Raw genomic sequence first — 72,089 nt, 5'->3', positions numbered from 1 at the left:
CAGAATCTGTCAAAAACAGAACAGTCTGTAGTAATATGGATCAAACGTATACTTCTATAACTCATAAAATTCTAAAATAAATTGCTGGATGTGAGGAATTTATCTATTAATCATCTTCAAAAAGAATTAACTAAATAGCATTTTCCAAATAAAAATGGCAGCAATTCTTGTGAACGCTAAAGTTTCTGTTTTTTACAGCAAGATTAACAAGACTTTCCCTAAGTCTTCCCAACGGTTCTACTTGGCACAAACACTAATTAAAACATAAAAACTCAATCATAACAGAGGAAAGATAAATTATTTGTTACTAAACAGGAGCAAAAAGTAAGGAACAAAAATAAAGTTGGGTTGCCTCCCAACAAGCGCTATCATTTAACGCCCCTAGCTAGGCATGATGATTTCAATGATGCTCACATAAAGGATAAGAATTGAAACATAAAGAGAGAATCATGAAGAATATGACTATCACATTTAAGTCTAATCCACTTCCTATGCATAGGGATTTTGTGAGCAAACAACTTGTGGGAACAAGAATCAACTTGCATAGGAAGGTAAAACAAGCATAACTTCAAAATTTTAAGCACATAGAGAGGAAACTTGATATTATTGCAATTCCTACAAGCATATGTTCCTCCCTCATAATAATTTTCAGTAGCATCATGAATGAATTCAACAATATAACCAGCACCTAAATAATTCTTTTCATGACCTACAAGCATAGAAATTTTATTACTCTCCACACAAACAAAATTCTTCTCATGAATAATAGTGGGAGCAAACTCAACAAAATAATTATCATGTGAGGCATAATCCAGTTGAAAACTAAAATCATGATGACAAGTTTCATGGATATCATTATTCTTTATAGAATACAAGTCATCACAATTATCATCATAGATAGCAACTTTGTTCTCATAATCAATTGGAACCTCTTCCGAAATAGTGGATTCATCACAAAATAAAGTCATGACCTCCCCATATCCACTTTCATCAATATAATCATCATAAATAGGAGGCATGCTTTCATCATAATAAATTTGCTCATCAAAACTTGGGGGACAAAAAATATCATCTTCATCAAACATAGCTTCCCTAAGCTTGTGGCTTTGCATATCATTAGCATCATGGATATTCAAGGAATTCATACTAACAACATTGCAATCATGCTCATCATTCAAATATTTAGTGCCAAACATTCTAATGCATTCTTCTTCTAACATTTTGGCACAATTTTCCTTTCCATCATACTCACGAAAGATATTAAAAAGATGAAGCGTATGAGACAAACTCAATTCCATTTTTTTGTAGTTTTCTTTTATAAACTAAACTAGTGATAAAACAAGAAACTAAAAGACTCGATTGCAAGATCTAAAGATATACCTTCAAGCACTCACCTCCCCGGCAACGGCACCAGAAAAGAGCTTGATGTCTACTACACAACCTTCTTCTTGTAGACGTTGTTGGGCCTCCAAGTGCAGAGGTTTGTAGGACAGTAGCAAATTTCTCTCAAGTGGATGACCTAAGGTTTATCAATCCGTAGGAGGCGTAGGATGAAGATGGTATCTCTCAAGCAACCCTGCAACCAAATAACAAATAGTCTCTTGTGTCCCCAACACACCCAATACAATGGTAAATTGTATAGGTGCACTAGTTCGGCGAAGAGATGGTCATACAAGTGGTATATGGATGGTAGATAAAGGTTTTTGTAATCTGAAAATATAAAAACAGCAAGGTAACTAATGATAAAAGTGAGCGTAAACGGTATTGCAATGCGTTGAAACAAGGCCTAGGGTTCATACTTTCGCTAGTGCAAGTTCCCTCAACAATAATAACATAATTGGATCACATAACTATCCCTCAACATGCAACAAAGAGTCACTCCAAAGTCACTAATAGCGGAGAACGAACGAAGAGATTATGGTAGGGTACGAAACCACCTCAAAGTTATTCTTTCCAATCAATCCGTTGGGCTATTCCTACAAGTGTCACAAACAGCCCTAGAGTTCGTACTAGAATAACACCTTAAGACACAAATCAACCAAAACCCTAATGTCACCTAGATACTCCTATGTCACCTCAAGTATCCGTGGGTATGATTATACGATATGCATCACACAATCTCAGATTCATCTATTCAACCAACACATAGAACCTCAAAGAGTACCCCAAAGTTTGTACCAGAGAATCATGACGAAAACGTGTGCCAACCCCTATGCATAGGTTCATGGGCAGAACCCGCAAGTTGATCACCAAAACATACATCAAGTGAATCACGTGATATCCCATTGTCACCACAGATACGCACGGCAAGACATACATCAAGTGTTCTCAAATCTTTAAAGACTCAATCCGATAATATAACTTCAAAGGGAAAACTTAATCCATTACAAGAGAGTAGATGGGGGAGAAAACATCATAAGATCCAACTATAATAGCAAAGCTCGCGATACATCAAGATCGTATCACCTCAGGAACACAAGAGAGAGAGATCAAACCCATAGCTACTGGTACATACCCTCAGCCCCGAGGGATAACTACTCCCTCCTTGTCATGGAGAGCACCAGGATGATGAAGATGGCCACCGGAGAGGGATTCCCCCTCCGGCAGGGTGCCGGAACGGGTCTAGATTGGCTTTCGGTGGCTATGGAGGCTTCTCGCGGCGGAACTCCCGATATATTGTGCTCTCCGATTGTTTTAGGGTATATGGAGATATATAGACGGAAGAAGTACGTCAGGGGGGCCACGAGGGGCCCACGAGGGTGGTGGGCGCGCCCATGGGGTGGGCGCCCCCTGCCTCGTGGCTTCCTCGTTGCTTCCCTTACGTGGACTCCAAGTCTCATGGGTTGCTTCTGGTCCAAAAAGAAGTTCCGTGAAGTTTCAGGTCAATTGGATTCTGTTTGATTTTCCTTTTCTGCGATACTCTAAAACAAGGAAAAAACAGAAACTGGCACTGGGCTCTGGGTTAATAGGTTAGTCCCAAAAATAATATAAAAGTGGATAATAAAGCCCATAAACATCCAAAACACATAATATAATAGCATGGAACAATGAAAAATTATAGATACGTTGGAGACGTATCAGTACCTTGCTGATGTCATCAACACGTTTGGTCGTTTCCACCATTGGCACCAGGATGATCCGATGCTGGTCCGCTCACTAGCTTATGTTTCTTTCCCTGCACCATCTTTAGTTCCGAGATCTGTGACTTACAGAGAATATGCAGACTTTGGTGGGGCTAGGATTTCTTGGTCTGTGCCCGTCTATATCCTTTCAGCGGATTTTGCAGATGTCTTGCCAGCTAATGAAGATCCCATGCCCTTCAATGGCAATCCGCATCCCCTTCCTGGCAACATGCAGTTCGATAATCACAATTGGGTCATGCCTGAATTTCCAGAGCTGGGTTGGAATGAGGTGCCACCCCCTGTCAATGAGCAACAACAGAATGTACCCCCACCAGTCCAGGAAGCAGTGCAGCAAGATGATGTTGAGGAGATTCAGTCTCAGGAGTCCATTGTTCTGCAACTATCTGAGGATTCGTTCAACAATGAGGACAATGCTGCGGAGGTGGTTGTCTTCCAGCCCCCAATGGGACCACAATAGCCTCCTCTTCTCATTGGGCAAGTGTACACTGTCTTCGGACCGATCTTGCCCCCTGTGATGCAGTGGCAGCGTACTTTTGAGAAGATGCTGCCATTTATGTGGTCTTCTGACATTCCCCAGTTCATCTTCAAGTCTGAAATTGGAGCTTTGCTGAACAAGTAGTCCTGGGAGTCTCTCTGCAATGCTGCAGCTCCCAATCTTCAGTTACTACCTGCACCTATTTCCCCTCTCAGCCTGGTGAGGGATGTGCCACCTGTTAGAAGGCCAGTAGCTCGGGCTCTTTGCTTTGATGATCTTGATGAGCCAGTTTCTGAAGCTTTTGAATTCTCGGTTGTTCCTGAAGTCACTTTGAAGCGTGGAAGAAAGCCTAAGGCCTCAAGAGTTATTGTTGACACTGAGGTTCGGCGCAGTGCATGTCTCAGCGCTCTACGTGACGGATACCGCAAAGTTACAGGTGGCACTCCATCTAAGAAGTCTCACACTCTAAAGAAGCGCAAGACCAAGACGTCCCAGTCTGAAGATAGCCCTATTGTGCCTCCTCCAACAGCTATAGCTGACCTGCAGCGCATTGGTGCTCGTCTTCGCATTGCACCCGAGAAGATTACTGCGGATAAGCTTGTTGCTGATCTTGCCAAGTCCAACAGCAACATGAGTTCTGATGATTTACTACATCATGCAGGATTCAGGTCCATGGCGTACCGTAATCACCATTTATCTTTCTTTCTCTGTTTGGAACTATGCGATGCTTGTCTTCTTAGTGGGTCAGTGTAGGTCATTGCGTGGCCTACTTTTAATGCTTTTACTTTTGGTTTGTAATGAATCAGACAAGGTTTAAGGATTGGAAAGTTCCATGTTGGAACGTTCGGGGCCTCAATTCTGAAGCACGTCAGCTTGCGGTTAGGCAAAAGATCGATGAAAGTGGTTGTTTTGTCGTTTTTCTTCAGGAAACTAAATTCATGCATATTGATCAACGTTTCATTAGGAAATTATGTCCGAGGCGTTTTGATAATTTTGTTTACGTGCCCTCGGCTGGTGCGTCTGCTGGGATGGTGGTTATTTGGAACTCATCTTTTTTCATAGGTAATCTAATTGAGGCAAAACCCTATGGGATTATTGTGGAGTTTAAGTCTAAGCACACATATGAAACTTGGTCTCTAGTCTCTATTTATGGCCCATATCAAGGTTCTGCCCGTGATGAATTTGTGCAGTGGTTATATAATCTTAATATTCAGTTTGGTAAGAATTGGCTGCTTTTGGGTGATTTCAATTTTATGCAATCGCTTGAGAACCGTAATCTTCCGGGTGGTGATATCAATGATATTTTCTTGTTTAATGAAATAATTGGTCATTTGGGTCTTGTCGAGCTGCCAATCAAGGGTCGTCAATATACCTGGTCCAATATGCAAACTTCACCGCTTCACGAGCAGATTGACTGGTTTTTCACATCGGTTGCTTGGACATCCGATCACCCCAACACGATGGTTTTTCCTCTTGCACGCACTGCCTCTGACCATGTCCCGTGTGTGGTCTCTATTCCCACATGTATTCCCAAGGCAAACGTTTTTCGCTTTGAGAATTATTGGGTTGATTTGTCTGGCTTCGCTGATTGTGTTTCTCAGGTTTGGAACAGGCCAGTGGGCAAATCTTCTATTGCCTTAACCATTTCTGCTAAGTTTAAATCCCTCCAATGTGCTCTCAAGAAATGGCATCTCAACCTGTCCACAATCAAAGCTCTCATTGCTGATTGCAATAAAGTGATTATTTTTCTTGATGATATTGAGGAAATTAGGCCTTGAGTTGGTCGGAGTTCAATTTTCGCAGAATTGTTAAATTGCATCTTGAGGATGTCTTACATTGGCAATTTATCTATTGGAAACAATGTTTCACGATCAGAAACATCAAAGTTGGCGAGGAAAATTCAAATTTTTTCCATGCTATGGCAACGGAAAGGTATCGGAGGAACACAATTTCCTCGATTAAGTCAGTTGACGGTGATGTGATCACTGACCATCAGCATTTGGCTGGGATGTTCTGGTCTGACTTCAATCAATGAATGGGCCAATCAAAAGGCATTCAAATGGGTTTTGATCTAGACACATTAATTTCCCGGGTTGATGGTCTAGAGGAGTTATCTTTACCGTTCATGGACTCCGAGGCGGATGCGGTAATTAAGAACATGCCTACTGATCGTGCTCCGGGACCGGACGGGTTTACTAGCCTATTTTTAAAGAAATGTTGGTCTATTTTGAAAGAGGATTTTATGAAGCTTTTCCACGAATTCTATGATGGGAAGTGCAACTTGGAGTGTCTCAATACATCTCTTATCACCCTCATTCCCAAGAAGTTGAGACCTGACTATGTTGGTGATTTCCGGCCCATATCATTGACAAATAATTGCTTGAAGTTTTTAACTAAACTTTTGGCTAATCATCTCCAGGGTGTGATTTTGAAATGTATTCACTGCAACCAATACGGCTTTCTTCGGTGTCGATCCATTCAGGACTGCCTGGCGTGGTGTTTTGAATACATTCACCAATGCAAAGCTTCCAAGAGGCCTATCATTCTTCTTAAGCTTGATTTCACGAAGGCGTTTGACACCATCGAGCATGATCTGATTCCCAGGATCTTGAAATGTAAGAGTTTTGACAATCGTTGGACAAGTTGGATTGAGAGCATTTTGTCCACAGGCTCCTCTTCGGTCCTCTTAAATGGAGTGCCTGGTAATCATTTTGCCTGTCGATCGGGTGTTCGTCAAGGAGATCCACTATATCCTTTGCTCTTTGTGATTGTTGTTGATTTACTTCAATCGGTTGTAAATGAAATGTGCTCAAGGAACATTCTCACCTTACCTATCCCAACATCTTCGATGGATTATCCGATTGTTCAGTACGCAGATGATACACTCATTGTTCTTCCTGCTATTGACAGCCAACTCATTGCTTTCAAGGAAATGCTTGAGGTCTTTGCTAAATCAACCGGACTGAGAGTCAATTTTAGTAAGTCCTCTTTGATACCAATCAATATGTGCGATGATGAGGGCAAGTGTGTTGCTAGTTTGCTTGGGTGTGATGTTGGTTCCATGCCCTTCACTTACCTTGGATTGCCCATGGGTACCTCTTGGCCAACAATTTATGATCTGTTGCCTTTGGTGGATCGTATTGAGAGACGATTGTCTGCGTCTTCTTGCCTGTTGAATCAAGGCAGACGGCTACAACTCTTGCAATCTCTTCTTAGTTCTATGCCAATATACTTCTTGTGCACTCTTTCGCTGCCACAGGGCATTTTGAAGCAGATTGAACGAATCATGCGGCAGTGCTTGTGGAGAGGGAACACGGATATGCCACGACAATCATTGGCGGCTTGGGATTTGGTCTGTCGGCCTAAGAACCTGGGAGGCCTTGGCGTTGTATACCTGAGCATACAGAACGAAGCCTTGTTGATTGTGACGCCCCCGATTCAATCGTACACTAATCATACACGCAAACATGTACGATCAAGATCAGGGACTCACAGGAAGATATCACAACACAACTCTACAAATAAAATAAGTCATACAAGCATCATATTACAAGCCAGGGGCCTCGAAGGCTCGAATACAAGAGCTCGATCATAGACGAGTCAGCGGAAGCAACAATATCTGAGTACAGACATAAGTTAAACAAGTTTGCCTTAAGAAGGCTAGCACAAACTAGGATACAGATCGAAAGAGGCGCATGCCTCCTGCCTGGGATCCTCCTAAACTACTCCTGGTCGACGTCAGCGGGCTGCACGTAGTAGTAGGCACCTCCCGAGTAGTAGTAGTAGTCGTCAATGATGGCGTCTGGCTCCTGGACTCCATCGTCTGGTTGCAGCAATCGAGTATAGAAAGGGAGAAAAGAGGGAGCAAAGCAACCGTGAGTACTTATCCAAAGTACTCGCAAGCAAGGAGCTACACTACATGTATGCAATGGTATCAAATGGAATAAGGGTATCATATGAGGACTGAACTGTAGAATGCTGGAATAAGAGGGGGATAGCTACTCCTATCGAAGACTACGCTTGGAAGGGTGTATTTTATTAAGTATCCGGTTCTAGTTGTCATAAGGTTAAGGTACAACTCCAAGTCGTCATGTTACCGAAGATCACGGCTATTCGAATAGATTAACTTCCCTGCAGGGGTGCACCACATTTCCCAACACGCTCGATCCCCTTTGTCCGGACACACTTTCCTGCGTCATACCCGGCCTCGGAAGATCAACACGTTGCAGCCCTACCTAGGCACAACAGAGAGGTCAGCACGCCGGTCTAAATCCTATGAGCATAGGGGTCTGGGCCCATCACCCATTGCACACCTGCATGTTGCGAACGCGGCCGGCGAGCAGACCTAGCAACCTCCATTACAAAGGAAGTTGTGTTACATGGTCCAACCCGGCGCGCGCCGCTCAGTCGCTGACGTCACGAAGGCTTCGGCTGATACCACGATGTCGAGTGCCCATAACTGTTCCCGCGTAGTTGGTTAGTGTGTATAGGCCAGCAGCCAGACTCAGATCAAATACCAAGATCTCGTTAAGCGTGTTATTTTGAAATAACCACAGACACCGACCAGGGCCAGGCCCACCTCTCTCCTAGGTGGTCTCAACCTGCCCTGTCGCTCCGCCACAAAGTAACAGTCTGGGGCCTCCGAGAACTCAAGCCCACCTCTACCAGGATGGAGCCACCTGCCCCTTCAGCCCCCAACATCGGAATCACTCGCGGCTACTCAACGAGCCGACCCGACTTTAGTCACCACCTGTATAGCATGTATATATGTATAAGTATATACCCGCAATCACCGCCCGAGTGATCACGGCCTGATAGTATAGCATGGCAGACTGATAAGAATGTAGGGCCACTGATGATAATCTAGCATCCTATACTAAGCATTTAGGATTGCAGGTAAGGTATCAACAGTTGTAGCAACAATGACAGGCTATGCATCAGAATAGGATTAACGGAAAGCAGTAACATGCTACACTACTCTAATGCAAGCAATATAGAGAAGAGTAGGCGATATCTGGTGATCAAGGGGGGGCTTGCCTGGATGCTCTGGCAAGAGAGAGGGGTCGTCAACACCGTAGTCGTACTGGGTAGCAGCGGCATCGATCTCGGTGTCTAGCGAGAGAAGAGGGGGAAGAAACAATAAATATTAAGCAAACATATGCGTGACAATGCATGACATGTCAAGTAGCGGTGCTAGGGGTGCCCTAACGCGGTATGAGGCGGTACCAGTGAAGGGGGGAAACATCCGGGAGGATATCTCCGGTGTTTCACGTTTTCAGACAGCAGAACCAGAGGGGGAAAGTTGCATGTTCTCTATGCTAGGGATGCGTGGCGGACGAACAGGCTGCGTATCCGGATTCGTCTCGTTGTTCTGAGCAACTTTCATGTTGAAAATAATTTAATCCGAGTTACGGATTAAAAGATATGATTTTCTAAAGATTTACTAATTTCTGGAATTTAATTAATCATTTAATTTAATTCGAAATTGGATTAATGACATCAGCATGATGTCATGTTGACATCAGCAGTCAACAGGGATTGACTAAGTCAAACTTACATGTGGGCCCAGTGGGACCCATGTGTCATACACTGTTTTGTTAATTATTAGGGTTAGGTTAACTAATTACCGCTTAGTTAGATTAATAGGTCAATTTAGACTAATTAAGTAGGATTAATTAACATAATTAATTTAGTTAATAAATTTAATAATAATAATTATTATTTTATATTTTTTATTAAAACGTTCTGGGCAGGGGGCCCGTTGTCCAGTGGCACAGAGGCCATAGCGGGCACGCAGGTGGCGAGAAACGGGCACGGGCGTGGGCACCCGTCGAGGCCGACTCGGGCGCGGCGGACGGAGCCCAGGGGCGCCAGACCGGGGCGCCGGCTGACCGGGCCACAGTTTGCGGCGGCGCGCGGGCGCTAGGGGCTGCGGGCGTGGCAACGCGGACGGCAGCGGCAGCGAGGCGCGGGCGGTTGGGCACGCAGCGGTTGGCGAACGTGGCCTCCGGCCACGGTGGAGGGGCTCCAGGCAGCTACGAGAGCAGCGGCGGCTGGAACTGCCGCGGGCGGGGCCAGCGGCAGGGGCGACCAGCAGCGGCGGGGCCGCACGCAGGCGGGCGGCAAGCGCCGTAGCGAGGATGAGTGGGCGCACACTGGTCGCGGCTGGGCGCGTGGCGGGTGTGTGCGCACGCGATGGCGCGCTGTGCGGGGCGAGTGCAGCCCGCAGTGCGAGCACGGCGAGCGGAGGCTACGCGCAGGCGGGCGGCCAGGTGGTGCGCTGCGGGTGGGGCGCCGGAGCTAACGAGGGCGCAGCAGGGCGCGGGGTGGCGCGCGCGTGAGCGAGGGCGCGAGCGCATGCACAGGCAGGGAGGCAGAGGCCTGGGGCCTCACCGTGATGCTTAGGGACGGGGCAACGGGTGCAGGGAGGGGATGGGGATGACGTGGCGGAGCGGGAGGCCGGCCGGCGAGGGGTGGGGGGGGGGGGTCCGGCGCGATGACATGGCTCCGGGCGGCGGCGGCGTTGGTCTCCTCCTGATCCAATTGGGAGAGAGGGGGGAGGAAGATATTTTGCGGGGGAGTGGGGGGTGTCGTGGGTGAGTGGGGGAATGGATAAGGGGTGCGGGGTGGGCCGCAGCTGGGCCGGTCGGTCCAGCGTGGGGGGGGGGTTGTTTTCTGTTTTCCTTTTCTTTTATTTTCCCTTTTTGTCTTCTTTTATTTACCACTTTATTTTGTTTTATAAAATACAAATGTTGTACCCATATTAGTATTTCAATCTAGTCCACTGCCACAAAAGTTGAACTCCAAAATAAAATAGTTTTAAAATTTTGTTAATTGTAAAAAGGCATTTAATTACTTGTTTATGTTGTTATTTTATTTATTTTAGAGCACTTGAATATTTTATAGGAATGTGATTTCTTCACCACAATTACATATGAATTATTTGCTACATCTAGAACTTTTTTTAGTTTTGACTTTCGAAATTTTTAATTACTTGACTTTGTTTTGAAATTGAATTTTGAATCGGTTTGAACTAACACAAGATTAGCATCAGTAATCGAGGTGACGTGGCATCATTAACAGGGATTTACTGTAGTCTGGTTATCCGGGCGTCACATTGATCAAGCATCTTTTCAAGTTCTTTAATAAGATGGATGTGCCATGGGTATCTCTCATTTGGGACACATATTATGCCGCAGCGCCACCCCAAGTCACTCAAAGTTGCGGTTCTTTCTGGTGGAGGGATGTGCTGAAGCTGTATGACAGGTTTTGCAAGTTGGCGGTCCCACAAGTGCGTGCGGGGGATACAGTGATTTTCTGGCTGGATCAATGGCAGCTTGGTAACAATGCGGTTCTCATGCAACACCAGTTTCCGAGGCTTCACTCTTTTGTGATTGATGACACTCTCACCATTAAGGATATGATGGAACTGTCGGAGCCAACCGACAATCTTCATCTGCCACTGTCTGCTGAGGCCTTCAAGGAATTTAATCACTTCAGGCTTTGCTACCTTTGGTTAACCTTCAGGAGGGGGAAAAGGATGTTTGGAAATGGCCATCCAAGTCTGGAGATTACCATTCAAGGATTTATTACATGTCTTGCTTTTCGAACATTCCGGTTGATCCCATATTCAGGTGGATCTGGAAAAGTTCTTGCACCCTCAAGTTTAAGGTGTTTGGCTGGCTCCTCTTGATGGATCGCCTTAACACTAGGGACATGATGCAGCGGCGGCATTGGATTATACAGGATGACACTTGTGTTCTGTGTCACTCTGCCTCTCATGAAGACAGAGCGCATCTCTTCTTAGCTTGCAACTTCAGTCAACGGGTCTGGAAATACCTGGGCATTTCATGGATTATTCAACCTAACCAGACTACTTATGAGATGGCTTTAACTGCTAGGAAGGATTTTGGTTTCCCATTTTTTCAGAGGTAGTCTTCACTGCTACCTGGAATATTTGGACACCAAGAAATGGGAAGATTTTCATAAATAAGTTACCTTCTTTCAGATCCTGGAGGAGAAATTTTCTTCATGACATTTCTCTTTTAGCTCATAGAATCAAATGTAAATATAGGAATAGCCTAACTTCTTGGATAGCTGCCTTACCTTAAACTCTCTTTGTAAGTAATCTCTCCTCTCTTTTCTTGCCTTTAACTTTTAACTTTGTAAACTCTCTGGTTCATTGTTTTAATAAAGGACTGTGGGGCTATTGCCTTGCAGTATATAGTCAAAAAAAAACATGTTAGGTAGCATTCCACATCAAAAAATTGTTTTTATCATTTACCTACTCGAGGACGAGCAGGAATTAAGCTTGGGGATGCTAATACGTCTCTAACGTATCTATAATTTTTATTGTTCCATGCTACAATATTATCATTCTTGGATGTTTTACAATCATTTTATAGCAACTTTATATCATTTTTTGGGACTAACCTATTGGCATAGTGCCTAGTGCCAGTTGCTGTTTTTGGCTTGTTTTTTTTACTTCATAGAATATCAGTACCAAACGGAGTCCAAAACGCAGCGAAACTTTTTGGAGATTTTTTTGACCAAAAGACACCTTGGGGGCCAAGAAAGCACGAGAGAAGATCCCCGTGGGGACCCCAAGACACATGGGCGCGCCAGGAGGCCTAGTCACGTCTAGGTGGGTCGTGGGCCCCATGGAGGTCTCCTGCACCGCCTCTTCGCTCTATAAATTCCCAAATATTCCAAAAACCCTAGGGGAGTCGATGAAACACAATTCTAGTTGCCATAAGTTCCAGAACGACGAGATCCAATCTAACACCATCACAGAGGGGTTCATCATCCTCATTGGTGCCTCTCCGATGATGCATGAGTAGTCCGCCATAGACCTATGGGTCCGTAGGCAGTAGCTAGATGGCTTCCTCACTCTCTTTTGATTCGTCTCTTGGAGATCTATTTGATGTAATGACTTTTTGCGGTGTGTTTGTTGGGATCCAATGAAGTTTGAGTTTATGATCAGATTTTTATCCATGAATATTATTTGAGTCTTGTTTGATCTCTTATATGCATGATTATTTATAGCCTCGTATTTCTTCTTCGAATCTTTGGTTTAGTTAGGCCAACTAGATCAATTTTTCTTGCCATGGGAAGAGGTGCTTTGTGATGGGTTCGATCTTGCGGTGTTCTTTCCCAGTGACAGAAGGGGTAGCAAGACACTCATGTACCGTTGCTATTTAGAATAACAAGATGGGGTCTATTCATACATGAATAGATCTTGTCTACATTATGTCATCGTTCTTATTGCATTACTCTGTTTCTCCATGAACTTAATACACTAGATGCATGCTGGATAGCGGTTGATGTGTGGAGTAATAGTGGTCGATGTGTGGAGTAATAGTAGTAGATGCAAGAAGGAGTCGGTCTAATAATCTTGGACGTGACGCCTATATATTGAGCATTGCCTTGGATATCGTCATAATTATTTGATCTTCTATCAATTGCCCAATAGTAATTTGTTTACCCACTGTGTGCTATTTCTCGAGAGAAGCCACTAGTGAAATCTACGCCCCCCGGGTCTATTCTTTATCATATTTGCTTTCCGATCTATTATTTGCCACTTTTATTTTTCAGATCTATATTTCCAAAACCCCAAAAATACCTTGCTACACTTTTTACTATTTATTTTATTTTGTGTTTTATCGAGATCTATTTATCCAATCTGCCACAAAACAATTTATCTTTTTACCGAGGAGCGATTGGTAACCCCTCTTACGCGTCAGATTGCAAGTATTTGTTCTTCGTGTGCAAGTACCGTTTACATAGGCTTGCTTGGTCCTCCTACTGGATTGATACCTTGGTTTCATAACTGAGGGAAATACCTACTGTAGATGTGCTGCATCATCCCTTCCTCTTTGGGAAAATACCGACGTAGTTTCAAACGACATCAGTGTGATGTGATGTGCCAGGCTCTAGACGCCGATCACGCTGTTCGAGTCATTGGTCATGAAGCGGGGGCAACAGGGACAAGGTGAGGGGCCACCGGTGGATGACTAACCAACCTATACTAAGCATATAGGATAAGAAGGTAAGGTACAAAAGCAGGTTACAAAAGCATACTATGCATCATAATAGGAGCAATCAAATACAATAGCAAAATCTAATGCAAGCACGAGAGAGAATGGAATGGGCAATATAGGAATGATCAAGGGGGGGGGGGGTTGTGTAACGCCCTCGATGCGGCTATATCTCCCACGTGTCGAAGCACGACTTAGAGGCATAACCGCATTGAAAGCAATGTCGCAAGTGAGGTAATCTTCACACAACCCATGTAATACTTAAGGGAAAGAGATACATAGTTGGCTTACAATCGCCACTTCACACAATACATGAATAAAGCATTACATCATCCAGATAGAATCAAGGTCCGACTACGGAACCAAAATGAAAGAGGACTACCCAAATGCTACACAGATCCCCGATCGTCCCAACTGGGCTCCACTACTGATCAACTGGAACGAAACAACACAACAAACAAAGTCTTCATCGAGCTCCTCCGGAGCTCAGTTGCGTCACCTGCTTGGTATCATCGGCACCTGCAAACTGGTTTTGGAAGTATCTGTGAGTCACGGGGACTCAGCAATCTCACACCCTCGCGATCAAGACAATTTAAGCTTATAGGAAGGGTAAAAGGTATGAGGTGGAGCTGCAGCAAGCGACCAACATATTTGGTGGTTAACATATACGCAAAAGAGAGCGAGAAGAGAAGGCAAAGCACGTTTGAGAAATCTATGATCAAGAAGTGATCCTAGAACAACCTATGTCAAGCATAACTCCAACACCGTGTTCACTTCCCGGACTCCGCCGAGAAGAGACCATCACGGTTACACACGCGGTTGGTGTATTTTAATTAAGATCAACTTCAGGTTTTCTACAACCGGACATTAACAAATTCCCATCTGCCCATAACCGCGGGCACGGCTTTCGAAAGTTCATATCCCTGCAGGGGTGTCCCAACTTAGCCCATCACAAGCTCTCACGGTCAACGAAGGATATTCCTTCTAGCGGGAAGACCTGATCAGACTCAGAATCCCGGTTACAAGACATTTCAACAATGGTAAAACAAGACCAGCAACACCGCCCGAATGTGCCGAGAAATCCCGATAGGAGCTGCACATATCTCGTTCTCAGGGCACACTCAGATGAGCTCTCCATACAACTAAAACCAAACCTCGAGCTTCCCCGAGGGGGCGCTGCACAGGGCTCTAGTTTGGACCAACACTCAGAGGAGCACTAGCCCGGGGGGTAAAATAATGATGACCCTCAGGAGTGCGACTCCCAAGGGAAAAGAAAAGGCTAGCTGGCGAATGGTAAAACCAATGTTGGGCATTGCTGGAGGAGTTTTATTCAAGGCAAACTATCAAGGGGTTCCAATTATAACCCAACCGCGTAAGGAATGCAAAATCCGGGAACATAACACCGATATGACGGAAGCTAGGGCGGCAAGAGTGGAACAAAACACCAGGCATAAGGCCGAGCCTTCCACCCTTTACCAAGTATATAGATGCATTAATTAGATAAGAGATATTGTGATATCCCAAAAAAATATCCATGTTCCAAACATGGAACAAGCTCCAACCTTCACCTGCAACTAACAACGCTATAAGGAGGGGCTGAGCAAAGCGATAACATAGCCAAACAACGGTTTGCTAGGACAAGGTGGGTTAGAGGCTTGGTTCAATAATATGGGAGGCATGATAAGCAAGTGGTAGGTATCGCAGCATAGGCATAGCAAAAGAGCGAGCAACTAGCAAGCAAAGATAGAAGTGATTTCGAGGGTATGGTCATCTTGCCTGAAATCCCGCAAGGAAGAAGAACGAGTCCATGAAGAAGACAAACAGACGTAGTCGAACGTGTCCTCACAAACGCGACATTATCAGAACCAACCCGAAGAAGCAACACCGGAAAGAAGCACACAACATAGTAAACAACCAACACACGAACATGGTATGATATGCGGGATGCGGTATGTGATGCATATGCATGATTTGAAAAGGAATGATTGAACCTAGCCTCAACTTGGAAATTCAAGAGTGCCACTGGAAAGGTGAGGTGATTTCGGTCGATATCGATATAAAGATCACCGGAATCGGATGCACGGTTTGGAAATGGCAAGCAAAAGAAATATGGCACCGGTCTGTGATAATCAATGAGTAGCCATCTAAATGCATCAAGATAAATATGCTACGGCACTCAAACATGGCAACAAAATACATGGCAGGGATCCACTCATGAATCTTGACAAAAGATGAACACTGAGCTACGGCTAATTCATCCACTAACAGGTTCAAACAAGCATGGCAAAAGTGCAAATGATAACATGTTTCAGACTTAGTGAAATTAACACAAGTCTGGAATTTATCATCAGGAAGCACACTTTAGAGCATGAAAACTAAATGCTGCAGGAACATAACATGGCAAGGCAAGGCATGGCATGAAGCTACTCAAAGCACTTAACAAAAGCCCCTTAGTGACCTTGAGCCAAAAGGGATCGGAAAATACAATTGCTAGCATGTGAACATGGCAAAAATATAAACAGATTCAGACTTAGTGAAAAACTGGAGCATGCAAAACAGTTAACGAGTAGGCATGTTTACGAGCTCGATGCACTCACTACAAAGCATGGCATGACAATCTAAGAATACACCCATCAAGAAGACATGGCATAGAAGCTATACATGGCAAGAACAACATCATAGCATGCACAGATCAATAGCAACAACCTCGGCAAAATCGCTAAACATGTCAACGATCTGCCAGGAACATTTTATAGCAAAAGTAGAGCTCGATTGACTCAAGCTAGGGTGCTCCATAAATGCAAACAAAGACATGGATGGATAGAGCACCACAATGTTTACAAATCATCCTTACTGATCATCCTCAAAAGAGGCACGGATCACTAGGAAACAACATGAACATATGGCATAATAACAAAATCAGGACAGACTTAGTGAAATTCTAAGTCCCTGAAATCAGCATTACCGATTAAGCTACTTTGCAAGCTTGTGCTAGTCACCAAAAATATCACAAAAATACATGGCAAGCTCCTTTGTAAAGATGGCATGGCATATAACAAAACACATGTAGAGCTCAGGATCATATCATGCACACATTAAACATAGCAAAAATGACAAAATGTCATTTGCTAAAACAGATCTGGCAAATTACTCAGATAGCCCTCTTCCAACAGCATTTCGGGCATCAAGATGAGCTCAAATGAAAATGATGCAATGAGATGAAATGATGTACTCATTGAGACGAACATTTTGATATGCTACACGCGCGAATCGGAGCTACGAGTGCAGAGTTATGACATGATGAATATGGCAAAATAATTAGGGTTAGGGGGTAGAAAGTCAACCCGAGATCTAGATCTGGATCGGCTCACTGTAGACGCACGCGAACCAAGGTCGAACTCGACCTCGCCGGAAATGGAGGGGGTCGCCGGAGCTGTCGGGGGAGGCGCGGATGGAGGCGGAGGTGGCCGGTTGCGGCGCGGGGCACGGCTCCGGCAGGTGCCGCGATGGCCGGCGAGCACCCGGTGGCGGCGGCAGGGCCGGAGCATATGGCGGCGGCGGAGCCGAAGCAACGGCGAAGCGGCGCGGTGGCCAGTGCGCCGGCGACGAGACGGCGGGCGGCGAAGCGAGGCTGGAGCAGGCGGCTCCTTCGTGCGGATGGCGCTGCCTCGTCGGGCGGAGGCGCGGGCGATTCAGGCCCCGCGGGCTGGATCTGGGCCGCGCGGGCCCGCGGCGGCGGAGGAGAGAGGAGGGCGCGACGCTGACAGGTGGTGATGCGGGAGGGGTCGAGCGGGGCGGCGGAGCTGACTTGGCGCGCTGTGATTCGTCGGAGTGACGCGTCCGGCAGACATGTCCGGCGCGGGATGGACGTGTCCGGCGGCGCGAGGAGGGAGATGGCTAGGGTTTCGGGGAAAAGATTCGAAAACGAAAATGAAGGGGTCTATTTATAGAGGTAGAGGGAGCTAGGAAGCTCCAAAAGAGGTGCAGTTTTCGGCCATGCGATCGTGCTCGAACGACCGAGATGATGGAGGGGGTTTAGGTGGGTTTTGGTCCACTTCGGAGGGGTGTTGGGCTGCAACACACACGAGGCGTTTTCGGTCCCTCGGTTAACTGTTGGAGTATCAAACGAAGTCCAAAAGGCACGAAACTTGACAGGCGGTCTACCGGTAGTAAACCAAGGCCGCTTGGCAAGTCCCGGTCCAATTCGAGAACGTTTAACACCCGCACATGAAAAGAGGTAGAAAGGGACACCGGGTGACATAGGAGCGCCGGATTGCAAAACGGACAACGGGGAAAATGCTCGGATGCATGAGACGAACATGTATGCAAATGCGATGCACATGATGACATGATATGCAATGCATGACACACAAGCAATGAAAAGGCAAACAACAACGAATAACTGGAAGACACCTGACACATCGGTCTCGGGGCGTTACAGGTTGCTTGCCTGGAAGCTCTACAGAGAAGGACGGGTCCTCAACACTATAGTCGTACTGGGGGTCACCGGCAGTCTCGGGGTCTACCGGAGAGAAGAGGGGAACAACCAATAAATACAATGCAAACAGATGCATCACGATGCATGACTTGAAAATATGCAGTGCTAGACGCGACCAAACACGGTGCTACACGATATTGGTGAAGGGGGGAAACAACCGGGAATGTTTTCTCAGTGTTAGGCATTTTTCAGACAGATGAATCGGAGGGGACAGATCCATGTTCACTATGCTAGAGGATTGTGACACATGAACGGATGGCATATTCGTATTCATCACATTTTTCTGAGAAACTTTCATATATGAAATATTTTCATCCGAGTTACAGATTATTTTATATGATTTTTCAAAGTTTTAATCATTTTCTAGAATTTTTTAATTACTAAATTCTAATTAAAACAATGAATACTTTTTATACTCATAGACATCCACCTATTAGAATGACAGGTGGGGTCCATTGGCTGAGTCAGCATACATAGTCAGCAAGTCAACAGTTGACCTGGTCAAAGTGTGAACACTTGCCATGGGGCCTACCTTTCATTGACTAACAAATTAACTAAAGTGCTAAACATGTTTATTTGGGGATGGAACCCATATGTCATTGGTTATTAGTAGTAGGAGTAGCACTAAACGGTAATTATGATGGCGCGGAACGACGGGGGCGCGGCGAGTCGGAGGGGGAGAAGGGTGTAGCGGAGGAGGGGGCTCACAACGGTTGCGACGGCGAGGTCGGGGTGGCATCAGAGTAGCTGGACGAGCGGCGGCCATGGAGGATTTCGACAAATTGGGGCGAGGCAATCCGGTGGAGGAGGGCTCCGCGCCTCGCTCTGGAGGTGTGGACGACAACGAAGAGGCGCGGTGGGGCTAGCAAACACGCCTGTAGTAGGGGAGAGTGATCGCCACGGTGACGATGGCTGCCATGACTAGAAGCTTCGGGCGTGTAGGGGGAATAGGAGGGTGAGCGAGGGAGAGGGGGATTCGAGGGTTAGGTTTCGGCAGTGGCCTCGGGGACGACCTCCTTATCCACCAGAAGGCCGCGAGATGCTCGACAGCGAGGCAGTCGGCAGTTGGACGACGTCCGCGCCATGGCCTCCCTGCCTCTGGCCAGAGATTGGGGAAAAGGACATCCATGTGGGCTGGGCCTTGTACAGTGTAGGTGATGGGCTTCAAACTGTAGCACTAGGATTTAGATGCACAGTGTGTGCTTTTATTTTATTCTTTTATGTTTTAGTTTTAGCTACTATTTTCTATTTGTTTGACCACAAAATGACTTTTGTAAAAATATAAAACTTGTCAAATAAAATACTAGGCATTATTTAGTACCGCCACAGAAAGTTTGGAGCCTGTTTGAATTTATTCAAATTAGGTTTGCATTTAAATGGTTCAAATACGTGCTGTTGGGTCACTTCAAAATATTTCTAGGGGCAGTTTGGAAAATCCAAAATGGGTGATTTATTCATAACTAAAACTTAGGGATTTTATGGGATATTACAAACATTTTAGTTTTATAGATTGAAAAAATAATTAATTTGACTTTATTTTAAATTTGAATTTGAATTGGGTTGGACCAAAGTGAGGTTAGAAAAATGAATTGTGATGACATGGCACCATTAGTATGGTATTACTGTAGCATGACTCTGGGGGTGTTACATATATGCTCTCTCGTCTATTAGTATATTCTTTCACCATATTTGGTTGAGTTATGTGCATTAGTTGGGGTTGACATCTTTCACAAATTATTTTCCGTGACAATCAATAATACAAAGCTCATTGTTGTATCCTCGCCACTAAGGATAAAAAAGATAACTATCGTGCACCCCTCACTGGATTAAGGCGGGGAAAATACGTTTATCAACATTATGTGAATTTGCTTAATGCAATACTCTGTTTAATTACTTAATACTTTAGGTGCATATTAGGTAGTGGTCTTTGGATGGAGTATTAGCTGTATATGCATGTTGGATAGTTGTATATGGAAATGCTTGTATGTAATCATATCATGTAGGATTTTCCATAAAAGCTGCAATTCAACTGACACACAACTGTAATTTACTTACCATATGGACACTATTTGGGAGAGATGCCACTGGTGAAATTTTGAACTTCGGTCCAATTTTTCTCATTGTAGAAACTTTCTTTTACTTTTATATTCCACAATCCATTATTTCTCACATACAAAAACAATTCAAAAGCGAGATTGACAACCTCACTAGAACAATTATGAACACAAATTGAATATCTTAGTTGTGTGCATAGCTGATCATTAGGCATGTAGTTTTTGATTCGCAGATTGATTATCTTGGTTTTTTAGCTGAGGGGGAATCTTACTACTTACTACAAACCCTTGCACATCGGGTCCCAACAATATTTTTCACAATTAGCACCATAATTACCTTTGATCTAGTTTGAGTGTAGATATAACCTTCTTCCCTAGAGACCCTAGAAATTATCGAATCCAGAAAGTGATTTAATTTTGGCAAGGAAATAACTCCAAGTTCTTATGATCTCAAATCGTCCCAGTTCCTGAACAAACACTTATCGTAGAGGTTGTTTAAATATAAAAGGAAATAGGCCAGAGCTAGTGTTTTAGCTGCAGCTGTGTACACATGCTTGGGATAGTAATCAGGCAGATCAACAATGCACCAGCAAACACCATTACATATATCTTGTAAGCACATTAAGTGGGATATGCATCCCAATAAAACCATGACCGACTGCCGCCACATGGAGGATTGTTTGTTCGGCCTTTGCCCTATCCGACGCACTAGGTTACCTCAGTTATTAAGGATAAACCAAACCAACGCATGAGCATTTGATGACTGCATCACAATATCCCCTAGAGACTCGATTCTAGCTATTGTACTCAACTTACTGTCACCGGCTTTTAGTATAGATTTCCTCTTCTCTCTTCCTTTTACCTCTCCTTATTCAAATCTTTGAAAGCTTGGGTACCTACGAGCTCTGAGATTGAGAAAGATACAAGAAACAAAAATAGTCCCACAGTACTATAGAACAAAGTTATCTTAACAATTAATCCCTTCTTATGTGTACACAGGGCTGTGAGGCTACACCTCAACCCTTGGCCCAAGTATATTACTCACACATCGCGATTAAATCACAAGCAGAAGGCTGCATATGAATGATTGAAAGTCTTATAATCTCTCTGGTCACGATGAATCTCTATTGCAAGTAATTAATCTAATGAAAATGGAGGCTATGGTGGTGGAGATGGCTACGGAGATCTGATGTTTAGGATGTCGGTGTGGCGACTATGTGTTCTTGAATGATGGTTTCCCCACTGTCGGGTCTTCCACTCCTTTGTATAGTGCATACGGGGGGTGTCGGTGTCAAAACCGGTGGATCTCGGGTAGGGGGTCCCGAACTGTGCGTCTGAGGTTGATGGTAACAGGAGACAAGGGACACAAAGTTTTACCCAGGTTCAGGCCCTCTCGATGGAGGTAATACCCTATGTCCTGCTTGATTAATATTGATGAGTATGGGGGTTACAAGAGTTGATCTACCATGAGATAGTAATGGCTAAAATCCTAGAAGTCTAGCCTATCTGATTATGATTGTGATCCACTCTACGGACTAAACCCTCCGGTTTATATAGACACCGGAGGGGACTAGGGTTGTACAAAGTTGGTTACAAAGAAAGGAATCTTCATATCCGAACGCCAAGCTTGCCATCCATGCCAAGGAGAGTCCCATCCGGACATGGGTGAGAGCATCTTTAGTCTTGTATCTTCATGGCCCAACAGTCCGGCCCATGTCCAATAGGCCGGACGCCCAAGGACCCCTTAGTCCAGGACTCCCTCAAAAGCCCCTGAACCAGGCTTCAATGATGAGGTGTCCGGCGTGCAGATTGTCTTCTACATTGCAAGGTGGGTTCCTCCTCTGAATACTTCAAAAGAGCTTTTGAACCCAAAGAACGTGTCCGGCTCTGCAAAACAAGCACCACACATAACCGTAGAGAGTATAATATTTCACGAGTCCAGTCCGCTAACAACTTTTTGTAGCGTGACACCACATCATCACCCAGTCATTATCAAACCTTTTTTCGGCATGCCGCTTCATATTTCGAGATGCGGTTTTATTGGCACGTCTTGTCAAAGTAGAGATCATGTCCCCTTATTACGGGATTCTCATCAATACGGGCATGGGTAATCCAACCGTGCTGCCTGCACGGCCCTTGGAAAACAGGCGAGTTTTAAGGCTAGTGGGGAGGCGCTTGATATTCGCTGCCTTTATAAAGGGATAAGGACTCACCCCCTTTCACCCACACCTTCTCTCTCACTCTCTGCCAATCAGTTCTCGAGCTCCAGCGCCCAAGCTCCCATCCTTTCCGCCTCCAAACAGCACTCCAGTCATGTCCAGATCTGGAGCGCAAGGCAAGTGGATGGTGTCCTCTGTCAAGGAGAAGGACATCACCAGGCTCCGGGAGGCCGGGTATCTAGCCAAAGAAATCACCTACAGGCTTCCGGCCAAGGGACAGATCATCCCCACCCCAGAGCCCTATGAGAGGGTCGTGTTCATCCCCCACTTCATCCGTGGGCTGGGATTTCCTCTCCACCCCTTCATCTGCAGTCTCATGTTCTACTACGGGCTAGATTTTCATGATCTGGCCCCCAATTCCTTCCTCAATATCTCGGCATTCATTGTCGTGTGCGAGGCCTTCCTCCGTATCCCTCCCCACTTCGGACTGTGGCTGAAGGTCTTCAACGTGAAGCCGAAGGTGGTGGATGGCCAACATACAGAGTGCGGAGGCGCCATGGTGAGCAAGCTGCCCAATGTCACATGGCCCAAGGGTACCTTTGTGGAGACCGTCAAGGAGTGGCAACAACAGTGGTTCTATGTCATAGAGCCCCGCGATACCACCTGGGCCGCAGCTCCCGAATTCCAATAGGGCGCCCCGATGCGGCTCACCTCCTGACTAGAGAAAGGCCTGGACTAGTCTTCGTCGGATGAGCTAACAACCCTCCAAACGCGCATCAAGCGCATGGTGGACAAGGACGTCAAGCTTGTCAACGTGATTCAGGTGATACTCGCTCGCCGAATCCTGCCATGCCAAAGCTAGACTTTCCACTTGTGGGAGTTTGACCCGGCCAAGCGCCGGACCTTGCAACAGTTCTTTGGCACTACGCACGAAGACATCTGGAAGGTGCTCTTCAAGGCCAACGGGACGTGGCCGGCAACGACCGAGGACCGCAGGCACGACCTGGCCCATCCCTCTAGTGCGATAAGTGTTCCGTATTTCAAGGTGTACCCCTTACTTGTATACTCAAGGAAGATGTCTAAACTTCCATGTTTTGTTTTTTCAGGGCTGGACAAAGAAGGCGGAGCTGATTCGGTGTCTGGCTCTGCTGCCCGAAGAACCAACAATCTCGCTTCTGATGAAGATGCTGGTTCCGGCGCCCTATTAGGCGCCGAAAAAGAAGGCCAAGGGGACCAGGGGTGGTCTCCGCCGTAAGGGCACTTCAGACGTGACGTCCGAAGACGCTGACACCCACTCCCCTCCTGCCACCGATGACGAGGAAGAGGAGGAAAGCGATTATCCCTCTGAAGGGGAAGGGAAGAAAAGGGCAGCCTCCATGCATCTGTTGGAAGAGGCGTCCAAGAAGGGGAAGTCCTCTGCCGTGGACAACCCCGCGGGGGATATCGACAGCAGCTCCGAGTGGCGCCCCAGGGATAAGCCCCTGGCCGAATCGTAAGTACTCATAGACGCACTCAAATATCCAGCTCCTTTATTTTATAGCTTTAACATGTTGAATCATGCACTTGCAGTCCGGCTCGTTCCGAACTCGAGCGATCCTCATCTTTGGGAAATTCGCTGGACCCGAAGGTGATGGACAGTGGGTCCCTTCCGGTGGCCCCCTCTCCCAAGGCCATGGATGACACCGAGGTACTGTCCCGAAGGACCCTAAGCCAGGGAGAGACGCAAGAGGCTATCAGGGCGGCGCCAGAGGGTGAAACCTCGGCCGCCGGACACATGGGAGAGCGAATCCCCATAGAGGCCGGTGATGGGGACGATATCCAATTCGGCCTCTAGCCAAATACGGCCCCGGAGACCAATACGGCTCCAGAATCCAACAGGCAGCCTCGTTCGAAGAAGGAGGTATGCCCATTCCGCCGACGACCACTGTCCAACCAGAGGCACTGGATACTCTATTGGAAGCGCTGCAAAGTGCTTCCATTGTCGAGGAACACCGTAACCTCATGGGCGCGGTGATTGAGAAGATTCAGTTCGCGAAGAGCAGACTGACCGAAGTATGCGCAAGCCTTTTAACAGGCTTTGAGGTATGCACTGCATTTATGTGAAAAGAAAGTTACAGTATAGACAGTAGCCCCTGAGACTCTATCCGGTGTTCAGAAAGAAGAGCCAAACTGAGGATCAAATAGTTTTCCGCCACAGACTAACCATATATGTTTTTGTGAATAAGCAGGCTTCTCATGCTGCCAAAGTCTCTGGACTAAAGCAGAGGCTGGAGTGGACCGAGGAAGAGCTCGGTCGTGCGAAAAAGCAGCTGGAGGACACCCAACGTATGCAATAACCTTGTGCGTGTCCGGAAAAGGGTGAATATTTTTGTGCTTACCACAGTGTTATGATATTTATTAGGGGATGCAACCGCGGTGGAGGCCCTCAAGAAGGCACTGGCCAAGGCAAATGAAAGAGCGGCAAAGGAACAAGCCGCCCGTGAAAGTCATGAGGCTAGGGTTGGTGAGGTCCAGCAGGAGCTCCAGGATGCCATGAAGAAATGTGAATCCTTGGAGCGCCAGAATGCGGACCAAGAGTCCGAACTCGCTAAGGCCCGCCAAAGCGCACAAAAGGCCCGGACCGAAGCCCAAGGCACTCTCCAGGAAATTCAAGAGGCCAAGAAAATTGCGGCGGGTAAGGCTTTCATTATGCAAAGCAAGTATGTGAAGAAGAGGTATCTCTTACCGACTCAGATTTGGAGTTCTCCAGGGGCATTTGCGGATCTGCCACGCAGTGTTTTTGACGTTGCGGGATTCTTCCAAGCCGAAGAGGGGAGCTCAACGGAGAAGCCATTCTGGTCGCAATACCTTGCACCAGAACATCCGGTGCCCTTTAAAGATCAGCTTAAATAGCTGGTCGAGCTGCATAGGGTGGACGAACTAGCCATGAAGGATTTGATAATCCGGCTATGGCCTGCCAAAGCCGTACCCAGCAGCTACTTCGGCCTCGTGAAGCGGCTGGTCAATGTCTGCCCTCGGCTTGATGCCATCAAGCGATCGGTCTGCATAGAAGGTGCGTGGATGGTCTTCGCCTGTGTCAAGATACAATGGGCGAAGATGGATGCTGTCAAGCTTGCGACCGAAGGACCTCCCGCGGGCAAGGAGCACCGCACGCCCGAACGGTATTTTTAAGATGTCTTGAAGGTATCCTGTATTGTAGAAGGGCAGTGTTCAAAAGACATTATCTTTGAATGAAATCATTCATATTGTCCCTTCCTGTATGATGAAAACAAGGCTGATATGTAATATAACGCTTTGTTGTTTATTATTTAAAATTTTACCTCCTGTGCGGCCATTTTATTAAGTCTGAGAGTTGGCCAGTCGTCCGCTTCAGCCCCCACGTGGGTAGTAGGGGGGTGTTCGGGATGAATCTAAAACACTCTTTATCCAAAAGTTTGGTGCTTCAAGGAGGTGTTTAGCGAAACGAACTAGGCAATCGGACTATGTGGCTTTATCACCCTCACTTAGCCATAGGAGTTTGACAATAGAATTTTAGGTGCAGCCCCTAGTATTTGTGAGTCCGAACTAGGGTGCCGTAAACACTTGATCAGGTAAAGACCAATTCGTCGCATAATGCAGAAAAAATCGCAAGAGATTTCTAACCTCCGAACAGCTGACCGGCTCACGCCGCATCATGACAGTCAGTTTTCGGCTTTCTCTACTGAGGTGCTCATTCGGATAAACCAGGACACAATCGCAGTAGTTCTCCCTTTACTACCCTAGCCGATAGAGCTGAACGTAAGGTAGTAAGCACAGGAGCCAGGCAACCCAACTATCGACCAAAGACATGATTCAGAGCCAATGCATATAATGCTAAAATTTGGGGTGCCGAACTGTACTGTAAAAGTGTTCGGACTTTGTTGCCATAGAATGGAGCGTAGTAAAGCTCCTGGCGATTTAAGGCATACCGAAGTATATGAGTGCAATTGATAAGATTATCAAGAAAAAATGAAGTAGCAAGCTAGTGCTGCAAAAGTTGGGACGCAAATTGTTTCCCTTATAGTTTTATTAATACGTCAAAGCATATTTTGTACAAATAGTGCGATAAGCAACAATCGCTATTTAACATGCCAAGACCGAGGAGGAGCTACGTACGAGTCCTGAAAGTATGTAGAATGATTGTTGAGAAGAACATCTAGAGATTCCCCCACACGTCTGTGCTACTTGCCACCTTGGTATATCTGTCCTTCGAAAGGATCGATTATGAGGCCGTCGAGAGGGGCCTGCGGAAAAGAGACCTGAAAAGGATAAAAATAAAAGTAAAAGTATGTGTGTCCAAGGAAGGTCAAGCCATATTGTGGACCACAGTATGGTTATGCCTCAGTCTCTGCCCATGGTATTTTTAGTGCGTAGTTATGTACACGTGGTACGTATGCCGCCACTTGGTCGGGACTGAGAAAGAGGTCGAATTGCTAATCGAGCTCCTAACGAGCTGGACTATCCTGCCGCAGAGTAGTCCGGACTCGTTTCACAGTGTCCGGGAGTATGGCTGCCGAATTAAGGTTCTGCTTGTGAAGGCCGCTTCGTACCTCTGCTGCCAGGGCAGCGGTGTGCTCCTCGGTACGGAGGGAGCGCTCCGTATTTCCATTGACTGTTATGAAACCGCGTGGTCCGGACATCTTGAGCTTGAGATAAGCATAGTGCGCCACCGTATTGAATCAGGCAAACATGGTTTGTCCAAGCAGTGTGTGATAGCCACTGCGGAAGGGGACGATATCGAAGATTAACTCTTCGCTTCGGAAGTTGTCCGGAGATCCAAAGACGACCTCCAATGTGATTGAGCCCGAGAAGCGGGCCTCTACACCTAGTATAACTCCTTTAAAGGTAGTTTTGGTGGGCTTGGTCCTTGATGGATCGATGTCCATTTTGCGCATTGTATCCTGATAAAGCAGGTTGAGGCAACTGCCACCGTCCATAAGGACTCGTGTGAGGTGGAATCTGTCAATTATTGGGTCGAGGACCAATGCGGCTAAACTGCCATGTCGGATACTGTTCGGATGGTCCCTGCAATCAAAGGTGATCGGGCATGACGACCATGGGTTGAATTTTGGGGTGACTGGCTCTATCACATAGACGTCCCTGAGCGCGTGCTTGCGCTCCCTCTTGGGGATATGGGTAGCGTATATCATGTTCACCGTTTTGATTTGAGGGGGAAACTTCTTCTGTCCCCCTGTGTTCGATGGACGGGGCTCCTCGTCGTCATTCTCGCTTGGCGACCCCTTCTCCTTGTCTTCGGCATTTATCTTGCCGGCCTGTTTGAAGACCCAATAACTCCGGTGAGTATGATTGGTTGGTTTATCAGGGGTGCCATGGATCTGACATGGATGATCGAATATGTGGTCCAGGCTAGAAGGGCCCTGATTATTTCTTTTATATGGCTTCTTCCGCTGACCGGACTTGGAGCCACTGAATCCGGCATTGACCGTCGTGTCATCGGTATTGTCACCGTTGCTTCGATGCTTGTGTCTGTTGCGTCGGGGCTTGTCGTTGCTATTTTTGGCTTCCGAAGTGCCAGGTTCGCTTGCATTGTTATTGCTACGGGCTAGCCAGCTATCTTCGCCTGCGCGAAAGCAGGTCATAAGAGCTGTGAGGGCTGCCATGGACTTCGGCTTTTCTTGGCCGAGGTGTCGGGCCAGCCATTCGTCCCGGATGCTATGTTTAAAGGCCGCTAGGGCTTCGGCATCCGGACAGTCGACGATCTGGTTCTTTTTGGTTAAGAACCTAGTCCAGAATTTCCTAGCTGACTCTCCGGGTTGTTGAATTATGTGACTTAAGTCGTTGGCATCCGAAGGTCAAACATATGTACCTTGGAAGTTGTCAAGGAAGGCTTCTGACAAGTCATCCCAGCTGCCAATGGAGTTTTCAGGCAGGCTATTCAGCCAGTGCCGGGCTGGCCCCTTGAGTCTTAGGGGGAGGTATTTGATGGCATGAAGATCATTGTCGCGGGCCATATGAATATGGAGAATGAAGTCTTCAATCCATACCATGGGATCTGTGGTTCCATCATATGATTCGATATTCATGGGTTTAAACCCTTCTGGGAATTCATCTTCCATTACTTCATTAGTGAAGCAGAGGGGGTGTGTGGCGCCTCTATATCAGGCCAGATTGTGACGTAGTTCGGATGGAGTCCGTCTGTGATTTTTGGCTCGGACGTAATTGTGCTTTCCATGTTCAGCTTGATAGCCGTCGTCGCGCATCGGGGCACGCCCTCGTGATCCCTAGATCGATCTGGCCAGACCTGCTTTATTCTCCAGGTCCTGCCATAGGTCATACGTGTATCCCTGAGCAGTTTTGTCTCTGCCTTTACGGCAAGGTAGGACGGGCCGGCGTTCGGCTTGAGTTGCCGTTTTGTCCCGGCCACGTGGTGATCGATCAGCCGCATTACGCATTGATGGTACAGGCTCAAGCGCTTCGTCATCGAATTGAGGTAGCAGTTTACGCTCCGGGTAACTTTTGGGTGGGCGCTCGAGGCCGTATTCTTCTGCTGCCAGGACATTAGTCCATCTATCATTGAGTAGATCTTGATCAGCTTGAAGCTGCTGCTACTTCTTTTTCAGGCTCCTTGCGGTGGCTATTAGCCATTGCTTAAAGCGTTCCTGCTCGAGAGGTTCCTCGGGCTTGATAAAGTCTTCATCGCCGAGGCTCACCTCATACTCGGAGGGTGGAAGATAATTACTGTCCTCTGAGTCTTTGTTTGCAGCCTATTTATCAGGGCTAACTCGCCCATCCTCCCGACCGTCTTGTTCGGAGTATTGCTCGACGGGATTTTCTTGGTCTTCGACATCGTCCGGAGTGTTGTTGTCTCTCGTGTCGGTATTGCTGTCTTTGCTGCGGCGTGATTTAGAGCGGCGTCGTCGGTGCTTTTGTTGTATCTTGGGAGGTTTATCCTCTACTGGATTTTTCTCTTTATCGCTGTCACCCTCCTTGGGTGCATCCACCATGTACACGTCATACGAAGAGGTGGCCGTCCAGCATCCAACAAACGGTGTGTTGCGGCTTTCTCCTCTCCGACATCGTCGTCCATACCGTAGATGTCTTCGGAGCCGTAATCGAGCATGTCAGTTAAGTCCTCTATTGTGGCAATGAAGTGGGTGATGGGTGGGACGTAAAATTCCCCGCTCTCAGCCCCTAGTCCGGGCTGGGCGTAGTTAGGATGTTGCTCCTCCGAAATCACGAGGGGTCGCATCAAGTCTAGAGTCTCGCTTAAAGGCGAGGTTTGTTGAGGGAGGAGAGAATTTGTGGAGTATGGCAGGGAGGGAATTCCTTGGCCGAGCTCACACGATGGTGACTCCGAAAGTTTGGAGCCGACGTCCGGGGAAGAGTCCGGCTTGGTGATGGATGCCAGTGACGCTGCTTCCTCCGACTCTCCCGTACTGGGCTTACTGGCCATAGATAGTCCGGCGGGTTTAGAAATCCCATCTTCGGTACCAGCGAGGCGCTCCGGCTCTAAGGCCAGAGCGGAGGTTGGGGTCGTGAATCCTTGGAAGATCAATTCTCCTCGGATATCAGCGACATAGTCCTGGTTTCCAAAACTAATCTGGTGACCTGGAGAGTAGATGTCGATCTACTCCAGATGGCCAAGCGAGTTGGCCCGCAGTGCGAAGCTGCCGAATACGAAGATCTAGTCGGGGAGAACCCCCCCCCTAGGGCAACATCATTGCAGATGATGGATGGAGTCATCGAACCTTCTGACGGCGACACAGTGGAACTCTCAATGAAAGCACCAATGTCGGTGTCAAAACTGGTGGATCTCGGGTAGGGAGTCCCGAACTATGCGTCTGAGCTTGATGGTAACAGGAGACAAGGGACATGAAGTTTTACCCAGGTTTGGGCCCTCTCGATGGAGGTAATACCCTACGTCCTGCTTGATTAATATTGATGAGTATGGGGGTTACAAGAGTTGATCTACCACGAGATCGTAATGGCTAAAACCCTAGAAGTCTAGCCTATCTGATTATGACTATGATCCACTCTAGGACTAAACCCTCCGGTTTATATAGACACCAGAGGGGACTAGGGTTGTACAAAGTCGGTTACAGAGAAAGGAATCTTCATATCCGAACTCCAAGCTTGCCATCCACGCCAAGGAGAGTCCCATCCGGACACGAGTGAGAGAATCTTTAGTCTTGTATCTTCATGGCCCAACAGTCCGGCCCATGTCCAACAGGCCGGACGCCCGAGAACCCCTTAGTCCAGCACTCCCTCGGTAGCCCCAGAATCAGGCAGATCAACAATGCACCAGCAAACACCATTACATATATCTTGTAAGCACATTAAGTGGGATATGCATCCCAATAAAACCATGACCGACTGCCGCCACATGGAGGATTGGTTGTTCGGCCTTTGCCCTATCCGACGCACTAGGTTACCTCGATTATTAAGGATAAACCAGACCAACGCATGAGCATTTGATGACTGCATCACAGTATCCCCTAGAGACTCGATTCTAGCTATTATACTCACCTTACTGTCACTGGCTTTTAGTATAGATTTCATCTTCTCTCTTCCCTTTACATCTCCTTATTCGAATCTTCGAAATCTTGAGTACCTACAAGCTCTAAGATTGAGAAAGAGACAAGAAACAAAAGTAGTCCCACAATATTATAGAACAAGGTTATCTTAAAGTAAACAATTAATCCCTTCTTATGTGTACACAGGGCTGTGAGGCTACATCTCAACCCTTAGCCCAAGGATATTACTCACACATTGTGATTAAATCACAAGCAGAAGGTTGATTATGAATGATTGAAAGTCTTATAATCTCTTCGGTCATGATGAATCTCTATTGCAAGTAATTAATCTAATGAAGATGGAGGATATGGTGGTGGAGATGGCTACCGAGATCTGATGTTTAGGATGTCGGTGTGGCGACTATGTGTTGTTGAATGATGGTTTCCCCACTGTCGGGTCGTCCACTCCTTTGTACAGTGCATACGGGGGGTGTCGGTGTCAAAACCGGCGGATCTCGGGTAGGGGGTGTTGGGGAACATAGTAATTTCAAAAAAAATTCCTACACACATGCAAGATCATGGTGATGCATAGCAACGAGAGGGGAAGAGTGTTGTCCACGTACCCTCGTAGACCGTAAGCGGCAGCGTTATGACAACGCGGTTGATGTAGTCGTACGTCTTCACCATCAACGGATCCTAGTACCGAAAGTACGACACCTCCGCGATCTGCACACGTTCGGCTCGGTGACGTCCCACGAACTCTCGATCCAGCTGAGTATCAAGGGAGAGCTTCGTCAGGACGGCGGCGTCATGACGGTGATGATGATGCTACCGTCGCAGGGCTTCGCCTAAGCACTACGATGATATGACCGAGGTGGATTATAGTGAAGGGGGGCACCACACACGGCTAAGGAATCAATGATCAACTTGTGTGTCTATGGGGTGCCCCCGACCATGTATATAAAGGATGGAGGGAGGAGGAGGCCGGCCCTCATAGGGCGCGCCCAAAGTGTGGAGTCCTACTAGGACTCCCTAGTCCTAGTAGGATTCCACCTCCCACATGGAATAGGAAAAAGGGAAGGAGAAGGAGAAGGAAGGAAGGGGGCGCCCCCTTTCCCTAGTTCAATTCGGACCAGTCCATGGGGAAGGGGCACGGCCACCCTTGAGGCCTTTCTCTCCTTTCCCGTACGACCCATTAAGGCCCAATACGAATTCCCGTAACTCTTCGGTACTCCGAAAAATACCCGAATCACTCGGAACCTTTCCGATGTCCGAATATAGCCTTCCAATATATCGATCTTTATGTCTTGGCCATTTCGAGACTCCTCGTCATGTCCCCGATCTCATCCAGGACTCCGAACAAACTTTGGTCATTAAATCACATAACTCATAATACAAATCGTCACAGAACGTTGACCATGCGGACCCTACGGGTTCGAGAACTATGTAGACATGACCGAGACTCATCTCCGATCAATAACCAATAGCGGAACTTGGATGCTCATATTGGTTCTACATATTCTACGAAGATCTTTATCGGTCAAACCGCATAACAACATATATTGTTCCCTTTGTCATCGGTATGTTACTTGCCCGAGATTCGATCGTTAGTATCTAAATACCTAGTTCAATCTCGTTACCGGCAAGTCTCTTTACTCGTTCCATAATGCATCATCCCGCAACTAACTCATTAGTCACATTGCTTGCAAGGCTTATAGTGATGTGCATTACCGAGAGGGCCCAGAGGTACCTCTCCCATAGACGGAGTGACAAATCCTACTCTCGATCTATGCCAACTCAACAAACACAATTGGAGACACCTATATAGCATCTTTATAATCACCCAGTTACGTTGTGACATTTGATAGCACACGAGGTGTTCCTCCGGTATTCGGGAGTTGCATAATCTCATAGTCAAAGGAACATGTATAAGTCATGAAGAGAAGTAGCAATAAAACTGAACGATCATTATGCTAAGCTAACAGATGGGTCTTGTCCACACATCATTATCTAATGATGTGATCCCGTTCATCAAATGACAACACATGTCCATGTCTAGGAAACTTAACCATCTTTGATTAACAAGCTAGTCAAGTAGAGGCATACTAGGGACACTCTGTTTGTCTATGTATCCACACATGTACTAAGTTTCCGGTTAATACAATTCTAGCATGAATAATAAACATTTATCATGATATAAGGAAATATAAATAATAACTTTATTATTGCCTCTAGGGCACATTTCCTTCATTCTCCCACTTGCACTAGAGTCAATAATCTAGATCATCATGTGATTTAACAACAATAGTTCACATCTTTATGTGATTAGTTCACATCTCCATGTGACTAACACCCAAAAGCTTTACTAGAGTCAATAATCTAGTTCACATAGCTATGTGATTAACACCCAAAGAGTGATCATGTTTTGCTTGTGAGAGAAATTTAGTCAACGGGTCTGCCACATTCAGAGCCGTATGTATTTTGCAAATTTTCTATGTCTACAATGCTTTGCACGGAGCTACTCTAGCTAATTGCTCCCACTTTCAATATGTATCTAGATCGAGACTTAGAGTCATCCAGATCGGTGTCAAAGCTTGCATCGACGAAACTCTTATGACAAACTCTTTGTCACCTCCATAACCGAGAAACATTTCCTTATTCCACTAAGGATATTTTTGACCGCTGTCCAGTGATCGACTCCTGGATCACTATTGTACCCTCTTGCCAAACTTATGGTGAGGTACACAATAGGTCTGGTACACAGCATAGCATACTTTGTAGAACCTATGACTGAGGCATAGGGAATGACTTTTCATTCTCTTTCTATTTTCTGCCGTGGTCGGGTTTTGAGTCTTTACTCAACTTCACACCTTGGAACACATGCAAGAACTCCTTCTTTGACTGTTCCATTTTGAACTACTTCAAAATCTTGTCAAGGTATGTACTCATTAATAATATATCAAGCGTCTTGATCTATTTCTATAGATCTTGATGCTCAATATGTAAGTAGCTTCACCGAGGTCTTTCTTTGAAAAACTCCTTTCAAACATTCCTTTATGCTTTCCAGAAAATTCTACATTATTTCCGATCAACAATATGTCATTCACATACACTTATCAGAAATGTTGTAGTGCTCCCACTAACTTTCTTGTAAATACAGGCTTCACCGCAAGTGTGTAGAAAACCATATGCTTTGATCACTTTATCAAAGCATATATTCCAACTCCGAGATGCTTGCACCAGTCCAGAGATGGATCGCTGGAGCTTGCTCACTTTGTTAGCACCTTTAGGATCGACAAAACCTTCTGGTTGCATCATATACAACTCTTCTTTAAAAAATCCATTAAGGAATGCAGTTTTGACATCCATTTGCCCGATTTCATAAAATGCGAAAACTGCTAACATGATTCGGACAGACTTTTAAGCATCGATACGAGTGATAAAATCTCATCATAGTCAACACCTTGAACTTGTCAAAAACATTTTTGTGACAATTCGAGCTTTGTAGATAGTAATACTACTATCAGCGTCCGTCTTCCTCTTGAAGATCCATTTATTCTCAATGACTCACCGATCATCGGGCAAGTCAATCAAAGTCCATACTTTGTTCTCATGCATGGATCCCATCTTAGATTTCATGGCCTCAAGCCATTTTGTGGAATCTGGACTCATCATCGCTTCCTCATAGTTCATAGGTTCGTCATGGTCTAGTAACATGACTTCCGGAATAGGATTACCGTACCACTCTGGTGCGGACCGTACTCTGCTTGACCTACGAGGTTCGGTAGTAACTTGATCTGAAGTTTCATGATCATCATCATTAGCTTCCTCACTAATTGGTGTAGGAATAACTGGAACTGATTTCTGTGATGAACTAGTTTCCAATTTGGGAGAAGGTACAATTACCTCATCAAGTTCTACTTTCCTCCCACTCACTTCTTTCGAGAGAAACTCCTTCTCTAGAAAGGATCCATTCTTAGCAACAAAATATCTTGCCTTCGGATCTGTTATAGAAGGTGTACCCAACAGTTTCTTTTGGGTATCCTATGAAGGCACACTACTTCGATTTGGGTTCAAGCTTATCAGTTTGAAACTTTCTAACATAAGCATTGCAACCCCGAACTTTAAGAAACGACAGCTTTGGTTTCTTGCCAAACCATAGTTCATACGGTGTTATCTCAACGGATTTAGATGGTGCCCTATTTAATGTGAATGCAGCTATGTCTAATGCATAACCCCAAAACGATATTGGTAAATCAGTAAGAGACATCATAGATCGCACCATATCCAATAAAGTACGATTACAACGTTCGGACACACCATTATGTTGTGGTGTTCCAGGTGGCGTGAGTTGCGAAACTATTCCACATTGTTTCAAATGAAGACCAAACTCGTAACTCAAATATTCGCCTCCGCGATCAGATCATAGAAACTTTATTTTCTTATTACGATGATTTTCCACTTCACTCTGAAATTCTTTGAACTTTTCAAATGTTTTAGACTTATGTTTCATTAGTAGATATACCCATATCTGCTCAAATCATTTGTGAAGGTCGGAAAATAACGATACCCACCGCGAGCCTTAAATCTTATCGGATCGCATACATCAGTATGTATTATTTCCAATAAGTCAGTTGTTCGCTGCATTGTTCCGGAGAACGGAGTCTTAGTCATCTTGCCCATGAGGCATGGTTCGCAAGCATCAAGTGAGTCATAATGAAATGATTCCAAAAGTCCATCAGCATGGAGTTTCTTTATGCGCTTTACACCAATATGACCTTAACGGCAGTGCCACAAATAGGTTGCACTATCATTATTAACTTTGCATATTTTGGCTTCAATATTATGAATATGTGTATCACTATGATCGAGATTCAATAAACCATTCACATTGGGTGTATGACCACAGAAGGTTTTATTCATGTAAACAGAATAACAATTATTCTTTGACTTAAATGAATTACCGTATTGCAATAAACATGATCCAATCATATTATGCTCAACGCAAACACCAAATAACATTTATTTTAGGTTCAACATTAATCCCGAAGGTAAAGGGAGTGTGCGATGGTAATCTTATCAACCTTGAAATCATTTCCAACACACATCATCACCTCGTCCTCAACTAGTCTTTGTTTATTTTGCAACTCCCGTTTCGAGTTACTACTCTTAGCAACTGAACTAGTATCAAATACCGAGGGGTTTTCTATAAACACTAGTAAAGTACACATCAATAACATGTATATCAAATATACCTTTGTTCACTGTGCCATCCTTCTTATGCGCCAAGTATCTAGGGCAGTTCCACTTCCAGTGACCATTTCCTTTGCAGTAGAAGCACTCAGTTTCAGGCTTGGGTCTAGATTTGGGCTTCTTCATGGGAGTGTCAACTTGCTTGCCATTCTTCTTGAATTTCACTTTCTTTCCCTTGCCCTTTTACTTGAAACTAGTGGTCTTGTGAACCATCAACACTTGATGCTTTTTCTTGATTTCTACCTTCACCGATTTCAGCATCATGAAGAGCTTTGGTAATCATTTCCATTATCCCTTGCATAGTATAGTTCATCACGACGTTCTAGTAACTTGGTGATAGTGACTAGAGAACTCTGTCAATCACTATCTTATCGGGAAGATTAACTCCCACTTGATTCAAGTGATTGTACTAGTCAGACATTCTGAGCACATGCTCCCTCGTTGAGCTATTCTCCTCCATCTTGTAGGCAAAGTACTGTTAGAGGTCTCATAACTCTTGACACGGGCATGATTATGAGATACCAATATCAACTCTTGGAACATCTTATATGCTCTGTGGCGTTCAAAACATTTTTGAAGTCCCAGTTTTAAGCCGTAAAGCATGGTGCACTAAACTATCAAGTAGTCATCATACTGAGTTTGTCAAATGTTCATAATGTCTGCATCTGCTCCTGCAATAGGTCTGTCACCTAGCGGTGCATCAAGGACATAATTCTTCTATGCAACATGAGGATAATCCTCATATTACGGACCTAGTCCGCATCATTGCAACTATCATCTTTCAACATAGTTTTTCTCTAGGAACATATCAAAAATAAACAGGGAGCTACATCGCAAGCTATTGATCTACAACATAGTTATGCAAATACTATCAGGACTCAGTTCATGATAAATTAAAGTTCAATTAATCATATTACTTAAGAACTCCAACTTAGATAGACATCCCTCTAGTCATCTAAATGATCACGTGATCCAAATCAACTAAACCATGTCCGATCATCACGTGAGATGGAGTAGTTTTCAATGGTGAACATCACTATGTTGATCATATCTACTATATGATTCACGCTCGACCTTTCGTTCTCTAGTGTTCTGAGGCTATATTTGCATATGCTAGGCTCATCAAGTTTAACCCGAGTATTCTGCGTGTGCAAAACTGGCTTGCACCCGTTGTATGTGAACGTAGGGCTTATCACACCCGATCATCACGTGGTGTCTCAGCACAAAGAACTGTTGCAACGGTGCATACTCAGGGAGAACACTTATACCTTGAAATTTAGTGAGGGATTATCTTATAATGCTACCGCTGAACTAAGAAAAATAAGATGCATAAAGGATAAACATCACATGCAATCAATATAAGTGATATGATATGGCCATATTCATCTTGTGCCTTTGATCTCCATCTCCAAAGCACCGTCATGATCTCCATCGTCACCGGCATGACACCATGATCTCCATCATCTTGATCTTTATCAATGTGTCATCACATAGTCCTCTCACCAACTATTGCTTTTGCGTCTATTGCTATCGCATAGCGATAAAGTAAAGCAATTATATGGCGCTTGCATCTTATGCAATAAAGAGAGAACCATAAGGCTCCTGCCAGTTGCCGATAACTTTAACAAAGCATGATCATCTTATACATTAAAATTTAGCATCATGTCTTGACCATATCACGTCACAACATGCCCTGCAAAAACAAGTTACACGTCCTCTACTTTGTTGTTGCAAGTTTTACGTGGCTGCTACGGGCTGAGCAAGAACCGTTCTTACCTACGCATCAAAAACCACAACGTGGCATAGTGATTGCTTTTTGATCTTCAGAAAGAACCTTGTTCATTGAATCCGATTCAACTAAAGTTGGAGAAACTGACACCCACCATCCACCTGTGTGCGAAGCACGTCGGTAGAACCAGTCTCGCATAAGCGTATGCATAATGTCGGTCTAGGCCGCTTCATCCAACAAGACCGCCGAATGAAGAAACAACTAGTGACATCAAGCAATATGTAATACCCACGCCCACAACTCCTTTGTGTTCTACTCATGCGTATAACATCTACGCATAGACCTGGCTCAGATGCCACTGTTGGGGAACGTAGTAATTTCAAAAAATTCCTACGCACACGCAAAGATCATGGTGATGCATAGAAACGAGAGGGGAAGAGTGTTGTCCACGTACCCTCGTAGACCATAAGTGGAAGCGTTATGACAACGCGGTTGATGTAGTCGTACGTCTTCATGCTCGACGGATCCTAGTACCGAAAGTACGACACCTCCGCGATCTGCACACGTTCGGCTCAGTGACGTCACAGGAACTCTCGATCCAGCTGAGTGTCGAGGGAGAGCTTCATCGGCACGACGGCGTGATGACGGTGATGATGATGCTACCATCGCAGGGCTTCGCCTAAGCATTACGATGATATGACCGAGGTGGATTATGGTGGAGGCGGGCACCGCACACTGCTAAGGGATCAATGATCAACTTGTGTGTCTATGGGGTGCCCCCGACCATGTATATAAAGGATGGAGGGAGTAGGAGGCCGGCCCTCATAAGGCATGCCCAAAGTGTGGAGTCCTACTAGGACTCCCTAGTCCTACTAGGATTCCACCTCCCACATGGAATAGGAAACAGGGAATGAAGAAGGAGAAGGAAGGAAGGGGGCGCCCCCTTTCCCTAGTCCAATTCGGACCAGTCCATGGGCAAGGGGCGCGGCCCCCCTTGAGGCCTTTCTCTCCTTTCCTGTATGGCCCATTAAGGCCCAATACGAATTCCCGTAACTCTCCGGTACTCCGAAAAATACCCGAAACACTCGGATCCTTTCCAATGTCCGAATATAGCATTCCAATATATCGATCTTTATGTCTCGACCATTTCGAGACTCCTCGTCATGTCCCCGATCTCATCCAGGACTCCGAACAAACTTCGGTCATCAAATCACATAACTCATAATACAAATCGTCACAGAACGTTAAGCGTGCAGACCCTACGGGTTCGAGAACTATGTAGACATGACCGAGACTCATCTCCGGTTAATAACCAATAGCGGAACCTAGATGCTCATATTGGTTCCTACATATTCTACGAAGATCTTTATCGGTCAAACCGCATAACAACATACGTTGTTCCCTTTGTCATCGGTATGTTACTTGCCCGAGATTCGATCGTCGGTATCTCAATACCTAGTTCAATCTTGTTACCGGCAAGTCTCTTTACTCGTTCCATAATGCATCATCCTGCAACTAACTCATTAGTCACATTGCTTGCAAGGCTTATAGTGATGTGCATTACCGAGAGGGCCCAGAGATACTTCTCTGATAGACGGAGTGACAAATCCTAATCTTGATCTATACCGACTCAACAAACACCATTGAAGACACATGTAGAGCATCTTTATAATCACCCAGTTACGTTGTGACATTTGATAGCACACAAGGTGTTCCTCCGGTATTCGGGAGTTGCATAATCTCATAGTCAGAGGAACATGTATAAGTCATGAAGAGAAGTAGCAATAAAACTGAACGATCATTATGCTAAGCTAACGGATGGGTCTTGTCCATCACATCATTCTCTAATGATGTGATCCCGTTCATCAAATGACAACACATGTCCATGGCTAGGAAACTTAACCATCTTCAAGTAGAGGCATACTAGGGACACTCTGTTTGTCTATTTATTCACACATGTACTAAGTTTCCGGTTAATACAATTCTAGCATGAATAATAAACATCTATCATGATATAAGGAAATATAAATAACAACTTTATTATTGCCTGTAGGGCATATTTCCTTCCGGGGTCCCGAACTGTGCGTTTGAGGTTAATGGTAACAGGGGACAAGTGACACAAAGTTTTACCCAGGTTCGGGCCCTCTCGATGGAGGTAATACCCTACGTCCTGCTTGATTAAAATTGATGAGTATGGGGGTTACAAGAGTTGATCTACCACGAGATCGTAATGGCTAAAACCCTAGAAGTCTAGCCTATCTGATTATGATTGTGATCCACTCTACGGACTAAACCCTTTGATTTATATAGACACCGGAGGGACTAGGTTTGTACAAAGTCGGTTGTAGAGAAAGGAATCTTCCTATCTGAACGCCAAGCTTGCCATCCACGCCAAGGAGAGTCCCATCCGGACATGGGTGAGAGAATCTTTAGTCTTGTATCTTCATGGCCCAACAGTCTGGCCCATGTCCAACAGGCCGGACGCCCGAGGACCCCTTAGTCCAGGACTCCCTCAGGGGGAATATGGTTTAAGTATGCCTTTTTGTGAATTTGGCTTGGGCCCCTTCATGATAATTGTCAGGGATGATATCATGGAGGCGGCGACACATTTTACGACCACTACCATGGACTGTTGATACGTCTCCAACGTATCTATAATTTTTTATTGTTCCATGGTATTATATTATCTATTTTGGATGTTTTATATGCATAAAAATGCTAATCTATATCTTTTTTTGACTAACCTATTAACCTAGAGCCTAGTGCCAGTTGTTGTTTTTCCTTGTTTTTGTCTTTTATAGAAAATCAATTCCAAACGGAGTCCAAACAAAACAAAACTTTTTGACGATTTTCTTGGACAACAAGACACCTAGGAAGCTTCAGGAGGAGGCCCGAAGACCCATGAGGAGGCCACAAGCCCTAGGGGCATGCCCCCTGACAACCCACAAGTATAGGGGATCATTTGTAGCCTTCTTCGATAAGTAAGAGTGTCAAACCCAATGAGGAGCTAAAGGTAGAACAAATATTCCCTCAAGTTCTATCGAGCACCGATACAACTCTACGCACACTTAACGTTTGCTTTATCTAAAACAAGTATGAAACTATTTGGCAAGAATAAGTCTATGAGTACTTTGCGGGAATAAAACTATGAATAAATTGCAAGGTAATAAAAGTCGATAGCTTTTGTCAATAAAAAATACATTTGTCCCTAGGCAATCGATAACAAGTACCAGTAATCATTCTTGCAATTTTACATGAGGGAGTGGCATGAGCTAACATACTTTCTCTACTTGGATCATATGCACTTATGGTTGGACCCCTAGCAAGCATCCGCAACTACTAAAGATCATTAAGATCATGAAACCCAACCATAGCATTAAGTATCAAGTCCTCTCTATCTCATATGCAACAACCCACCTACTCGGGTTTAGGCTTCTGTCACTATCGCAACCCACCATGAGCAAATCATGAACGTATTGCAACGCCCTACAATGGGGACCCCTCACGTTTGCGCAAGACGGAGGGCACCGTAGGACAAACTCATAAATAAAATATATCATCATACCAACCAAGATCATGATTAACCCACAGGACAAAATGGATCTACTCAAACATCATAGGATATCCAAATGTCATTGGGAAATAATATATGGAGTTGAGCACCATGTTTAAGTAGAGATTACAACAGGGAGAAGGGAGGTTACACCGCTGCATAGAGGGGGAGAAATTTGGTGTTCACGATAGCAATATTATTGATGTAGATCGCCGTCACGATCCTTGCCCCGGCGACACTCCAGCGCCAAGGGGAGAGAGGGGGAGAGAGCCCCCTCCTTCTTCTTCTTCTTTGGCCTCCCCCATAGATGGGAGGAGAGTTCCCCCTTTGGTCCATGGCCTCCATGGCGGCGGAGGGGCGGGAGCCCCTCCGATATTGGATCTCCCTCTCTGTTCTCTTCTGTTTCCGTTCCCCAGATCTAGTCATCCACCGTTTCTTAAATTCCTAGATATCCGTAACTCTAATTGCGCTAAGATTTTTACACAATTTGTTTCCTTAAATTATCTTTCTTGTGTCAGAAGAAGGGCCCCAACCGACTTTTCAGGAGGGAAAAGATACCTGGGCGCTCCAGGGGGTGCCCGACGTGCTCTGGTGGGTTGTGGCCACTGTAGGCCCCCGTTTGCGTTGATTCCACCTCCCAAAAATTATAAATATTCCAAAATAATTCTCTGTAAATTTTTATCACATTTGGATTTTGTGCAAAACAAAAAACATGCAACAAATAGGAAGTCTTGTTCTGAAAGCCAGGGTTGGGTGGGTGGGAAGATCCACTGCCACCTTTGCTCTTCTACTGATACGGCTGACGGAACGGAGGAGGAGGAAGCCAATAGTTCTGCTGCTTGGCCACTTGAGTGGAGGAAGAAGGAGTAACATCTCTGACTTGCTTCTTGGAAGCATCACACCTCAACTGAGCAGCCTCTTGCTTCAATGCCATGTTGTAGAACTCATCGTACCTCAAGGGCTCAAAGAGAACAAGAGCTAGCTGGATTTCTTCTCTGAGACCACCCCTGAACTGGTATATCATGCTCTTCTCATCAGGGACGTCCTGCTTAGCAAAGCGGGCAAGCTTCTGAAACAACTTGTTGTAGTCATAGACAGACAAAGAGCCTTGTTTCAGATTGCAGAATTCCTCACGCTTGCTTTCAACCACGCTCTGAGGGATATGGTGAGCTCTGAAATCTTGATGGAATTCATCCCAAGTGATAACACGTCCACCTCTGGAGTCCTTGTAATACTGGAACCATTCTGCAGCTTGATCTTTGAGTTGGAAGGAAGCGAACTTGACAAAGTCCTCAGGCCTGACGTTACTGCACTCGAAATGCTTACACAGATCCACAAGCCAATCGTCAGCATCAGTTGCCTCAACACAATTGCTGAAAGTCTTAGGCCCGTTAGCAAGGAACTGGTTGAGTGTAGCAGAGTGATTCTGATTGTTACGTTGGTTCCCTTGGTTACCTTGATTGCGCTCTTGGAGAATTTGCATGATCAACTATGTGTTTGCATTGGTTGCGGCCATCACAGCTTGCCATGCCTCCGGAGGAGGTGGAGGTGGTGGCGGATCAGGATTCGGAGTCATGCGCGTTGGAGGAGCCATCCTGAAGAGGTTGACATCCATTAGCACATTGATAGACAAACATTGAAGCTGAATCCAACGGAATGAAAATTGCAACATATAGTCTTCACATCCGAACAAAATTAACGAATGCATTCCTCTTGAAATGGTCACATATCCATAAATTGAGAAGCCACGTAGAATTAAGGTAGAGAAATAAATCAACAAGGTACGGATCAAGAACGAATAATCGGTAATAAATCCCAATCTCAAACCAATATCCGTGGAAGAAGAACTAGAGCTACGAGAATTCCCACCTATGAAACTCCCGAACCTTTCCGGTTATGCAATCAGGTGTTGGGGATACAGGGGAAGCATAATATCTCACCCAAATCTAGCAGATCCTACATCCAGATGTATCCATCCTTCAACACATAACCGAGAAAAACTTCGGAAACCATCTACCTCAACCTTCGAAAAGCATCCGTTATACAAGTTATGGCGATACTCCCGAACTCCCGCCCCAGTACTGGGTGGCATCGAGGTTATCTCACCAACGAACTGCATAAAAGAGATTTTCGATGTCGGCGTAATAAACTTAGGTATTCCATAACGGCAACGATAAAATTATGACGACAACACCTCAGAGCTCAACTCCTAGGGACACTTCCACAAAACCCCTAACAGGAGGCACCAAGACAATGTTCTCATCATAAAACCATCGGAACGATTCCAAGATACCCGCGTGATCCTAAAAAAATTTTAGTGAAATTTGAGAAGAGAAGAGTCAAAACACTACGTCAGGATGCCTTACTGGAGCGATGAGGAGACTGGGAAGTAAAAAAGAATTCCTAACTCTTCGATATATAATTCCTAAATGACTCAAAACATTTTTCTAGACACAACTCGGCTGCTAAAAACGATCAAGCAATGGGGCTCCTAAGGTCGGGGAAGGCTCTGATACCAACTTGTTAGACCCTCGATGCGACTATAGCTCCCACGTGTTGAGGCACGACTTAGAGACATAATCGCATTGAAGGCATATGTCGCAAGTAAGGTAATCTTTACACATCCCATGTAATATAATAATAAAGAGGAGATAACATAGTTGGCTTACACTCGCCATGTCAATCAAGGTACATAAATAACATTACATCATCCAAACACTCATGGCCTGACTACGGCGCCAAAATAAAAGATAACCCAACATGCGACACGGTCCCGATCACCCGCTACTGGGCACCACTACTGATCATCAGGAAAGGAAACATACTAACACTGAGAGTCCTCGTCGAACTCCCACTTGAGCTCGAGCGCGTCACCTGGAGCGGAATCGTCAAGCCCTGCATCTGGTGTAATAGTAATCTGTGAGCCACAGGGACTCAGCAATCTCGCACCCTCGCGATCAAGACTATTTAAGCTTATAGGTAAGGCAAGGTAAATATGTGGAGCTGCAGCAAGCGACTAGCATATATGGTGGCTATCCTATTCGCAAAAGAGAGCGAGAAGAGGAGGCAAAGCGCGAACGAGAAACTAGAGAGCAACCTGCGCAAGCATTACTCCAACACCGTGTCCACTTCCCGGACTCCGCCGAGAAGAGGCCATCACGGTAACACACTCAGTTGATTCATTTTAGTTAAGTTAAGGTCCAAGTTATCTACAACCGGACATTAACAAATTCCCATCTGCCCATAACCGCGGGCACGGCTTTCGAAAGTTCAAATCCCTGTAGGGGAGTCCCAACTTAGCCCATGACAAGCTCTCACGGTCAACGAAGGAATAGACCTCCTCCCAAGACGTTCCGATCAGACTCGGTATCTCGGTTCTTCAAGACACTTCGACGGGTTAAAACAAGACCAGCAACACCGCCCGAATGTGCCGACAAATCCCGATAGGAGCTGCACATATCTCGTTCTCAGGGCACACTCAGATGAGCTCTCCATACAACTAGAACCAAACCTCGAGTTTCCCCGAGGGGGCGCTGCACAGGACTCTAGTTTGGACCAACACTCACAGGAGCACTGGCCAAGGGGGGGCTAAAATAAGATGACCCTCGGGCTCCGGAAACCCAAGGGAAAAAGAGGCTAGGTGGCAAATGGTAAAACCAAGGTTGGGCATTGCTGGAAAATCTTTAATCAAGGCGAACTATCAAGGGGTTCCCATTATAACCCAACCGCGTAAGGAACGCAAAAATCCGGGAACATAACTCCGATATGACGGAAACTAGGGCGGCAAGAGTGGAACAAAACACTAGGCGAGAGGCCGAGCCTTCCACCCTTTACCAAGTATATAGATGCATTAAGATAACAAGATAATATAATGATATCCCAACAAGTAAATAAATGTTCCAACAAGGAACGGCCTCCAATCTTCACCTGCAACTAGCAACGCTATAAGAGGGGCTGAGCAAAGCGGTAACATAGCCAATCAACGGTTTGCTAGGACAAGGTGGGTTAGAGGTTTGACATGGCAATTTGGGAGGCTTGAAAGCAAATGGTAGGCATCATAGCATTGGCATAGCAAAAGAGCGAGCAATCTAGCATAGCAAAGATAGTAGTGATTTCGAGGGTATGATCATCTTGCCTGCAAAGTTGTTAGAGTTGACTGGATCCTCGAAAGCAAACTCAACGGGCTCCTCGTTAGCGAACTCGTCTCCCGGCTCTACCCAAACAAGACAAACAAGAAACAAGGACACAATCAACCACGTGCAAGGATCAACCAATATGATGCAAACATGGCATGCTATGCGGGATGCATATGCAAGAATTGACAAGGGATGCATGAACCTGGCCTCAACTTGGAAATCCAAGTGTGCCACTGGAAAGACGAGATGAAATCGCTTGAAAACGATATAAAGAACGCCGGAATCGGAGTTACGGTTTGGAAATGGCAAGCAAAACAAATATGACACTGGTCTGCGATTTACAGCAAGTAGTCATCTAAATGCAATGAGATGAACATGCTACAGCACCCAAACATGACAACAAAATACATGGAAGGGTTGCACTCAAGATGCTTAACAAAAGTCTAGCACTGAGCTACGGCCAATTCATCCGTTAACAGGTTCAAACAAGCATGGCAAAAATGCATATGGCAAACAGATCTCAGACTTAGTGAAATTAACACTTGTCTGGAATTTCAGATCAGGTAGCACTCTTCGGAGCAACAAAACTACATGCTACAGGTCCTGAACATGGCAAAGTAAAGCATGGCATGGAGCTACTCAAAGAGCTTAACAAAAGTCCCTTAGTGACCTTGAGCCAAAAGGGATCAGAAAATACAATTGCAAGCATGTGAACATGGCAAAAACATAATCAGATCACAGACTTAGTGAAAACTGGAGCATGCTGAAAACAGATATCAAGTAGGCATGTTTACGAGCTCGATGCAGTCACTACGGAGCAAGACATGTAAGGCTAATAATACATCTATCAAGAACACACAAAATGCAAGCTAGACATGGCAAGAATAATAACATAGCATGCACGGATCAACTACAACATCATCGGCAAAATTGCAAACAAGTTGACAATCTGCCCAGATTCACAAAGTAGCAAAAGTAGAGCTCGATTGACTCAAGCTAGGGTGCTCCATAATTGCAAACAAAGACATGGATGGATATAGCACTACAAGATTAACAAAACATCCTTACTGATCATCCTCAAAAGAGGCACGGATCACTAGGAAACAACATGAACATATAGCCATATGAAATAAACAGATCAAGGACTTGGTGAAATTACTAAGTCCCTGAAATCAGCACTAACAAGTGCACCACTTTGCAAGCTTGTGCTAGTCACCACACACATCACAAAAATACATGGGTTGCACCTCTGGAAAGATGGCAAAACCCTTAACAAAACATATGTAGAGCTCATGGGCATAACATGCACACAATAATCATGGCAAAAATGACAAATATGCAAATGGAGTAGCAGATCTGACAATTATCTCAAGTAGCCCTCTTCTAATAGCATTTTGGGCATCAAGATGAACTCAAATGAAAATGATGCTATGGAATGAAATGATGTACTCTCTGAAGCGAGCATTTTGATATGTTATATGCCCAAATCGGAGCTACGGATGCAAAGTTATGATGCGATGAACAGGAGCACATGGATCTGAGATTCGGGGACTTAGTGCAAAAACAACCTCGAGATAAAAGTCAACGGTTGCACGGAAGCCGAGGCGGTGGCGGATCTCGCCGGAGAAGACGAAGATGGCGGCCGGCGAGGTCGGGGTCGCCGGATCCGGTCGCTCCTCGACCGGATCTGGCCGGAGGAGGAAGGCGCCGGCGGGGGCGGCGTGCTGCGGCGGTTTGCGCAGCGGCGGCCGGTGGACGCCGGGCGGCGGCGGCTCGTGCGCCGGCGTGGAGAAGGAGGCGGCGGGCGGTGCGCTCGGGCGGCGGGGAGGCGCCTTGGCGCGACGGCGGCGGCGGATGGGCCGCGGGGGCCCGGGGTGGGCTTCCCGGGCCGGCGGCGGAGGGAGTGGTGGCTGAGGCGCGGGGCCAATGATGGCGTGCCACGTGGCGGTGGAGGGAGTCGGCGGACACGTCCATCGGTGGCGAATTTTGTTCGGCGCGCGCGAGGTGGCGGATCTAGGGTTTCGGGGGGAAGAAGAAGAAGAAAACGGAGGGGGTCTTTATATAGGCATAGAGGGAGCTAGGAGAGTCCAAATGAGGTGCGGTTTTCGGCCACGCGATCGTGATCGAACGCTGTAGATGATGGAGTAGGTTTAGGTGGGTTTTGGGCCAAATTGGAGGGGTGTTGGGCTGCAACACACACGAGGCCTTTTCGATCTCTCGGTTAACCGTTGGAGTATCAAACGAATCCAAATGGTACGAAACTTGACAGGCGGTCTACCGGTAGTAAACCAAGGCCGCTTGGCAAGTCTCGGTCCAATCCGGAAATGTTTAATCCCCACACACGAAATAAAGCTAGAAATGACCACCGGAGGAGAACGAAGCGCCGGAATGCAAAACGGACAACAGGGAAAATGCTCGGATGCATGAGATGAACACGTATGCAAATGCAATGCACATGATGACATGATGTGAGATGCCTGACAACGACAACAACACACGGAGATAAAAACCCGAACCCGAGAAAATAAAATAACTTAACGCCGGAAACGGCAAGAGTTGGAGTACAAATCAGGAAAGTCATATGCGGGGTGTTACAACACTCCACCACTACGAAAGGATCTCGTCCCGAGATCTAGCACTGAAAGAACGCCGGGTACTCAGAACGGAGGTGATCCTCGTGTTCCCAGGTAGCTTCACGGTCGGAATGGTGTGACCACTTGACTTTGAGGAATTTGATTGACTTATTGCGAGTCTTGCGTTCAGTCTCTTCAAGAATAGCCACTGGGTGCTCACGATAGGAAAGTTCTTCTTGGAGCTCAATGTCCTCGAAGTTGACGGTGCGGTCAGGAGTCTTGAAGCACTTTCGGAGCTGAGAGACATGGAACACATCATGGACATTTGCAAAGTTTGAAGGAAGCTCGAGTTGATAGGCGAGATCGCCTCTCTTGCTGACAATCTTGAAAGGTCCCACGTATCTAGGGGCAAGCTTCCCTTTGATACCGAAGCAACGAGTACCTTTCATAGGAGAGACGCGGAGGTAAACATGATCTCCGATCTCGAAAGCCAAATCACGGTGCTTACTATCATAGTAGCTCTTCTGGCGGGATTGGGCTGCTTTGAGGTTATCACGAATGACTTTGCACATTTCCTCTGCCTCTGTGATTAAGTCATTTCCGAGAAGCTAACGTTCATCGGTTTCAGACCAGTTGAGAGGGGTACGGCACTTCCTGCCATACATAATTTCAAATGGGGCCTTGCCCGAACTTGCTTGAAAACTGTTGTTGTAGGAGAATTCAGCATAAGGAAGACAATACTCCCACTTCATGCCGAAGGAGATCACACAAGCCCTGAGCATATCTTCAAGAATCTGGTTGACACGCTCGACTTGACCGCTAGTTTGAGGATGGAAAGCTGTGCTGAAGCGGATGTTGGTGCCCATGGCCTTCTGAAAAGAATCCCAAAACTTGGAGGTAAAGATGCTGCCACGGTCTGAAGAGATCACTTGTGGGATACCGTGCAGAGAGACAATCCAAGAGGTATAGAGTTCCGCCAATTGAGCTGCAGTGATTGACTCTTTGATAGGCAGAAAGTGAGCCACTTTGGTGAGTTTGTCGATGACAACGAATATAGCATCATTGCCACGCTTGGACTTAGGAAACCCAGTCACGAAGTCCATTTCAATGTGGTCAAACTTCCATTCTGGAATGGCGAGAGGTTGGAGGAGACCAGCTAGCCTTTGGTGTTCTGCCCTCACTCTTCTGTAGACATCACATTCATTCACGAACTAAGCAATCTCGCGCTTCATTCGAGTCCACCAATAAGCCTGCTTGAGGTCCTGATACATCTTCGTACTCCCGGGGTGGATGGAGAGGAGAGAATTGTGAGCCTCATTCATGATCACTTTACGGAGGTCACCTTTGGGCACAACAATACGATCCTCGAAGAAGAGAGTGTCCTTGTCATCAAGGCGGTAGCACTTGTACTTGGGTTGACTCTTGGCAATCCCAATCTTCACCTTTTTCACCATAGCATCAAGAAGCTGGGCTTGGCGAATCTGGTCTTCTAAGGTAGGAGAGACTTGAAGGTTGGCGAGGAAACCTTGAGGAACAACTTGCAGATTAAGTTTGCGGAAAGCTTCACAAAGCTCGGGTTGATAAGGCTTGAGAATCAGACTGTTGCAGTAAGCCTTTCTGCTCAATGCGTCAGCAATCACATTGGCCTTGCCTGGAGTATACTCGATACTCGGATTATACTCTTGAATCATTTCGACCCATCGAGTTTGCCTGAGGTTGAGATTAGGCTGAGTGAAGATGTACTTGAGACTCTTGTGATCAATGAAAATGTCCACTTTTCTTCCCAATAAGAGATGTCTCCAAGTCAAAAGAGCATGCACAACTGCCGCCAACTCGAGATCATGAGTGGGGTAGTTCTTCTCATTAGGCTTCAACTGGCGAGAGGTATAAGCAACAACTTTCTTCTCTTGCATCAACACCGCACCAAGACCTTGGAGAGAGGCATCACAAAAGACCTCGTACGGCTTGGATTCATCAGGCGGAGTCAGAACTGGAGCAGTGATCAATTTCTCTTTCAAAGTGTTGAAAGCAATGTCACACTCCGGAGACCAAACGTACTTGACATGCTTCTGGAGAAGATTTGAGAGAGGCTTCGCGATCTTAGAAAAGTTTTCAACGAATCTTTGACAATAGCTTGCGAGACCGAGGAAGCTACGGAGTTGCTTCACGTTCTGAGGAGGTTCCCAATTCACAATTGCAGACACCTTCTCAGGATTCACTGCAATGCCCTTGGCAGAGATGATATGACCAAGATAAAAAACCTCATCGAGCCAAAATTCACACTTGGAGAACTTGGCGTAGAACTGATGTTCTCTGAGCTTATCAAGAACCAAACGCAAGTGCTTGGCATGATCTTCCTTGTTCTTCGATAAAACCAGAATGTCGTCGAGATAGACCAAAACGAAGTCATTAGTGTAGGCGTTGAAGATGAAGTTCATCATGCGAGAGAAAGTCGAGGAGCGTTGACGAGGCCAAAAGACATGACAGTGTATTCATATGAACCATAGCTTGTCCTGAAAGCCGTCTTGGGAATATCTTGCTCATGGATTCGAATCTAATGATAACCCATACGGAGATCAAGCTTGGAGAATACTTGGGCACCTTTGAGTTGTTCGAACAGCTCATTGATGTTGGGAAGTGGGTATTTGTTCTTTATGGTCTTCTTGTTCAATGGACGGTAATCAACACAAAGTCGGTCCGTTCCATCCTTCTTATTCACAAAAAGAACACCACAACCCCACGGAGAAGAACTAGGCCGGATGAGACCCATTTTCTCTTGAATATCGAGTTGCTTCTTCAGCTCCTTCAACTCTTCAGGTCCGAGCTTGTAAGGACGCTTGCACACAGGTTCCGTACCGGGCTCAAGATCAATAACGAATTCAACTGGCCGGTGCGGAGGCATTCCTGGAAGCTCTTCTGGAAAGACGTCTTGATATTCGCAAACGACTGGAATTTGCGAGATAGCATCCAGTTCACCCTTTTCGTTGAGGGAAAACAAACGGATGGTATCATCACGAGCGGCAAAGACAATTACATCCTCAGACGAATGAGTCAATTGAATCTGCCTGGCTGCACAATCAAGCTGAGCCTTGTGCTTAGAAAGCCAATCCATTCCGAGAATAAGATCAATATCCGAGTCACCCAGAACAATAGGGGAAGCTAGAAATTTGTAGTCGCCCAACGTGATAGTAATATCCGGGACGCAGAAATTAGCTGTCATTTGCTTGCCCGATGACACGATTTGCAAAGAATTTTGCAGATACTGGTAATCGCACTCATACTTCGATGCAAAAGGTTTGGAAATGAAACAATGCGATGCACCAGTGTCAAAAAGAACTTTTGCAGGAATATCATTAACAGGAAGGTTACCCATGATGACATCTGATGAGTCCTCTGCCTGAGCTGCATTCATCAAGTTGACCTTGGCGTGCTTGGGGTTATGCTTGACCACATCTATACTTGCCGATCTGACAGGAGGAGGAGGAGGAAGACGCCTCTGGTTGAAACACTTGTTGGCATAGTGACCCTTCTGTTGGCACTTGTTGCATGTGACCTCTGAAAGCGGACGGTGGTACGGAGCACTCGATCTTGGAGCTTGAGACGAAGTCTTGTTCTGAAAGCCAGGGTTGGGTGGGTGGGAAGATCCACTGCCACCTTTGCTCTTCTGCTGATACGGCTGACGGAACGGAGGAGGAGGAAGCCAATACTTCTGCTGCTTGGCCACTTGAGTGGAGGAAGAAGGAGTAACATCTCTAACTTGCTTCTTGGAAGCATCACACCTCAACTGAGCAGCCTCTTGCTTCAATGCCATGTTGTAGAACTCATCGTACCTCAAGGGCTCAAAGAGAACAAGAGCTAGCTGGATTTCTTCTCTGAGACCACCCCTGAACTGGTATATCATGCTCTTCTCATCGGGGACGTCCTGCTTAGCAAAGCGGGCAAGCTTCTGAAAGAACTTGTTGTAGTCATAGACAGACAAAGAGCCTTGTTTCAGATTGCGGAATTCCTCACGCTTGCTTTCAACCACGCTTTGAGGGATATGGTGAGCTCTGAAATCTTGACGGAATTCATCCCAAGTGATAACACGTCCACCTCTGGAGTCCTTGTACTACTGGAACCATTCTGCAGCTTGATCTTTGAGTTGGAAGGAAGCGAACTTGACAAAGTCCTCAGGCCTGACATTACTGCACTCGAAATGCTTGCACAGATCCACAAGCCAATCGTCAGCATCGGTTGCCTCAACACATTGCTGAAAGTCTTAGGCCCGTTAGCAAGGAACTGGTTGAGTGTAGCAGAGTGATTCTGATTGTTGCCTTGGTTCCCTTGGTTACCTTGATTGCGCTCTTGGAGAATTTGCATGATCAACTATGTGTTTGCATTGGTTGCGGCCATCACAGCTTGCCATGCCTCCGGAGGAGGTGGAGGTGGTGGCGGATCAGGATTCGGAGTCGTGCGCGTTGGAGGAGCCATCCTGAAGAGGTTGACATCCATTAGCACATTGATAGACAAACATTGAAGCTGAATCCAACGGAATGAAAATTGCAACATATAGTCTTCACATCCGAACAAAATTAACGAATGCATTCCTCTTGAAATGGTCACATATCCATAAATTGAGAAGGCACGTAGAATTAAGGTAGAGAAATAAATCAACAAGGTACGGATCAAGAACGAATAATCGGTAAGAAATCCCAATCTCAAACCAATATCCGTGGAAGAAGAACTAGAGCTACGAGAATTCCCACCTATGAAACTCCCGAACCTTTCCGGTTATGCAATCAGGTGTTGGGGATACAGGGGAAGCATAATATCTCACCCAAATCTAGCAGATCCTACATCCAGCTGTATCCATCCTTCAACACATAACCGAGAAAAACTTCGGAAACCATCTACCTCAACCTTCGAAAAGCATCCATTATACAAGTTATGGCGATACTCCGGAACTCCCGCCCCAGTACTGGGTGGCGTGAGGTTATCTCACCAGCAAACTACATAAAGAGATTTTCGATGTCGGCGTACTAAACTCAGGTATTCTAGAACGGCAATGACAAAATTATGACGACAACACCTCAAAGCTCAACTCCCCGGGACACTTCCACAAAACCCCTAACAGGAGGCACCAAGACAATGTTCTCATCATAAAACCATCGGAACGATTCCAAGATACCCGCGTGATCCTAAAAAAAATTAGTGAAATTTGAGAAGAGAAGAGTCAAAACTCTACGTCAGGATGCCTTACTGGAGCGATGAGGAGACTGGGAAGTAAAAAGAATTCCTAACTCTCCGATATATAATTCCTAAATGACTCAAAACATTTTTCTAGACACAACTCGGCTGCTAAAAACGATCAAGCAATGGGGCTCCTAAGGTCGGGGAAGGCTCTGATACCAACTTGTTAGACCTTCGATGCGACTATAGCTCCCACGTGTCGAGGCACGACTTAGAGACATAATCGCATTGAAGGCATATGTCGCAAGTAAGGTAATCTTTACACATCCCGTGTAATATAATAATAAAGAGGAGATAACATAGTTGGCTTACACTCGTCATGTCAATCGAGGTACAAAAATAACATTACATCATCCAAACACTCATGGCCCGACTACGGCGCCAAAATAAAAGATAACCCAACATGTGACACGGTCCCGATCACCCCCAACTGGGCACCACTACTGATCATCAGGAAAGGATACATAGTAACACTAAGAGTCCTCATCGAACTCCGACTTGAGCTCGAGCGCGTCACCTGGAGCAGAATCGTCAGGCCCTGCATCTGGTGTAATAGTAATCTGTGAGCCACAGGGACTCAGCAATCTCGCACCCTCGCGATCAAGACTATTTAAGCTTATAGGTAAGGCAAGGTAAATATGTGGAGCTGCAGCAAGCGACTAGCATATATGGTGGCTATCCTATTCGCAAAAGAGAGCGAGAAGAGGAGGCAAACCGCGAATGAGAAACTAGAGAGCAACCTGCGCAAGCATTACTCCAACACCGTGTGCACTTCCCGGACTCCACCGAGAAGAGGCCATCATGGTAACACACTCAGTTGATTCATTTTAGTTAAGTTAAGGTTCAAGTTATCTACAACCGGACATTAACAAATTCCCATCTGCCCATAACCGCGGGCACGGCTTTCTAAAGTTCAAATCCCTGCAGGGGAGTCCCAACTTAGCCCATGACAAGCTCTCACGGTCAACGAAGGAATAGACCTCCTCCCAAGACGTTCCGATCAGACTCGGTATCTCGGTTCTTCAAGACACTTCGACAGGTTAAAACAAGACCAGCAACACCGCCCGAATGTGCCGACAAATCCCGATAGGAGCTGCACATATCTCTTTCTCAGGGCACACTCAGATGAGCTCTCCATACAACTAGAACCAAACCTCGAGTTTCCCCGAGGGGGCGCTGCACAGGACTCTAGTTTGGACCAACACTCACAGGAGCACTGGCCCAGGGGGGGCTAAAATAAGATGACCCTCGGGCTCCGGAAACCCAAGGGAAAAAGAGGCTAGGTGGCAAATGGTAAAACCAAGGTTGGGCATTGTTGGCAAAGCTTTAATCAAGGCAAACTATCAAGGGGTTCCCATTATAACCCAACCGCGTAAGGAACGCAAAAATCCGAGAACATAACACCGATATGACGAAAAGTAGGGCGGCAAGAGTGGAACAAAACACTAGGCGAGAGGCCGAGCCTTCCACCCTTTACCAAGTATATAGATGCATTAAGATAACAAGATAATATAATGATATCCCAACAAGTAAATAAATGTTCCAACAAGGAACGGCCTCCAATCTTCACCTGCAACTAGCAACGCTATAAGAGGGGCTGAGCAAAGCGGTAACATAGCCAATCAACGGTTTGCTAGGACAAGGTGGGTTAGAGGTTTGACATGGCAATTTGGGAGGCTTGAAAGCAAATGGTAGGCATCGTAGCATTGGCATAGCAAAAGAGCGAGCAATCTAGCATAGCAAAGATAGTAGTGATTTCGAGGGTATGATCATCTTGCCTGCAAAGTTGTCAGAGTTGACTGGATCCTCGAAAGCAAACTCAACGGGCTTCTCGTTAGCGAACTCGTCTCCCGTCTCTACCCAAACAAGACAAACAAGCAACAAGGACACAATCAACCACGTGCAAGGATCAACCAATATGATGCAAACATGGCATGCTATGCGGGATGCGATGCGGGATGCATATGCAAGAATTGACAAGGGATGCATGAACCTGGCCTCAACTTGGAAATCCAAGTGTGCCACTGGAAACATGAGATGAAGTCGCTTGAAAACGATATAAAGAACGCCGGAATCGGAGTTACGGTTTGGAAATGGCAAGCAAAACAAATATGACACCGGTCTGCGATTTACAGCAAGTAGTCATCTAAATGCAATGAGATGAACATGCTACAGCACCCAAACATGACAACAAAATACATGGAAGGGTTGCACTCAAGATGTTTAACAAAAGTCTAGCACTGAGCTACGGCCAATTCATCCATTAACAGGTTCAAACAAGCATGGCAAAAATGCATATGACAAACAGATCTCAGACTTAGTGAAATTAACACTTGTCTGGAATTTCAGATCAGGTAGCACTCTTCGGAGCAACAAAACTACATGCTACAGGTCCTGAACATGGCAAAGTAAAGCATGGCATGGAGCTACTCAAAGAGCTTAACAAAAGTCCCTTAGTGACCTTGAGCCAAAAGGGATCAGAAAATACAATTGCAAGCATGTGAACATGGCAAAAACATAATCAGATCACAGACTTAGTGAAAACTGGAGCATGCTGAAACAGATATCAAGTAGGCATGTTTACGAGCTCGATGCACTCACTACAAAGCAAGTCATGACAATCTAAGCATACACCCATCAAGAATACACAAAATAAAAGCTAGACATGGCAAGAACAATAACATAGCATGCACGGATCAACTACAACATCCTCGGCAAAATCGCTAACAAGTAGACAATCTTCCCAGATTCACGAAATAGAAAAAGTAGAGCTCGATTGACTCAAGCTAGGGTGCTCCATAATTGCAAACAAAAACATGGATGGATAGAGCACTACAATATTAACAAAACATCCTTACTGATCATCCTCAAAAGAGGCACGGATCACTAGGAAACAACAAGAACATATGGCCATATGAAATAAACAGATCAAGGACTTGGTGAAATTACTAAGTCCCTGAAATCAGCACTAACAAGTGCACCACTTTGCAAGCTTGTGCTAGTCACCACACACATCACAAAAATACATGGGTTGCACCTCTGGAAAGATGGCAAAACCTTAACAAAACATATGTAGAGCTTATGGGCATAACATGCACACAATAATCATGGCAAAAATGACAAATATGCAAATGGAGTAGCAGATCTGACAATTATCTCAAGTAGCCCTCTTCTAACAGCATTTCGGGCATCAAGATGAACTCAAATGAAAATGATGCAATGGAATGAAATGATGCACTCTCTGAAACGAGCATTTTGATATGCTATATGCCCAAATCGGAGCTACAGATGCAAAGTTATGATGCGATGAACAGGAGCACATGGATCTGAGATTCGGGGACTTAGTGCAAAAACAACCTCGAGATAAAAGTCAACGGTTGCACGGAAGCCGAGGCGGTGGCGGATCTCGCCGGAGAAGACGAAGATGGCGGCCGGCGAGGTCGGGGTCGCCGGATCCGGACGCTCCTCGACCGGATCTGGCCGGAGAAGGGAGGCGCCGGTGGGAGCGGCGCGCGGCGGCGGGGACCCGCGGTGGAGCGGCGACCGGTGGACGCCGGGCAGCGGCGGCTCGTGCGCCGGCGCGGAGAAGGAGGCGGCGGGCGGTGCGCTCGGGCGGCGGGGAGGCGCCCTGGCGTGACGGCGGCGGCGGATGGGCCTCGGGGGCCCGGGGTGGGCTTCCCGGACCGGCGGCGGAGGGAGTGGCGGCTGAGGCGCGGGGCCAATAATGGCGTGCCACGTGGCGGCGGAGGGAGTGGGCGGACATGTCCTTCGGTGGCGAATTTTGTCCGGCGCGCGCGAGGTGGCGGATCTAGGGTTTCGGGGGGAAGAAGAAGAAGAAAACGGAGGGGGTCTTTATATAGGCATAGAGGGAGCTAGGAGAGTCCAAATGAGGTGCGGTTTTCGGCCACGCGATCGTGATCGAACGCTCTAGATGATGGAGCAGGTTTAGGTGGGTTTTGGGCCAAATTGGAGGGGTGTTGGGCTGCAACACACACGAGGCCTTTTCGGTCCCTCGGTTAACCGTTGGAGTATCAAACGAAGTCCAAATGGTACGAAACTTGACAGGCGGTCTACCGGTAGTAAACCAAGGCCGCTTGGCAAGTCTCGGTCCAATCCGGAAATATTTAACCCCCACACACGAAATAAAGCTAGAAGTGACCACCGGAGGAGAACGAAGCGCCGGAATGCAAAACGGACAACGGGGAAAATGCTCGGATGCATGAGATGAACACGTATGCAAATGCAATGCACATGTTGACATGATGTGAGATGCCTGACAACGACAACAACACACGGAGACAAAAACCCGAACCCGAGAAAATAAAATAACTTAACGCCGGAAACGGCAAGAGTTGGAGTACAAATCGGGAAAGTCATATCCGGGGTGTTACACAAAAGAAATGGATATTGTAGTCTGCTACTTAAAAGTGTTACCTCATATGATTACATAGTGTCCATTCCATAAATTGCGTACTCGTTGAATTTATATATGAATATTACATATATTACTTCATAATAGAACCTTAAATCATGCAAGGCTAATGAATTTGAATGCAAGAGTAACAATGGTGCATGTACATGATAACTACATTGGTTGTTTGAAGAAACATCACTATGACTTTGGCATGCACAATTTAAAAGGTTTATTTACATAGAAAAAAATGTGATATGTGATTTTCCAATCTTTATAGCGTTGAATCGATATTGTACCTTTGGCCACGATAAGAAGTAGATATTGATTTATGTTCAAGCGATGCACGTCCACGGTCTCTAGATAGTGATACGTGAATGAATTGTGCAATCTAACTCACACGCATACATGTCTCATTTCCCCGTGGGCATAGGAATCACACACGCGCACTTCGTGTATTTCTCTCCCTCCGTCAAGGTTAGAATTCGTCTTTCTACCCCGTCCTACAAGTCTCTCACACAGAAACACGCACGCTCTCTCTGTCGAACATGCCCACCCCTTTAATTCCGCCCACCCACATCCACTAATGTCTCAAAGAATAATTATGTCTCTCACACATATGCCTAAGGTTAACTCAAGTTCCGGAACCATATGAATACATACAATGGGATTCCAGCAGAGCACCTTTTGTTTTGAGATCTCTCTCTCTCTCTCTCTCTCACACACACACACACACACACGCGCGCGCACACGCAGACATTGTTTATCGCTTCATTTTTCTAGCACTTGCATGCACACCGTTTGTTTATCTCCGTGATGCTTTAAGTATGCCTCGCACACATCCTACCTACCTATCCCTTAATATAGATATGGGTGACACAAACTCCTTCTCACTACTAGCAAGATGCCCATGCGTTGCACGGAACATCAAGATGCATTTGTATGATTAGTTTATCTTGTGGGAGAAAAAGATGAACGAGGGAATGCCTTATTTGCAAATGTGGAGAGGGGTGTGGGTATATTTTTGCAAAATTGCCATAGTTTCCTTCCTATCCATCATATATAAATTGGATGGCCTATATTGCAGGATGGCAGGAACACCATCATCACCAACTCTATTTTTTAAGAGTAGAGATATGTAAGTGTCACTGCCCCCTCCCACCCACCCACCCACACACACACACTTCCCGGCACCGAAGGAGTAGGGTGACACCTCAATCTTGATAGTAATCTATCGAATGGATTCTCTCTCTCTCTCTCACACACACACACTACCCGACACCGAAGGAGTAGGGTGGCACCTCGATCTTGATAGTAATCTATCTACTCCTCTTTCAAACACACATAGATACACACACACACACACACTCACTCGCTAGTTGTGCCTCTGTGCCTACCGCGCACACTCTCGATACGTATTTCTCTCCCTCCCCTTCCCCACCCCCAACCCCAACAATGACAGCAGAAGGGTGACAACTCGATCTGATCTTAGTTTGTCAATCGGTTTCTCTCTCAAACATTGTGTCTCTGTGCCTCACTCAAACACACGAGATACATCTTTTTCTCCATAGCCCCCTCAATATGTAGGGGTTGTTTGGTTTTCAGCCACAAATTGCCACACTTTGCCACACCTCACTTTAGGCAAGTTTGACCAAGTTAGGTAGGTGTTTGGTTCTAGCCACACCTAAGGCAAGAATTTTTTTATGAGCAGTGAACCCCACATGTCATAGACATAAAAAGTGTGACAAGATTCCCTTAGGCAAGCCAAAGTGTGGCCAACAATTTGAGCAACTCAAATTAGGCAAGTGTGGCAAAAATAATGTGGCAACACAAGGCAAATATAGTCCCAATCCAAACAGCCCCGTAGACTTCTCGCGCACGCACAGCTGTAGTGATGATGACGCTGAACCCAATGTGCCTTGTTTTCACCAGCCTCATGTGATAGTTTTCACCCTATTTTCTGTTAATTAACAAGACAACCTTTTCTTTGTTACTACTAGTGAATCTGAAATCACTCGGGGCAGACATATAATATATCACTTCAACCCAATTATCACAGTAACTATTTTAAAAGAAACTAGCTAGATGCCCGTGCGTTGCACGAAACATCAAGATGCATTTGTATGAGTAGTTTATCTTGTGAGAGACTAGCAAGATTGTAGCGACCCGACCCGAATGGATCAAGTCTCTGTGCTTAAGTGTCATCCCTGGATCGGTATGCTGACACACACAGTACTCGAGGATTTATAACAGAGGTAAATCACATGTATAAATAACGTAAAATACTATTACCTAAATCCAAAATAGCGGAAGTAACAACAAGGTTGTGGATTCCCATCAACACCAACAGCAAAGTTGAGTGTAGAAATCGTAACCCTAACGTATCACTTACTCGTCGTAAGAAGTCCTGCAACATGAGACGTTGCAGCCACAAAGGGTCAGTACATTGAATGTACTGGCAAATTCACACCAGAGGATAATGATGAATAATAGCTATCACTACATGCATATATGGCTGGTGGAAAAGCTCTATGGTTATAGTTTTTGCGAAAAGCCAATTTTTCCCTACTGCAAAGGAATACATTTTATTTAACTACAAAGTTGGTTGAAAATATTGAGAAGGTTCCTCCAAATCAATCCCAAAATAATAATCATTAACCCAACAAATTATTTAAGTAACATGATGAGATCAATATGATAATCCAAGTACCAGAGACTCAAGATTGTCCATAACCGGGGACACAGCTAACCATGATTAGATTGTACACTCTGCAGAGGTTTGCACACTTTTCCCCACAAGACTCGATCGCCTCCGTTGGATTTCTCGCACTGCATGATGTTTGAGAAACGGATGACCGAGACACGGTCTTTCAGAAACATTAACTCTCTACTCCGGGTAGACCATACCAAACCTACAAAACCCACTACCTGCTGATGAAAGTGCAACTATCCCTAGGTGGTTTTGGTAATTCATAACAACATATAGCTCATTGAGCTAATGCTATTCCAAGATGATTATTTCAGGAAAGCTCAATGATTGGCATGACATGGATGTGAAAGTGGAACCCTCAAAATGCTAAGGACAAAGGATTGGATCAAGCTCAAAAGCTCAAGACTCTTCATTTTACATTTTAGTGATCCAAGATCACATTGAGTCCATAGGAAAAGCCAATACTATCAAGGAGGGATGAGGTGTTGCTTAATGAGCCTCTTGCTTCATGTGCTTAATGATATGCTCCAAAATCCTCAACTACTTTCCCATATCCACATATGACCTAAACCCTAAGCCAAACTCGGTCCTACCGATTCTTCCTATCCGGCGCCACCGAGTTTCACTTGTCATTAGCCACTGCCAAACCCTAGCAATTCGGTTCTACCGATAAGGATCTCGGTCTCACCGAGATGGGATTGCAAACTCTCTGTTTCCCTTTCGTAACTTTTCGGTCTCACCAAAAGAGCGAATCGGTCCCACCAAGATTGCAATGTAAACTCAGTGTTTCCCCTTTGTAACTTTTCGGTCTCACCGAGTTCCACTCGGTCTCACCGAAAGAGAAAATCGGTCCCACCGAGTTTGCCTGACCAACTCTCTGGTTAGCTAATTACCAAATTCGGTCTCACCGAGTTTGTGTAATCGGTCTCACCGAGATTACGTTATGCCCAAACCCTAACCATATCGGTCCTACCGAGTTGCATGTCAGTCCCACCGAAAATCTCTAACGGTCACTAGGTTTACATTTTCGGTTCGACCGAGTTTGTTGATTCGGTCCCACCGAGATTGGAAAACTGTGTGTAACGGTTGGATTTTGTGTGGAGGCTATATATACCCCTCCACCTCCTCTTCATTCGAAGAGAGAGCCATCAGAACACACACACCATTCCAACTCATATGTTCTGAGAGAGAACCACCTACTCATGTGTTGAGACCAAGATATTCCATTCCTACCATATGAATCTTGATCTCTAGCCTTCCCAAGTTGCTTTCCACTCAAATCTTCTTTCCACTAAATCCAAATCCTGTGAGAGAGAGTTGAGTGTTGGGGAGACTATCATTTGAAGCACAAGAGCAAGGAGTTCATTACCTACACACCATTTGTTACTTCTTGGAGAGTGGTGTCTCCTAGATTGGCTAGGTGTCACTTGGGAGCCTCCGACAAGATTGTGGAGTTGAACCAAGGAGTTTGTAAGGGCAAGGAGATCGCCTACTTCGTGAAGATCTACCGCTAGTGAGGCAAGTCCTGTGTGGGCGGTGGCCATGGTGGGATAGACAAGGTTGCTTCTTCGTGGACCCTTTGTAGGTGGTTGCTTCTTCGTGGACCCTTCGTGGGTGGAGCCCTGTGTGGACTCGCGCAACCGTTACCCTTGGGTGGAGCCCTATGTGGACTCGTGCAACCGTTACCCTTCGTGGGTTGAAGTCTCCATCAACGTGGATGTAGGATAGCACCACCTATCCGAACCACGGGAAAAACATCCGTGTCTCCAATTGCGTTTGAATTCTCCAAACCCTTCCCTTTACATTCTTGCAAGTTGCATGCTTTACTTTTCGCTGCCTATATACTCTTTTCATGCTTGCTTGAATCATGTGATGATTGCTTGACTTGTCCTAAATTAGCTAAAATCTGCCAAGAACTAAAATTGGGAAAAGGTTAAGTTTTTATTTGGTCAAGTAGTCTAATCACCCCCCTCTAGACATACTTTCGATCCTACAGCTGATCCACCTCTTTAAGAGCTTCACATAACTTACTCAACTATGCTAGAGCCCATAATAGCTTGTGGCTGCACACGGAAGTTTCTAGCATGAATAATCTTATGATCTCTTTGAGCCTGGGTGGCGCACCATAGGATGATCACACGGTAACCCCGGGATCTCCTAGGACAACACTGGTATATCCTCAGGTGTCCGAGCAAGTCCACTGATATATCCCCAGGGTGCCCCAACCAATCCACCCAGATGTGTATTAAAGTAGCCACCTTAAGTTAAACCTTAGTTAACAATAATCTCTCACATCTTTCATGAATTCTCTCAAACCAATCCACGTCTACGTGCATAGCATAGCGATATAAGCATAACGTATAAGTAACTCCCAGGGTTTGATAATAAAATGGCAATAGGTTCTACCTCATCATCTACTCCCCAACCCACATGTTAATGACATCCTAACCATGCAATGTTTGAGGATTGAAACTGATGCATAAAAACTGGGTGATAAAGGGTATGATCAAAGTGTGAACTTGCCTGTACTGTTGATGAAGATGATTCGTACTCGTCATATTCCGTTCAATCTATCGTGAGCAAGCAGTAGTAACCACACATAAGAAATCATTCAAAAGATCGGGAAGAACGAAGAAGATAGTTCGGAAAACATCAAAACCAAGCACATAACTCTTGCAACATAAAAAAATTTCTAACAGTATCAAAATTATGTGAATTTGGCCTTATCAGAAAGTTTAGGTCAAGAGCTTCGATTTGCAAAAAGAATCAACTAAATCGGAGTTACGAAACTCAAGTTATGTTCAAAAGAAGTTTGAATATGAATCTGAACAAAATTCGAAAATTGAAAATTTTAAAAAGTTGATGTGACAGGTTCACTGGATAGGTGAAAACAAGACGAAGCTATAGGCGCTGGTTTCATCTAATTTGGATAAACGAGTGAAAAGTTATGGCTATTTGAAAAATCAGGGCCAAGCTGTTTTACGAAAGAAAAATAACTACGGTTAAGGTCTGACGTATAAATACTTAGACTAATTGATAATCTAATTATTCTATTGTATTAGTCTAAAAATAATAAACTACGGAAGTATAAGAAGAAGAAAAAAAACATAGAAAGATACCTTTATAAGACAGAGAAAAGATGACTTTGGAGAGAAGAGACAATTTTCCAGAAGTCGCGCCGGAGAGGAGAAAAATATTTTTCTTAAATGAATCTAGTCAAACCAAAATATTGATTTAACCCGAATCAGATGATTTTTGGAGGCTCTATGGGTCTATATTTATTGATGGAAAAGAGGCTTAGGAGTCAAAGGTTAGGCAATGTGGGATTAAACGTAGACGAAAATATACGAAACAGAGAAGAAAAGAGGCGGATGGGCCTAAAGGCGTTCGGCCGGCCGCACGTGCACGCTGCGGCTGCAGTTTTTCTTTTAAAGAAAAAAACAAAATCGGCTTAAGAAAGAAAAAAAGGCTGGCTGGGCCTGGCCCATTTAAGAGAGAAAAAAACAACGGGGCGCCAGAAGCTACTATACTGCACACGTAGGCGATAAATAAATATGGGTCGCACGTACAGTTTTTTTAAATAGAAATAGAAGGAAAACCGAATAAGGCCCATTGGCTCCCCGGGGGGTTCCGGTAACCTCCCGGTACTCCGGAAAATGCCCGAACTTGTCCGGAACCATTCCAGTGTCCAAACATAGCCTTCCAATATATCGATCTTTGTGTCTTGACCATTTCGAGACTCCTCATCATGCCTGTGATCACATCCGGGACTCCAAAATACCTTCGGTACATCAAAACACATAAACTCATAATACCGATCGTCATCGAATGTTAAGCGTGCGGACCCTACGGGTTCGAGAACTATGTAGACATGACCGAGACTCACTTCCGGTTAATAACCAATAGCGGAACCTGGATGCTCATATTGGTTCCTACATATTCTACGAAGATCTTTATCGGTCAAACCACATAACAATATACGTTGTTCCCTTTGTCATCGGTATGTTACTTGCCCGAGATTCGATCGTCGGTATCTCAATACCTAGTTCAATCTCATTACCTGCAAGTCTCTTTACTCGTTCGTAATGCAACATCCCGCAACTAACTCATTAGTCACATTGCTTGCAAGGCTTATAGTGATGTGCATTACCGAGAGGGCTCAAAGATACCTCTCCGACAATCGGAGTGACAAATCCTAATCTCGATCTATGCCAACTCAAAAAACACCATCGGAGACACCTGTAGAGCATCTTTATAGTCACCCAGTTACGTTGTGATGTTTGATAGCACACTAAGTGTTCCTCTGGTATTCAGGAGTTGCATAATCTCATAGTCATAGGAACATGTATAAGTCATGGAGAAAGCAATAGCAATAAACTAAACGATCATAGTGATAAGCTAACGGATGGGTCAAGTCAATCACATCATTCTCTAATGATGTTATCCCGTTCATCAAATGACAACTCATGTCTATGGTTAGGAAACTTAACCATCTTTGATTAACGAGCTAGTCAAGTAGAGGCATACTAGTGACGTTATGTTTGTCTATGTATTCACACATGTACTAAGTTTCCGGTTAATACAATTCTAGCATGAATAATAAACATTTATCATGATATAAGGAAATATAAATAACAACTTTATTATTGCCTCTAGGGCATATTTCCTTGAGAGGAAACTTTATACCACATTTTGTATACATGTGATCATGCAAGGTTGTTTTGGGATGAGGCGGAAGCAAGTTTAAGAAGCCGAAGCTCCACTCAAACACTTGGACTATGGATCTCGTTGACACAAGAATGGTGGAGAAGGATATAATGACAATATGCATAACGGTGTGTTGGGCTGTTTGGAGCAGCAATAACAAATTCATGCATGGTGAGGACACGTACCAGCCACACCACTCTATGCAAGTCATCGCCGAGATAGTGAGGCCGCTGGAGATCCCTCCCAAGCTGAATGTGAAGGTGTAGCCAGCGGCACCCAGATGGGAGGTGCCAGACACAGAGTGGATAAGTGTGGACGAAGCGGTGGATCTAGAGCATCAAAGGGTGGAATTTGAGTAATGGTGTGCGACCACTCGGGTGCTTTCTTATCGGACAGGTGTGTGCCATATGTGGGCATTGTTAATCCACTCAGCCTTGGACCTCTTGCATGTCGTCATGGTGTACGGATAGTGAGGGGCAAGGGTATTTGCGGTTCCTGGTGGAGAAAGATACAATGGCAAAGCTATGTTAGGGCAAAACTATGCCATGGCCTGCCCAACCCAGGAGCAATCTCGTACTATGCACCAAGCCCAGGGAAGTGAAAGGCCAACCCAAGAGTAATTTAGTACTCCCTCCGGTCCTTTTTTCTTTGTGTCTAAGTTTTTTTTCCATTTTTCCCTGAATAGTCTGCATATTCCCTCTTTTTAGCATTACTTTCCAACTGTGCCCCGCTGCACCCCCTGGTAATTAGCATAAGCGTGCATCATTTTGGCGGCTGCAGCTTGACTCAGCCAACCAAGGACGCTATGCAAAGGGGCCCATGCTGTGTTATGGCAAGAAAAGAGGAGATATCCAATCCGTTGCATGCATCGGTTAAAATACTTCACCTCTCTCTCTCTGCATGCGCAGTGGCAAAAGTGTCCAAAAATGAACCAACGAGGTGCTCCTTGGTATGTGTGTTGCTGCTTAGACGCAGAGAAAAGCGTACCGGAGGGAGTATAGCTAGGCATGCCCAGACTGCCCAACCATTTATTTCAAGCTCAGCCACTCGACAGATAGCCAAGACATTCAGCTCGTTGTGGGAACAACAAAACACAAGAAGGCCTATGGGCATCCATATTCTCAAGGAGATTGTAGAGCTAGTTCATAGTAGTATGCAAGTGTTATAGCTTTGTTATGCTAGCAGAAATGTTAATTGTGTAGCTCTTTATTGTGCTAAAGAAGCTCATAATGTACAGTCGTTTGTAAACTTTACTGATGTGGCCCCTGGCTTTTTGACGTGCCCTTTGCACGCATATACTCCCTCCATCTGAAAAAACTTGTCCCAAATTTATCTCTCAAATGGATGTATGTAGCACCAAGTTAGTGTTAGATTCATCCATTTGAGGGACAACTTTTTCTGACAGAGGGAGTATGAATGAATAAATCCTGGAGAGCGGAGTGTTGGATTATGGATGGGCTTAGGCCCATATAAGACAATAATCCCTGGTTAATCCCTAAGGCCCATGTGTATGCACGGAAAGTGGTGGGAAGTGTGGGAAGTTTAGTACCATACTGCTACGGTAAGAAGAATGAGACCTCTTTATAAGGGCTGCTCCACCACTTGTTATTGGGAGCTTGGAAATAGGAGACGTACATGCGCGCTCCTCCTTCGCCGCCACCCGCCTCGCCTCGTCACGACACGCACGCGCCGCGGGTTGCAGGAATGAACCGAGCCAAAGATTATTTTTGCCGGTTAGAAATGGTGACTTAATCTCGAATTAATTAATGAGTCACTTACGAAAGTGCCACTGTCAGAGACGTTGGACCGTGGGCTGTTCACGGACTCGGTCATGGGCCTGAGCCCAGGCCCATCTACCTGACGACCTATATAAGAAGGCACTGGTCAGTAGAGTGAACTCTAAATCAGTTCACTCATTACCTCTCGCACAAACCTAGTTGTCATCTACTGTTCATCTCACTATGCTGCTTCCGGCGATCCCATCCAGACGACCGCATGCACAGTTGGTCGAGAGAGCAGGTGCCTCCGGAACCCTGTCGTTCAAGATCCTGCCCAGGAGAACGACAATAAAGTTTTTGGGGAGCGTCTTGGCACGACTGCTCCCAGTCCGTCCCCGTCTCCGTCCGCCTCTGCTTCCACTACTTCCCCTGCATTGACTCCATGGCTAACGACGCTGCTGCCAAGAAGACGGCCTTGACCGATGCCGAGGCTGCTGTCGCCGCCGTCGCGTTGGCCTGGCCAACCGGAGGGTATGACACATTCATCCCCTATTTGCTCGTTCATGTGATGGCTGTATATATGTTGTTCATAGATGTTTCGGTTCTATGTAATGTGCATGCTCACATCCTTAGGTATCGGTATGAGATGCATATCGTATTTTCGTTGTTTACTGTTTACTCGTGGATTAGATTAGTCGAGAAAGTGCTAATATTTCCAACAATCCAAAAACCTTATTTTAGGCACTTTTCGACTCATGGCTTCACCACTACGCTGAAACCGGAAAAGTTTACCGGGACGCATTTTAAGCGTTGGCAGACGAGGACTACCTTGTGGCTCACGGCTATGAACATGTTTTGGGTTGGTGGTGTGTCTCCCACCATAATGATTGCTCCTGAACAGGAGAATGTGTTTAGGGAGGCAACCACCATCTTTGTGGGAGTCGTTCTTACTATGATCGGAGACAAGCTAGTCGACGCGTATCTCCATATGCGTGTTGCCAAGAATTTTTGGGATGTGCTCGAAGCTAAGTTCGGCGCAACCGATGCTGGAACCGAGTTGTATGCTATGGAGTGGTTCCATGATTACAAAATGGTTGATAACCGTTATGTATTAGATGGGGCCCATGAGATACAATGCATCGCTAAGGAGCTGGAGCTCCTGAAGTGTGAGTTATCGGACAAGTTTGTCGCGGGTTGCATTATTGCAAAACTCCCTCCTGGATGGAGGAACTTTGCTACTTCTCTCGAGCACTTGAGACGTGAATTCTCTGTTGAGGATGCCATTGGTCATCTAAGTGTTGAGCAGAACTCAAGAGCAAATGACTCACACGTGAAAGGTGTAGAGGGTTCTTCTAGCGCCAATGTGGTGTAGAAGAATTCCCAGAAGTTCAAGAGAAAGAACTCTGTCCAGCAGAATATTGCCTTTAACAAGAAGGGTAAGAAGAAAGACAAAAAGAGAGATGGTTGCTTTACTTGTGGTTCAGAGGAACACTGGACAAACAAGTGCCCAAACAAGTATGAGAAGTCAGAACAGGACACCAAGTCTGTCAATGTCACTTTGAGCAATAATGATGGGGCATCTAGGTATGGTGATCTGTTTACCGTACTTTCAGTTTGTTAGTCCACCGATTGGTGAGTTGACATTGGGGCCAATATTCATGTGTTTGCTGACGTGTCTTTGTTTACTTCTTACCAGATCGCACGAGATTGTTCTGTCCGGATGGGGAATGACTTGCATGCTTCTGTTCATGGTGTTGGCACGGTAGATCTGAAGTTTACTTCGAGAAAGATCGTGCAACTGAAGAATGTGCAGCATGTCCCCTCTATCAAGACGAATCTCGTTAGTGGCTCCCTTCTATGCAAAGAAGGGTTTAGGTTAGTGTTTGAGTCTAACAAAGCAGTCATATCTCGGTATGGACTACTTCTTGGAAAAGGATATGATTATGGTAGCTTGTTCCGCCTTTCCCTAGAGGATTTCTATAATAAAGTCATGAACCAAATTCATTCTAATGTGAATGAATGTTAGGTTTGGCATTCACGTCTTTTCTCACATAAATTTCAGTTGTATGATGCGGCTAGCTAAGATAAATCTAATCCCGAGTTTCTCTTTAGCCAAAAGCTCTAAGTGCCATGCGTGTGTGCAAGCAAAGCAACCTCGTAAGCCTCACAAACCTGCGAAGGAGAGACACCTGGCACCACTAGATCTCATACATTCAGATCTCCGTGAGATGAATGGTGTGTTGACTAAAGGTGGAAAGAAATACTTCATGACTTTGATTGATGATTCCACTAGATTCTGTTATGTGTATTTGTTAAATACAAAGGACGAGGCTCTACACCACTTTAAAATCTATAAGGCTGAAGTTGAGAACCAACTTGAGAAGAAAATAAAACGAGCCCGGTCTGATCGTGGTGGAGAGTACTTTTCTAGTGAGTTCGATTTATTCTGTGCGGAACATGGTATCATTCATGAGAGGACGCCTCCCTACTCACCCCAGTCAAATGGGGTTGCCGAATGGAAAAATTGTACTCTAACAAATTTGGCTAGCGCCATGTTAGATACATCAGGTTTATCCAAGGCATGGTGTGGGGAGGCTATATTGACATGATGTCATGTCCTGAATAAAGTCCTGCAAAGGACAATGAGACTACTCCCTATGAGCAATGGGAAAAGAAAAGAACTACACTCTCTTACTTACGCACTTGGGGCTGTTTGGCGAAAGTCAATGCGCCGATCCCCCAAAAGCACAAGCTTGGACCAAAGACCATGGACTGCATTAATTTGGGCTACGCTAAGAATAGCGTTGGCTATAGATTTCTAGTAGTGAAATCTGAGGTACCTGACCAGAAGGTCGGTACAATTATAGTCTAAGGATGCTACATTCTTTGAGGATATTTTCCCCATGAGAGATATGCAAATCACTTCTAGACTGGAATCTGATGAGACTCCTGAACCTGCCATTCCGATGGAATATTATGAACACAAAAGTGATGAAAGTTCCACTGAGGATGACGAGGAAGCTCCTATTAGGAGCGAGAGACAAAGGACTGAAAAGTCTTTTGGTGATGATTTCCTCGTGTACCTGGTGGATGATGACACTCCCAGTTCCATTTCAGAAGCTTATGCATCTCCGGATGCTGACTACTGGAAGGATGCGGTCCGTAGCGAGATGGATTTCATCATGGCTCACGGAACATGGGAGATCACTGATCGTCCTTATGGTTGCCAACCACTGGGATGTAAGTGGGTGTTCAAGAAGAAGCTTAGGCCTGATGATACTGTTGAGAAGTACAAGGCTAGGCTTGTGGCCAAGAGTTATACCCAAAAGAAAGAAGTGGATTTCTTCAATACTTACTCACATGTGGCTAGACTGACAACCATTCAAGTGTTACTCGCTTTGGCTGCCTTGCATGGTCTTCTCGTTCATCAGATGGACATTAAGACAACTTTCCTTAACGGAGAGCTAGACGAGGAAATTTACATGCAATAACTAGATGGCTCTATAGTAAATGGTCAGGAAAGAAAGGTGTGCAAGCTAGTGAAATCTTTGTATGGCCTGAAACAAGCGCCTAAACAATGGCACGAGAAGTTTAATACAACTTTGACATCTGTTGGATTTGTTGTTAACGAAGCTGACAAATGTGTATACTATCGCTATGGTGGGGGAGAAGGAGTTATACCGTGTATGTATGTCGATGACATACCGATATTTGGGACCCACCTCAAACTAATTGAGGAGGTAAGGCCTTTTTATCTCATAACTTTGAGATGAAAGACCTGGATGTGGATGATGTTATCTTGAACATAATGCTACTTAGAGACACTAAGGGTGAAATTACACTTTTGCAATCCCACTATGTTGAGAAGATTTTGAGTCATTTTGGATATTCAGACTGCAAACCTTCTGCAACACCATATGATCCTAGCGTGCGGATTCGAATGTTTGAAGGCACGGTTGTAGATCAATTGAGATATTCTCAAGTGGTTGGTTCACTGATGTACCTAGTTTGTGCTATTCGTCCTGACATCTTATTTGTTGTGTGCAAACTGAGCCGGTTTGTTTCCAATCCAGGAGATGTGCACTTGCATGCCGTTGAACGAGTCATGCGTTATTTGCAAGGTACTGTGAGCTATGGAATTCACTATTCTGGGTACCTGACGGTACTTGAGGGGTATAGTGATTCGAATTGGATATCTGATGCTGATGAGATGAAAGTCATAAGTGGATATATCTTCACACTTGGTGGAGGTGCTGTTTCTTGGAAGTCTTGCAAGTAGGCAATCTTAACGAGATCGACTATGGAAGTAGAACTCACAGCATTAGACACATCATGCGTTGAAGCAGAATGGCTTCAAGAGCTTTTGATGGATTTGCCAGTGGTTGATAAACCAGTCCTGAGTGTCCTTATGAACTGTGACAATCAAATGGTGATTGCCAAGGCTAAGAGTTCAAAGGATAACATGAAATGCACAAAGCACATAAGAAGAAGATTAAAATATGTCAAAAATCAAGAAACTCCGAAGTTGTAGCGTTGGATTATATCCAGACTGCTAAAAATCTGGCAGACCCTTTTACGAAAGGGCTGTCACGTACTGTGATAAAAAATGCATCAAGGAAGATGGGCATGAGACCCATGTAAGTTGCCATGGGGTAACCCAACCTATGTGATCGGAGATCCCGTGAATCAGGACCTTGGAAAACAATCCAGCGGTCAAGTCAGGAGAATATCCTTAATTAACCTACTCCATTGGAGATGCAATAATACTCTCAATTCTGTAAGGCAGGCCAACTTTTGTGTTAATGTGTTCCAAAGCTTGTGTAAGTAAGATGCTTACCTAGAGAGTATTCTTTGGAGAAACACACCTATGTGAGCCCGACTGCTGGTCAAAGTCTATGAGATTGGGTAATCTTTAGGAAGCTCATGAGAAGGTACATGGTATGACTAATAAGCTCCATCCGTGGGGTTTAGCCTTCGGCAACCATGTATCAGCTGACAATAGGCGAGACTTCTACACGCCAAACTGACAATTCAAGGCATAGTCCATTGTTCAGTTGTGAAGAACTCTAATCCTATTGCTCTAGGTGGAAGTTCAACTTAATAGTCCCCACTTACAATTCTGATATATCAAACATTGTTTGGAACAATTGACAGCTTCGAGATCTCGTGGGGGATTGTTGGATTATGGATGGGCTTAGGCCCATATAAGACA

This window comes from Triticum aestivum, chromosome 3A (assembly GCF_018294505.1).
Source record: "Triticum aestivum cultivar Chinese Spring chromosome 3A, IWGSC CS RefSeq v2.1, whole genome shotgun sequence".
Taxonomy (NCBI): Eukaryota; Viridiplantae; Streptophyta; class Magnoliopsida; order Poales; family Poaceae; genus Triticum; species Triticum aestivum.
The sequence above is the reverse complement of the archived record's forward strand: the minus strand, read 5'-3'. Positions refer to the sequence as shown.